The 72,089-nt window shown below is 26.6% G+C and overlaps 3 protein-coding genes across 3 annotated transcripts; 2 read left to right on the top strand and 1 right to left on the bottom strand.

The window, feature by feature from the left end:
* Nucleotides 1-2,694: 2,694 nt before the first annotated feature.
* Nucleotides 2,695-12,978, top strand: LOC145831909 (fibrous sheath-interacting protein 1-like). The gene is made up of 9 exons (XM_082939263.1): nucleotides 2,695-2,865; nucleotides 5,177-5,347; nucleotides 9,357-9,513; nucleotides 10,126-10,214; nucleotides 10,414-10,539; nucleotides 11,263-11,370; nucleotides 11,681-11,824; nucleotides 11,961-12,092; nucleotides 12,513-12,978. Exons 1-9 carry the CDS (start codon nucleotides 2,728-2,730, stop codon nucleotides 12,813-12,815), a joined length of 1,368 nt encoding a protein of 455 aa, XP_082795389.1. The 5' UTR covers nucleotides 2,695-2,727; the 3' UTR covers nucleotides 12,816-12,978.
* A 9,368-nt stretch (nucleotides 12,979-22,346) lies between these two features.
* On the top strand, nucleotides 22,347-37,450 carry LOC145832241 (xanthine dehydrogenase/oxidase-like). The gene is made up of 30 exons (XM_082939562.1): nucleotides 22,347-22,397; nucleotides 23,322-23,379; nucleotides 24,852-24,948; nucleotides 25,203-25,311; nucleotides 25,620-25,788; nucleotides 26,468-26,539; nucleotides 26,763-26,860; nucleotides 26,977-27,217; nucleotides 27,322-27,473; nucleotides 27,564-27,773; nucleotides 27,841-28,028; nucleotides 28,194-28,371; nucleotides 28,653-28,739; nucleotides 28,799-28,913; nucleotides 29,091-29,266; nucleotides 29,732-29,854; nucleotides 29,987-30,090; nucleotides 31,019-31,136; nucleotides 31,670-31,797; nucleotides 32,446-32,533; nucleotides 32,730-32,857; nucleotides 33,119-33,269; nucleotides 33,677-33,831; nucleotides 34,121-34,289; nucleotides 34,431-34,559; nucleotides 34,770-34,891; nucleotides 36,166-36,355; nucleotides 36,686-36,877; nucleotides 37,128-37,295; nucleotides 37,397-37,450. Exons 1-30 carry the CDS (start codon nucleotides 22,347-22,349, stop codon nucleotides 37,448-37,450), a joined length of 4,020 nt encoding a protein of 1,339 aa, XP_082795688.1.
* A 5,190-nt stretch (nucleotides 37,451-42,640) lies between these two features.
* LOC145832240 (xanthine dehydrogenase/oxidase-like) lies at nucleotides 42,641-65,546 on the bottom strand. The gene is made up of 30 exons (XM_082939561.1): nucleotides 65,459-65,546; nucleotides 59,911-59,968; nucleotides 55,308-55,404; nucleotides 54,951-55,059; nucleotides 54,475-54,643; nucleotides 53,724-53,795; nucleotides 53,401-53,498; nucleotides 53,047-53,287; nucleotides 52,790-52,941; nucleotides 52,504-52,713; nucleotides 52,249-52,436; nucleotides 51,906-52,083; nucleotides 51,537-51,623; nucleotides 51,362-51,476; nucleotides 51,009-51,184; nucleotides 50,756-50,878; nucleotides 50,520-50,623; nucleotides 50,287-50,404; nucleotides 49,999-50,126; nucleotides 49,430-49,517; nucleotides 48,760-48,887; nucleotides 48,382-48,532; nucleotides 46,176-46,330; nucleotides 45,933-46,101; nucleotides 45,625-45,753; nucleotides 45,274-45,395; nucleotides 44,769-44,958; nucleotides 43,245-43,436; nucleotides 42,803-42,970; nucleotides 42,641-42,703 (listed from the first exon to the last, which is right to left on the bottom strand). The coding sequence occupies exons 1-30, from the start codon at nucleotides 65,507-65,509 to the stop codon at nucleotides 42,650-42,652; spliced, it is 4,020 nt and encodes a 1,339-aa protein (XP_082795687.1). The 5' UTR covers nucleotides 65,510-65,546; the 3' UTR covers nucleotides 42,641-42,649.
* Nucleotides 65,547-72,089: the final 6,543 nt, after the last annotated feature.

Below are 72,089 nucleotides of genomic sequence, written 5' to 3'. Positions count from 1 at the left end.
TCTTTTTATATCAAATAATGCACCAATTTTTATTAAAAGCATGTTTTAACAAAACAAATCCTAAAAAAAAATCGTAGTTCGAGCTTAAGTTTGTTAAACTATGTAATTTTTTTGTTTTATATTTTCATCTCAAATTAAAAAAAAAATTAACAGCTAACAAGAAGGTGATAGAAAATTGATATTTCCTTTTATCTGATTAAATAATGATCTTTGTAATATCTGATCTAATAAAATTACTCAAACATTAATGTTAGTAAAAATTTGCATGTACACAAGTACTTTGAAACCTTATTCAAAAATATATGAATGAAGTTTTTGTATTTATTAAAAAATAAACATTAATAAAAAACTTAGTCCATTAAATCTAACGATATTTCTCTGTGTATAAACAGCACAGTTTCGCTGAGTTAGTTGAAAATGTAAAAATCTAGAAATTTTTTTCTGTTGATTTTAATTATTTGGTGTTTAAAAAACTGTGATAACTAGATTGTGTGTAGATAGAAGAAAGTTTTGTTTAATTAGTAATATTTGTGTAAGTACTTAAAATTAAATAGTTAATTTTTTTATGCTTGTCATAAGTATTTAATAATAAAAACTTTTTTTGTAACTTTGTATAAGACACGACCTACAATATTCATCTAAGTCTTTAAAATAGTTTGAAATAACATATATATATACAACAACTTATTTGTTCTGTAAATGGTCTCATGATTATACATGTGACACTTTTAACGCTCTACCTAACAGTTCACTCCACATTTTTATTTTTGAAATATTTGTTTTATTTTAACAAAATAATTATGAAAGAAACTAACATCTAAAAAAGAAATTTACTAATATTAACAAAACTTGTTGTTAAAAAGTCAAACTACTTTAATTTAATTTGCGTATTCAAAAGCTAAATAATCTGATTGATATAATTAACGAACCTTTAAGTCTTAGATCGGATTTTTTGTTGGAGAATTAAAAAAATAATTCTCTTGAAGCATTTAGTTTAAATATTTAGGGGGAATAGGTTGGTAGGAAATTTGTTAAAGTTTTGCAGCTTAGTAATTGAGTTTAGACCTCTGACCAAATATGGTTTTTATAATATATTTAATATAGTTTAAACCTCTATGGTTTTTCGCAGCTAAAAAAATGTACGAGCAAACGGTTGCTTCATCGTAAAACGCGATAAACCAGTTGTAAATTGACGACTGCAAGTTTTTCGGTTGCAACTGACTGACGAGTTTTTTAAGAACGAAACCAAGGTCTCAATCTACCAAAGTCTTGTTTTCTGGTGATCGAATTGGTATGATCAAACCTTTTTTTTTTAACTTGAGCTTGTCTCACGGCAAACATAAGTCAAGTGTTAGGCTTTGTAGACTTTCTTTTTGATGTTTTATTTCACAAATACATGATAACAAAACATTTGAGCAATGTTTGTCCACAAATTGTTAGAACCACTTGTTTTGACTTGATTTAACTGATGAATTAAAAATAGTTTTTAATATTATTGTGAACTTCTCAGAGAGAATATATAAGTATTAAAAGGAATTGGTAAATAAAATAATAAATTATTAAAGATAAAAAAAGAAGGAGCTAAAGTGGTTTGCAAAGTCTTTATTACAATTAAAAAAAATAAAAAAGCAACAGTGTTTTAATACAATATAAAATAAATACAGTTTACCCATTAGTTGTTCTCATAACCACAACTTACTAAAGCAATAATTTTAAATATAGCTGTATGTGCTCGATTACAAATAGTTTGTACGTACAATCTTTAACTTCTTAAAGTAAATCTACAAATGCCATATAGCTTAAAAAACTCAAAAATTGAGTTATTATAAAGTAATAAAACTCAAAAGCTCTTTGCAGTTATAAATTAAACTTGTTGTCTGTCGATATTTTACTAAAAGCTGTAAAATAATTTTAGCTACGTTAAAACAAAGTTTAAAGTTAGAATTTTTCTGGAACAATATTTTTAATTAGTATATAACAAGCTCTGCACAAGTAAAAAATAGTTTCTGCTATGACTTAAATGAAAATATTAAAATTTTTCATATCTAAAATTATACTCAATGGCATTTTAGCCTTTTGTATTTGAAAAGTTTATTAAAGATGTTGCGATACCCTTAAAAACTTTTTGGTACCAAAAATTTAAGAACAAATTTTAAATTCACTTTCATATTTTTTTTAAACAGTCTTTTTCAAACGATGCTTCAATTTTTTATGTGTAAGATTTTAATGACTCGATGACTAAAAGGTCTTTTTATAAACCAGTTCCTCAGCTGGCTCAGACCGCATTTTATAACACTTATAATTCGTTTTCAATAAACTTTAAAGTGTTAGGTTAGTATTGTCGACTGGTCTTAATCTGTAACCTACAAATCCCTGGCTCTTCTGATTAGTTAATGTTTTACTTGTTTATTTTTTTTTTGTTAATAAAACGTTTATTCGATTTAATTTTTATGTAATTGGCTAAGGTGGGTAAGGGATAAGGATATAGAATATGCTGTAACATTACTTCATCTCATTTGCATATTGTTATCAAGGAAAAAACTAAACTTAAAATTTTACAACTGCATCCGACCCGATTTTAACTAGTAATGTGCAAAACTGTTTTTAAGACTTAGTTTTTTTTACCTGTTAGATTTTTTAAACGCCATAACTGTGTATACAACATTTTTATGAACAAGAAGTAACTACAGAAGCTAAAACATAACTTATGATCAAAGCTTGAGTCAAATGGAAATAAAAGAAGGTATATTTAAAAACTCTATATCAGTCTCTGAAGCAAAAAGTTTAAGCTCTACAAGAAGTACACCTAATAGTTCTAGACCAAATTCCGTTAAATCATCTCTAGAAACCTTAACCCCAGAGCTGGTTTGTTATTTGAATTTAATATACTTGTTTTAGTGAATAATTAATTTGTTTTAGTGTCTGTGTTATTAGTCTGTGTTTAGCTAAATTTAATTTAAAAAAAAAATTGTTTGTCAATGTGTATGCATCTGTGTATGTTTTCTGTTTTATAATTTGTTTTTATTTAATTTTAACTTATTTACTTTTTTTGCAGATTTTAATTTAAAGTTTTTGTTTTTATATATTTTTTGCATCACGAGTTTTAGGTTATATTTTATTTCATTTAAATAAGATTCCAAAGGTTTAATTTAAAAAAATATTTTTAACTTGATTTTGTTAGTGTTGTTCCTGTAAAACAGTTGTATGAAAATAATCTTAAAATATAAATGTATTTATTATAATAATTGTTTGATGTGCTTTGTCAACAACTGATTATATGTTCTATATGGTGGCAGTGATTGGATTGTTGTAATTGGGATTTGTGTTTTTTTTGCAGTGCCACTTGCTTGAGGATTTGAGCTTCATAGTCATAGCTATAATTGTAAATGTTTATTCTTTAAATATTTTATCCGTGAGTGTTCTCTAATTGGAGTGTCACCAAGGATTTTTGTTATTTTGTATAAAAGATATATTTAATTTCATTTATGGATGTTTAAAATTAGATATGTGCAAGGTAATTTTACATATGATGTAACGCTTTTGCCTAGAAAAAAATACTGTTGCAAAGGGTAAAGTTTAAGACTGTTTTTTTACCATAAAAATTAGTTTGGTAATTTCCTAGGATGATTTCGCACCAATATCAAAGCAAAAATATTTTACACTTTCTAATTTTACATTCTGATAAGACAAGTATAGAGTTGAAACGCTTTAAATCTAAACAATACCTTAATCATTGAGACCTTAAGGTGAATAAAATGAATTTTTGATTAAAAAAAGCTACCAATCGAGGGTAAGGGTTAGGGGTATCAGTGATAGTAAAGATAAAAATAACTAATAGATATTATTTAAACAAATAAAACTGAAAGGTAAATTAATTAAAAATCAAAACAAACTACTGATCGAGAATAAGGGTTAGGGGTAGCAGTGATAGTAAAATAATAAACTAATAAAAAATATTATAAAAAAGAAAATTAAATAATAAATTAATAAAAAAAAAAGCTACCAATCAGGAGCAAGGGTTAAGGGTAACAGTGATAATAAAACAAAAAAAAACAACTGATAAAAACTATTAAATAAAAGTTTATTGTTCAAACTTGAATAATCGTGTTCCCTATTATTCAATTTTATACTTGTCTTATCAGAATGTAAAATTAGAAAGTGTAAAATATTTTTGCTTTGATATTGGTGCGAAATCATCCTAGGAAATTACCAGTAGTTTGTTGTATCTTCACTTCAAAACAAAAAAACAATGTTATGCTCATTGATTTAAGATATTTTAACAAGAAAATAATTAAAACCTAATTAACATTTATTGTTTAGCTAAGCTTAAAAATACTTTAAAGTCATATGGGTTCAATTTTTTTTTTACTTAATTTAATACAGACTTTTATTTGAAAGCTTAGAAATGTACTATACAAAAATTAGCTCAATTAACTTTTGAGATACAGCTACAGCAAGTTTTGTAAAAGCATCCATCACAACCATTAAAAAAAGGCTGATTCTTCTGAGTTAAGAAAAAGTCACCAAAAATATATCTACTCTTTGATTTTTAAAGCAATTTACTTTAAGTTTTCAGGAAATGTTCTTTATAATATTACAAACAAGTTATAAGCAACAGATTTTTGAAAATTCAAAATAAAAAATTATGATAAAAAATTTTATCCTGTAAGTTAATCAAAATGTATTAAAGATTAGGCTGAGAAAGTTTTAAAAATGAAGGAGGAGATAAATTTTTTAGCAAAATAGTTTTTTTTAGTTTACACCTCCTATAAAGAGTTCTCTAACTTTGATTGCTTATATCTACAACATTACTTTTAAATTTTAAAGTGGCAAAAAAATTAATGACTTAGAGGTCTTGGTGGACTACAATGAAAACTGTAAAGTTCAAAAAATTCAAAATAAAAACCTGCTATTTCGCTCAAAAATAGATAAAAAGTTTTGTTTAGTAGAGATTATCAGTACTTATAGATAGTTATTCTTACAAAAGTTTTTATTTAGACAATATAAAATAAACAGTTTTGTTTGTTGTGATTTTCAAAGGCATTTTATATTTAAAACTCAATTAATCTTAAATATATTATAAACTAAGTTGTCTTTTTGTATAAAAACTTCACTAACAGAGTTGTATTACAAGTTCTTCAAGCTATGCATTTTTATTATTCTTAGTATAATACAGGTTAATAAATCAAGAGTTTCAAACTTATGCAAAAAAGTTCTTTCTTCTGACAATAAAAAAGATGAAGAAATTAAAGCTAAAAAAGAAAATGATGAAAAAATGAAAAAAGCAATTTTGAAAATGAAAAAACTAGACAAAATACTGTTAGAAAAATTGAAAAAAGAAAGAGAGGTTTGTTTTTTAAGTTCATAGTATTTAGAAAGCACTGTATAAAAATTAATTGAAAAAAAGTATTCAAAGTTAATATAAGTATTTAACATTAAAGGTATTTTGAAGTGTTTGTTTTTAAGTAAAATTATTTATTTTACAAAGTAAAGTTTTTAAAATTACAAACGTTATTAACATATATATGTGTGTGTTTTGTAAAGAGTATAGATTTTTTGAGAAATTTTGTAATGTAGTGTTGTAAGTAAGCCATTTTAATATTTTTTAATTTTATTTAGTTATTAAACTTTGTGTGTTTTAGTGCTTTAACCTTTTTTGTGTTTGTTAAAAGGGGACTAATACATTTACTTTAGACTTTATTCTTATTTTCTACATTTAAACCTGTTTTTACTGTTTTTTTTTGAAATACAGACTAAATTTTGAATTATAAGCAATCAAAATTAAAGAGTTCAGTAAGTTCCTAATAAAAGTCATAAATTTTAGAGGCAAAAAAAGACTTAAAATTTATCTCCTAGCTTCTGATAAATTGTTTAAAATGTTTTCAGTTTAGTTTTTAATTAACCCAAGAAAAATTATTTTTTGTATTTTTTAAGTCTAAATTAAACTAGAAAGTTTATTAAATGAGTTTTAGTAGTTAAAATTTTATATTTTTTTATCAGCATCATCCAATTCTTTCTAGTTTAATGAAAACATTTTTAATGTTAACTAAAAGTTAATAATTTAGAAACTAAAGATTTAAAATAAGTTCTTTTAAAAATGAAAGAGTCGATAAATTTTTAGTTAATTTTTATAAATTCCAGTAGAAACTAGCCATTAAAACTTTTATTTAACACATTTGAAACAAAACCTTTTCGCAAACATGATTATATTTAGAAAACTAATTGAGTTTTTTGTTGTGTAAACAGTATATATATTTTAAGATTTAAAGTAAGATCCAATATTTTAGTATAAAAATTAAGTATGTTCTTTACATATTTGTATAAGAATACTTTATGAGTATTTTTATAATATTTTCATACAATTTTGGGTAAAAATATAAACTTATAATTTCTTTATGCTTTTATTTGTAATAGTTTATTTAAAAATGAACTGAAATTCATTAAAAAAAGTTTTAAAGCATATTTTACTTTGTTTTTGTGTATAATTTTTGAATTATAACAATCTGTGTTTAAATCATGGTGATAAATTTACTATCTACTTTAGATAACCTATTTTGTTTAAGTCATATACTATTTTTTATTGTTTGTGTATTATGGTGTATGTTTTAGTCAAGGTTTATAGGGTTCTAGTATGTAATAATTAAAAAATATTTTTTAAATTTGATTTATTTCTTAAAAGTTGTTGAAATCCTAATTAGTAATCCTAACAAAATCTGGCTTCTTATAGATCAGTTGTTTATGTTTTTTGTAGGTTATGTCAATTAACTTCATGTTAGAAATGTAGTTAAAAAGTTAAGTAATTGTTTGCCAGTTTTTTAAATTTTCTATGAAATTGGGGTTTGTAAACTTCAGCCTGTTGGCATTTAAAAACACTTGAGTTCATTATAGTTTTTTTTTACTCTTTAACTTAATAAATTTTAAGTGTAATTTTTCGAACTAATCCAGTTGGTTTTTATGGATTAAAAAAATAAATGTGTAACTTTTGAGGTATAACATATCAAAGTTGAAAAGCTCCTTAGAATTTATCCTTAGAATAACTAAAAAAATCTTTTCTCTAACATAATGAGCAGGGTTGCCACTCGGTCAGGAAATCAGGAAAAGTAAAAAAAAAATTTAAAAAATTACAAAAGTCAGGAAAAAAGATTCTCTTCAACAAGTGTAGGGGCAGCAGATGAGAGCGATTTAAATAAAATGAAGCAAATGATTGTAACTGCCAAGAAAATGAAGCGGAATGCAGTTCAGATGAAGGAAACCATATCTTCATTAGACGAAGAGGTTGTAGTGCTAACAAAAAAACGGAGAAAAAAAGATTTAGTACACACATTTGAAAAAAACGGTATTTGATTAAGTTCTTTATTGTTTTAATGTTTTAACTGTAAAAGTTCGTTATTGTTTTAAGGTTTGAGTTGTGAAAGTTCCTTATTGATTTAAGGTCTTAATTGTAAAAGTTCCTTATATTTCGTTTTTTTTATTTAGATACATTTATTCTAGGAAATTCTAAAAAAAATTGTTCTTTATTGTTTAAAGGTTTCAACTGTAAAAATTGTTATTTATTAAAGATTTTAGTTGTGAAAGTTTGATATTAATTCAAGGTTTTAATTGTAATATTTCCTTATATTTCATTTGTTTATCTAGATACATTTATGCTAGAAAATGCTAAAAAATTGTGTCTTTTTTCAGACAAGCTGTGTTTATAAGGTGGTAATAAAAGTATTTTGCTGATAGAGCTGTATATTACAAACATCAATCATACTTAGATGGTTTAAGGCCATAGGGGGGGGGGGGGGTAAACCAGGTTTTTTACAAGTTAATCTTATTTTATAGAGTTTTTTCTGAGCTTTAAGATGCTTTTTATCGTTTTAAAAAATTCAAATTATTTTTTGAGATATGACCAGTCAAAGTCGGGCCGCATAATAGGTTCCCTATGGGAAGGGAAAACTAAAACAGCAAAAAATGATTATTTCATTTAAAATCTATCTCCTCCTACATTTTTCAAGCAATATTCTTCAAACTTTCGCAGTCTAATCTTTATACAATAACAAAAAAACGTTACTTTAGAATAAAAAAAAGTTTTGTAAAAATATATTTTTTTTGAAAAAAAACACTTTTTTTTTATTTTTGTGATAAAATTTTTATTTTTTTATATTATTAAAATTCTAAAGTAACGTTTTTTCCTTTTATTATAAGGAATATTTCCTGAAAATTTGAAAAAGATTGCTTGAAAAATGAAGGAGGAGATAGATTTTTAGTGAATTTTAAAATTTCCAAGAAAATTGACCCCGAAAAATTTGCGGTCCATACGTTTATATTGGAAAATTTTTACAAAAAATTAAATATCTCAAAAGTTAAATGATATTTTTGATTTCTATAAAAACTGGCTTGTAGTTTGTAATTAAAGCTTTCATATAAAAGCCAAAGTTAATTTTAGTAAAAAAAAAATGTTGGACCCCCCTATGGCCTTAAGTGATGTACTGGAAGTTTGATGATAGAATTCAGCAAAAAACTGTTGTTTTTAACCTTTATTAAAATTAGATTGAAAGCTTTATATAGTTTCAAGTGTTAGACTATGTATTTTAGAATAAGTTTAATTTAAGAGTTTGATTTAGAAAAGTCAGGAAAATTTTGGTAAAAAGTCAGGAAAAGTCAGGAAATTTTTCTCAGCTTAATCAGTGGCAACCATGAATGAGGCTGTATTCAAGATATTTTAGTCAAATTTTTCTTCAGTATTTTATTATTTTTAAACAGTCATTTTTAATCATAAAAAAATTCTAAAATAATAAAGTTAATGCATTGACATATAAATAAAAGTTGTGTTAATATAATTAAAAAAGTTCTTTTTTAAATTATGGTATCTTTTTGGTATACTCAATTCCCCCATGCACACAAATCCTACCTGCACACAATTCTACCTGTGCACAATTCCTACCCAATCTTCTTTCTTTTTTTATATGTATATATTTTATTGTTATCTTTTAATTATTTTATTATTTTTTACTATAACTGTTAAACCTTACTCTTGGTCAGTAAGCGGTTCTCAGATTTGATCAGGTAAGAATTTTGGCAAAGCGGCTCCTATCTATTTAAAAAAACACAAGCTCTTAAGAAATTTTAACTTTACAGGAAATTAAAAATGAAAGTGTTACTACCCCCATATGTTTGTACTATAAGATTTTGAAAAATGATGTATCTCAAGATATCATTAAAGTTTTTTAATTTGTTAAAAAGTAGCTTTAAGTTAATAGTATTTAGTTTATGCAATTAGTATTTTTCTATAAACAAATTTGTTTGCTTTTTTTCAAAAAACTTTTTATGTTTTCAACAAATTTACTTGTTTTAAAATAAGTTTCATTTTAAAGATTAAACTCCAACGTCTACAAACTGAAAGACAATTGCATTTACAAATAGCAACTAACTTCGAACAAGAAGACGGTAAAACAAGTACTCCGAGCCAAGACGTGGCCAACAACCAGGCAAAATATCTTGCTCTCTTGCCTTCACTTCCAAAATTAGAAGGTTATTTTAAAAGCTTCACAGTTTAAAATGTAAATTTAATACTAGCAAAAAATAACCACTAAGTTCCTTTAGTTGTAAAACTTTTTTTTTGATTTTATTATCTACATTTGTTGAAGACTGATCAGTTTTGCACGAAGAGACTTTTGCATGAAGGGTCATTTTTGCATACAGGGTCAATTTTACACAAGAGTAAAATAATAAAAAAAAAAAAAAAAAATTACCTACCAAGGGTTAGGAGTGATAGTGATAGTAAAAAAAGAAAATATAAGTGTAAGAAAAAAAAAGTTACCAGCCATGGGTAACAGTAATAGTTTAAAAAATTTTAAGAAAAAAAAAGTTATTAACCAAGGGTAAGGGTTAGGGGTAACAGTGATAGTATAAGAATAAAAAAAGTTCCAAACAAGTGTCTTTGTGTAAAAGTGTACCCTCGTGCATTTTTGACACTTACCCACAATTGCTATCTTTATTATTTTAAGAATAACAATTTAAAATTATGAAAAATGTATTTACTTTTAAAATAAATTTACCAGCGTATGTAAAACAGTTTAGTTTGCTGTCTTGTTAATCTACAATCTATATTTTTGTAATATTTTAATTATTGTTTTTAAACAGTGCTAATTGAACAATGTGAATCAAATTCCGATTTCAACGAACCTTTTTTTCAAACACAACTACAAGAAGATGATTTTAGTAATGAAAAAGTTAGTTTTTATTTTGTAACTTGTCTTGAAAAATTTAAGCTGGTTTTTCTTAAATTTTTAATGAAAATTGTGCCTAATTATGTAACATAATAAATTCTGATTGTTGATTGAATTAAATGGCTCAAATTTGCTACAGTTTTTTGCATTATAGTTGCATATTATTTTTAATATAAAAAACACCAATTGCTTGTTTTGACAGAATATTATCAAAAAGACTAAAAAAGAAAAGCAAAGTGTATTTAAAGATAGCAACAAAAAAAACAAAGAAAATGAAAGTGTTTCAGATAAGGATGCTACAACAGATTTCATTAAAAGAAACATAGAGGTTATTAGAACAGTTTAAAATACTAATTGGTGAAAATAGTGTTGAAAAACTTTTGTTTATGAGTACTAGTTGAATTTTTTTTACATATAATACTAAATTTAGATTTTTATTGTTAATTCTTTAAATACCTAATTTTAAAAACAAAGCAATTTGTTTAATATTTAAAGAAACCCTTCTTTTGGTTTTCTGTTGTCATTTTCAGTAGTTTATGATTTAAATATTATAAAGAAGTAAATAGGAATAAAATTATAACTTAATTTTATACTTTCATTTTACTACTTACTTACAATATGAAGTTATAATGAAAAAGAAAAAATCATTGTAATTAAAGTTTAATAAATATACTAAATCTAAGGGTTTATTAAAAGAAAATTAAATAAACATATTCAAAGTAAGTTTAAAACAGACTTTATTCATAATTTAAAAAAGTATACATAAGCTTATTTGTATTACTAAGAATCTTTTAATTGACATAAAATAAAAATAAATACATTTTAAAGCTAACAACAACAATTTCTTAACATTTTAGTTTTGTTTTTGGAGTTTCTAAATAGTGCTGAAAATTTTAAATTTAGTTCTTTCTTTACTTTATTTTAATGTTCTCTAGTAGTGTGTTTATAATTCACAGTTTTTAGAACTATGTTATAACAAAGGCTAAGTATGTGGGTTACTTTATTTTGTACCATAATAAATTTGTTATAATAAATTCAATCAATATTGAAGTTAGCCAAAGATGCTGGTAACATGGTGCAAATGACGAAAGAAGAAAAAGAAAGGTTGGCTTTTCTGTTGCAAGATATTGAGGAAAATGATGGAAAAGATTGTCTACAAGTATGCCTAGAATTTTTATCAGTCTTTTTTTTTTGATAAAAAAGTTTTAGTTAATGTAATAAACAATTTCTTTAAAAATTTTATCTTAAAAATTAATGAAAATAAAAAAACTTTGCTGTGTGTAACTTTTACATCACATAATTAAAAAACTATTTTAAGTGTTTATTAAAGTTTTAACAAATATTTTGAAAAAAAAATCAGTCGTTCAGATTCCTCAAAAACTAATCAAAGTTGTTTGGTTTTCAATGTATTAAATTCAAACTCAAATAACAAATTAAACTTTTTGTATTTTTTACAAATTTTTACTCAGGTCACGACAACCGAACATTCAGGATACGAGCCGGACTTTAAAGACAGAGAGAGGTTGGAAGAGATTAACAAAATGATAAAATTTGAAGACTTTTCTTTTGTCGACGAGGATTCTTCTGTTGTTAGCTCCTTGCCTCCGACCGTTGTTAGTTACATACAAGTTGCATGATTATAATTAAAAAGTCTCACTATTTCCAAGTTTTTTGATTTATTTATAAAGTTACATTTTTATTTAAATGGATGTAAGTAATTTTATCCAAAAAAAAATTGCTTTTTAACAGAGCGACAAGGGAGTTGATTTGAAGTCGCAATCCACTTTGAAAACGGATCTAATTGAAGTTTTTAACCATGAGAAGTACCAGGAGAATATCGAAAAAAAGCTGCAAAACCTGGACAATGAGTGGAAACAAAAGGTCAGCTAAATAATGTGCGAAGAAGTTAAATTTAAATTTAACATTGAAGTTTTTTGTAAAAGAATTGTAAAGAGTTTTTTTAAGGAATGTTTGTGAAAAAACAACAAAGAATAGGTTATTGGTTAACACAAAACACATGAATTCAAAATTAAATATACATACAGAATTTGTGAAGTTAAGGACAAAAACAATTTTAAAAGGTCTATATGTATATTTAAAAACAAGAAAATATCTTTAAAACATGCTTGCCTCTGATAATAAAACCTAATAAGTATGCACTTGATATGCACGTTTTAAACTTTTGAATAAAATTTATTTCAATAAGCAGCTCACTAGTTTTTGCACAAAATTTATTTATCATACACAAATAGAGACGACAAAAAAATCGCGAACTGAATATAAATATTTTTCTTTTATCAGTTTTCCGACGAGAAAGTGCCCAAGTTGAACGAGGAAACGTTGCAGCAGTTGCTCGCCGAGTGCAGGACTACGTCACGTGACTTTTCCGCCGTCCAATCACAATCCAGCATTTGCGATCAGAGCGGCTCGGAAGACGACTTGCGGATCGACAATGTTTTGTCACGTGATCAGCTCGACAGTTTGTTGAACGACGCGAGAAACTGCCTCGGTTTACCGACGACATCTACCGGTGGTGAAATCGAGGATGAGAATGAACTGAGTTTTGAATCGTCGGATGAAACTGGCCCTGCGCAAAACGTTTAGCTTATTGTGAACTTAGAAAAACACTTTATCAAATGTTTATTAATCAAAATTAAATTTTGCTTAGATAGTTAAGAATATAGTAAACTAATAATTTCTCATTTGTTAAATTTTATTACACCACTGTGACTTTGACAATTTTGTTTTGTATATCTTACCCATTTAAATTCATACTAGTTTTTTTTAATAAATCATTTTTGTTGTTGTTAAAATAAAAAACTTAGTTTTAATACTATAATGAAAACCTAAACTTTGTATAAAATTTCAAAACGCTTAAGTGAAACACTTTTTTTAGACTATATTTTTGACAAATTATAGCATAATAAGTTTTTTAGAATTGGTTTATATGTATAAGTGTATGTACTCTAAAAAAATCTATTTAACTTCCAATACTTTAAGATTTTATTTTCAAAACATCGTTTCACACAAAAAAAAAGAGAATATCAGCTTATCTTATTTAAACAGATTTTTTGAATAACCTTTTTCTTAAATTTATTTAATAATTCATATGATAAAAATAAATAAATAAGTCTTAATATATTTTAATAAAGTCTACGGAGTTCTTGTTTTAACTACATGATTATTCAACTTCGTGCAATTCAAATTCTTGAAAACATTTTAAGGGCCACACCTCAAAAAGTAATACATATTTAAAAAAAAAAACGGTTGTAGGTCTTATTGATAAAACTAATATTCTATTTGACTACGGACTAATTAACAAATTAAGATTTCTTAAAGTTTACTGTAACAGTTAAACATTGTATTGTATGCAATGATCTGTGAAAATAAAATCTTACTAGTCTTCTCATAGCTACATAAGTCAAAAACTTTCTATTGTTTAATTTAAAGCAAATTGCGAAATCTCTTAAACTAAAACTATAAAATTGTTGTTTGCTAACACTGTATTGAAAAAAACATCAACAGACTAATTATGTTATCAATGCCACCAAAGTGAACTAACAATTAGCCGTTGTCAATACTAATAAACCGGTACCAAACTAAAAAGCTTTTAGTTCTATAATATATGTATATAAAAAAAACACAATTGTGGTATTAAAGGTGAAAAATAGCTCTGGAAACTTACTAAGAAAGTAAACTAAAATTTCAATACTTGGTTGTTAAATTTTTCTGTATTCAGAAAAAAACAAGAAATAAAGCTTTACAGTTATATTAAGTCAGAAAATGATTGAGATATAAAATCTTTCTAGTACCGTAAAAAAGGCACTTTTATTGATTTAATTTCGGTAGAAGTATATTGTGCAGTGGCCTTTTGTCTAAAGTAGATTTGATTTTTTAATTAATGATATACTTTTTATATATCATTCAAATTCTACAGTAAAATACTTTAAGTTACGTTTATTTACGTAATTTCTGAGAATATATTACTAAGCTAAAAAAATAAGAGTTTATAAACTCTTTCATTTTTAACATCAACATCATATATTGTGAAAAAGTGTAGAAAAATAGTTTAAATAAAAATGTAAAATTAGAAGTTTTAATGCTACTTTAGTATTTATCTAATATTTATCTAAGTTTGAGAATTAACAAAACTTTTTAATTAATAATAAGCTCTTTTATGGACAGCGTAATTTTTGAAAAGAAGCTTTAACTTTTAATTATAATGATTTTGACATCTTTTACTTTAAAGGTTATAGGTATGGTTGGGTGATACTTTCGCACTAGGGGACACTTTTTTACGAGGACACTTTTGCACGAGGGGAAACTTTTGCACTGCGAAACAAGGCTGTACAAATACTTAATTTTTGTTAATTAGTTATGTTTAATAAAACTTAGATAGTTTAAAGTTATAACCTTATAAAGTTAGTGGAAAACCGTATTAAGTTTTTAAGTTCATAATTAAGTGCCAATAAAATGTTATTTTACAAATTTGGCTAATTCTCTACATAATAACTTTTTTATTAAACAGCATTTAAATTAATTATTTAAAGTTTTATGATGGTTATTCAATGTTTTGCTTTTTTGACATAATTTAACATTATGAAAACTGTTGTTCAGTCATTGCTTAGTTTTCAACACTTTTGAAAAGTTAAAAAAAATTATTTTCAAGTTGCTTAAGCGTTAAATACAAAAAGGTGTTATATATTTTTGAATACTTTTTTTATTCAAAAAACATTATTGTTTGTAAAGAAAACTCAAGCATCCATATTTCATATTTATACTTTGCTTAAAATTAGCGTTTTAACCTAGTAACTTTTTAAGAACGTTTTACATGTTTAAACTAAAAAGTACAAATTTTAACAATTACATTAAAGAAAATTAACATTATTAATGTATGATTAAAATACTAAGATAAATTTAATATTCACTTTAACAAAAAATTAATGATCTTTTATTAAAGTAGCAGTAAAACTTAAATCAATCTAATCTGAAAACTAGAGTAATCTAAAAATAAACCAATACTAATTAGCTGTATGTAAAAATTGTGACAAAACAAAATACTTGTGATTTTCAAAACTTTAAAATGGTTTAACTGTTAAAGTATTGTAGCTATATCTAAGCTTATCTAAAGTTGATAGAGTTAAGTTTTTTATAAACACTACATTGTTTACTCTTCAGCAGTTAGTGTTATTACAAACTGACAACAACATTGAATTTCATAGTCTGACATTAATAAGAAAATACTATTGTTTTTGTTAAAGTTATTTAAAGCTTTTATAAATCAAGTTTAATTCAGTTTAATGTACTTCGTTTACAGATAATAAAAAAAATTGAAATAATAATGTTTGTAAACTTTTTATATCTACTTTAAAATTTTTTCGTTTTAGCTGTGTTCTACAGTGAAAATTTTCAAGTTTTATTGTAGTAAAATAAAAGAAAGTAAAACTTATACATTAAGTTACAAACCTAAGATATCTTTATAGCGTTTTGGATTTTATTTAATAAACAGAATCAACTAATACATTGAATCTCCTCTTAACTTTTAGTCTCTTAACACCTAAACAGTTTACTTTTTTAGCTTTTATACTCACGTTTCTTAAAAACTTTATATTAACATTCGATTCTAGTCTACAAAAAATAAATCAAGTATTCAAGAAACAGAACACTATAGCTGTTAAACAAATGCTGGTTTTATAAACTTGACGAATGAATTTAAAAGTTACAAAAGTATGCTAACCTTATTATTTACATCATTAAAAATTTTCCCAATATGTTTTAACTTAAAAATTAACATTTAATCCACTTACAGAAATATATCTTTGATTTACTATATTAAATCAAATTACTCTGTAAAAATTAGCCATGAAACAAAACTTATTCTAAACGGCAAAACGGCTTGATATGGAAAACAACGGAATGCAAACGGACCCTGGAAGTATTTTTAGCTTGCAAAGAACTTAATAATACGAAACTTTTTTATTAAAACTAATGTGAGATTCGCACACAAATTTATTTTCAGTAGAAAGTGCTTTGTATTGTTATTTGAAATTACGCGGCCCGCTGACAAAATTAGTTTCCCTAACATAAGGTTAAGTTGTTAGGTAAGTGGTAACAGTTTGGTATTTTACTTTTTTAAATCGTCTCGTCGAAATATTTAGCTTTTGTCATTTTTGTTAGTACTAATTACTTTACCATCGAAATGCTTGTGATAATAAATAAACAAGGGTAAATTAAGTATTTTTTTTTGCTAAAATCTTTTTTATTTTTAAGTATAAAAATTATTTAAACTTATTTTTGTTGATACTTAGTATCAACTAAATAATATCAATGATAGTTTTTGATTTTAAGTATCATATATTACTTGTTTTATTTTACTTGATATTTTTATATAGATAAAGGTTTAAATAAGTAACTTTTTTTATTTTTGAGGAAATTGATAATAATACTTAGCTAAGTAGCTTTTCAAAACATTCGATAAAATCTAATAATAAAAATGTTTAAAACTAAACCAGAGATATCTATAAGGTACTTAATTTAAGAGGTGCAAAACTGCTACTATTTTTTAACAGAATAAGGAGCAAAAGTAAAAAAAAAGTTCTTATAAACAAAACATTATCAAAAATTAATTAAAACACTTAAAACTTAGTTTTTTAAATTATGCAAAGTTAACTTATATAGTAACTATTTTAAAAAGTACAGGTATTAGCTATTATATAATGTCAAAAGAGTAAACTTTGTTTCAAAATTGTAATGTGCAGTTTTGCTTGGGTACTAGGTGAGTAACTTATCAATGGTCCTACTTTGATTAATCTAAGCAACTTATAAGTTTTTGTTTACTTTATGTGAATATTTATTGCAATGTTTCCACAAATGCTAAAAAGGATGCTTAAAACAAAGAACCATTTTTATTTATATTTTGAATAATGTAAACTTTTGAATAGTAATTTGTTTTAAGTAATGTTTATGTTCACTAAAAGTTAAATCAAACTTAAAAGCTTAAACCACGAGGTACTTATTTTATACATGTTTATTTTAAAACACAAATCTTTAACAATATCAGGTCTAATAAAATTACAAAATCAGGAAATAATAATGTAGTGAAATTTTAAGAACAGGCTGTTAGAGTTTTTTTTTATACATATTCGATTAAAGCTTAATAACTTCCGTAAACTATAAGCTTTATTATAACATATAATCTATCAACTAATCCTTAATTAAACATTTGTACAACTTTATGATAATATAAAGCTAATTAGAACTGCACAAAAACAAAAAAGCACAACACATTTGAGTAAAATTTTGATTGCTTAATGATTAGTAGTTAATAAAGCTTATATTAAACACATTTTAAAATAAATTTATAACTACAAGTCAAACTTAAGTGTAAAAAATTGAAAAAAATAAAATCGTTTAAGTATATAAATATGTTCGTTTTTGTTGTTTGTTTATTTTTTGTGTAAAAGTTAGATAAAGTCTTAGTACCCTTACGAAAGTTAAAAAAATACTTTTTAATTTTTTTAGTTATAAGTTTGATTTAACACTACATAAATTTCGAGCTAATCTTTTAAAGGAATTAGATAAGAAGTAATTGTTTGAACAAAATAAATGGAATTATGTAAAAGTATTAAGTAAAACAAAATGAAAACCAAAGTATGTACATTTAGTTTAAATACTTTGGTTTTCATACATTGTGGTCATACTACATGTACATGGTATGTACATACTTTGGTTTTCATTTTGTTTTACTTAATACGTTTACATAACTTTCATTTATTTTTTCAAAAGCATTTTTTAGATTTGTTTATAACAACTGATGATCTCCTATATCCCAATGTAGAAGTGAAACATTGTTTTGTTGATAATAAACTGTAAAATAGAAAATAGATAAAAATCTCCTTAAAGCTAATTAAGTCGAGAACTTTGAATTGTTTGGTTTAAAACTAATTACAATTTTTAACAAGAAGTAAAGTTACACAATGTTAGATTATATATTAGCATTATAACTATAATTTAAACTTAAAATTAAAAAACAATTCCATGAAACTAAATAAGAAGTAACAATTAACAATGAAACTCATTAAAATATAAAATAAGTAGAAAATGTAATAAACATACAAACTACAATAAAAAACAGATTGAATAAATGCAACGTTTTAAGTAAACAATAAAAAATGTAATCTTTTTTTTTGAGTAGTTCAGGTTTTTTTATGGATACAAATGGTTTAAAACTTAATTTTAATTTTGTCAAATACATCATTATACAATCTGTAATTTAATAGCTTTATATCAATTAACTTTCTAATATTTTTTTTAGTGTTTACTTTTTTCGTATGTTCAGAAACTATACAAAAAGTGTGCTACAAAAAAATCTTGCTATTTACAATTTTTGAATATTTTTGTGTTAAGTATCATGACTTACTTTTAACTTTTTCTTATGGATTACTATCGTAAAGTTTCTTGTGTATTGTTTTAGATCATTCCAGAAACACTTTGTTCGACAAAACTTTATATCATTTTTTGAAAATTTATATCACCTTTTTTGTTTTTGTAATTGTATTTTTGAGATCAACTTATCAAAAACTAGTTAAATATAGTTATAAAGTTGAGTTTATAAACAACGACTAGATGTTTTATAACAGCAATCTATAACTGACTTTGATGAAGACTATTTACTTCTAATAATTTTACATTAAAAAACTTATAGAAGTAAGAAATAAGGCAAATAAAATAAAGTTAATTAGGTACTGGTACGATTTAAAATACAACTAGTTTGAAGTATATAAAAAAAGCTATTACAAAAATCATAGATTAAAATTCACTAGTTACTAAAATTAACTTTTGAAATGTTTTTATTATGTTTTGCTAAAATAATCAACATGTAACGTTTATTGAAAACGATACTATACTTGAATAAATTTAATGGGTTATAAAAACAAATTTTTCTTTTTATATAATTTCAGCTTCAATATATTTAACACCTTATAAAAAACTTTATTTAGAAAATTCCTAAGTACGTGTTTTGATAATTTTTTTATTCACTTTATGTAGTTAAAAGGATAAAACATTAAATCAAAGTTTTGGAAATAAAACAAACAACTTAAAAAAGCATGCATTTCTTATTTTTACCTATCAAACTTTAACCAATATTTATTTTAGCCATCATCAACAAAGTTGAGATGTTCGCGCCAACAACAATAAATAATGAACTTCACCACGCGACCATCAACAACAGCATGCGAGAAACCGGTCATGAAAGGGTTGTCTCGGATGCTGTTGTTGGTGTTGGTCTTGTGATGAAGTTCATTATTCAGCATCAAATTTTATTAATGTTTTTTACTAAATGGTACTAAATTTCAACAAAAAAAAGTATATGGTTAGTTTTAAAGGTTTAACAACTCTGTGTAAATTTTTGTGTTTGTTTTTGGTCATGTTATCTATGTTTCAACGATGTTTGTTAACAAACATCGTTAAGTTTAGAAATTTTGTGAAAGAATATTGCTAGCTTGATTATAAAAATTTTATGTTGTTCTTGTAAACAATTAAAAGTTTAAGTAGGCTTTTTAGCTTATAACGATTAAAAACTGTTTTTTATTCATTTTTGAAGTTACTCTAGAAGTTGCTACTACGTTTATTTTTAAACATACTCTTTTTTAAAAGTGAAATATTTTTTAGAAAAAAAAATTACCTGACTTAAAATAAAGTTGTTGTTGTAAAATTGATTTAGGTTTGAATTTTAGTGGTCTGATTTACAAACAACAGTTTTTTTATACTAATATGAACATTTTATTGATATATTTTTTATGTAGTTTGTAATAGTTCTAAGCAAAATTATAAAAAAACAAACCTGTTAACTATTCATTGTTTGTTAAATGTTCAGACTTTGTTAAAGTTTTATTCAAGTTCTTGTTTTCAGACAGTTCTCATGTAAAAGTACTTTGTACAAGTAAAATGTACATGTAAAAGCATGTAAAAGTACTTTTGCTACTTTTAAATAGATTTAACATTTACTAAACCTGTTTCTAAGCAAAATCATAATTATTTTACTTTAATCATTAAGTAGTTATTTTTTTTGTTCAAACTTTAAAAACTTTAGTTATAAATTTTTTCAAAGCTCTTTGTAACCTTACAAAAAAAAAACTTTATGTAAACTAAGAGAATATCTATTAAGAAATCTAGCTAACAAATATGTATACATACAAGTAATACTTAAACGAATTAATATTAAAACTATTTTTATAGTTTTTGGTAATAAAAAGATTATAGAAACTTGTTACTTTTTAAAACAACTAAAAACCAAGCTACGACTTTCATTTATGAGTTTAAGTTTGGTGTATCAAAAAATACAAAAACGTAAACTTTTATGAATAAGTATTTCAAACATAACTAAGTTAGCATGTGTTTGTGACGTTAATATTAACATGTTTGTTTTTGGTTATTTTCAGCTGACAACATGATTTCCGCTCGTAAAACTTTTTTTTTACATACATGTGTGTTTTTGCTTGTTAAATTTTAAACGAATTGTGCTTTAAAGGTGGTTGTTGCTGTTTTAATGAGCTTGTTGTATCTTTTAGGAACTAAAAACTTTGCTGTGTTTCTTAGTTTTTTAATTTACTTTATAGGTAAAGTTAACATATAGACTTTAAAGTAAGCTGTTTTTTTTAACAAGTTGTACTTTTAAACATAGGGTTGTGTTTTATCGAAATAATGAGCTATTTTAATTGATAAGTTGTTTTACACCAAAACTTAGATTGCCTATTTTAAAATCACAATGTTTGTTAAACACCTGTGTAAAGCCGTTTGATAACTAAGATCAAAAAATTTGTTAGTGAGATATCGTAGATACTGTATTATCTTTTATCACTAATATCAAAAACTTCGTATGACTGTATTGTAAATTTTACATAAAGATATATTGTTATTTTGAATAAATAAAGTAATTAAAAAGTTTTTTATGCTCCAACGATCTTGTTTTACTTTGTTAAGAAAAAAATTTATGAACAGAGTTTGAATACATCAGTAAAAGTTATTGGAATGTGTTATCAACAGGCTTAAGGAGAACATGAAAAAATCATTAGTTTATTTTATGGTTGTATGTAAAAATATTTTTTGCCAGGATAGTTAGGACTTGTAAAAAACTAAACAACTTAATTGAACTCTTACTAAAAAACCATGCAATAAATTTAAACCAGGTCAGTATATTGCTAAAACAAAAGCTTATTTTAATGTTATGTCATTATAAATTAAACTACAGTTTTATTAGCCGAATTACACTAATTGATAAGAAAAAAACGAAGGGAGTTGACAACTTAAAAGTTTAAAAATACGTATCTAAAATTTAAAATAGTTAGTTTATATAGATATGTAAGCTGATAATGTAAAATTATTTTCACTATACGTTTTTTTTCTTTATTAAGGTTAAAAACAACTGTTAACCGAGAGGTTAGTTGATTTGAACATACTTAGTTCATGGCATTTGTACTATTTGTTGTTTTTTTTTTTATTTATTTTTTTTTTACGTTTCTGTTGTTTAAAGTAAAACTTCAAAGTAAAACAGTTTAAGGTTTTAGATGATCAAACTTTTAGCAAAGACTATACTGCACAAGTAGAAAAGGTAGCAATTAAAACACGGTTGCCTACTTGTGTCCCTTGACTAAATTATTTTATGCTAAATAACACAAACTTTTTAATAATTTTGATAAACAGAAATTAGATAATTAATTTGTTATAGCTATGGTAATTAATGGTGAGAACTTCATGTATTTGAACTAAGAAGATCTATTAATTTGAAAAAAGCAAGTCTATATAACTTTTTATGAATAAAAATAGCAATTTTAATGACACAAAGGGATTTTAATAGTCTATCTGTAAGAGTACTATAACTATTCATTGAAGTTTGTTTATCACGGTTTAAGTGCTGTTGTAATTTTTTCTTAAAAATATAACTAATCTATTTTCAAAGAATTTCTTTCAGTTTGTTCGTTATTAATTTTTGAAAATATCAATGCATTAATTACAGAAAAAGTATTTTTTTAGGTAACGTTTACTGTATGTTCAAGTATTATTGTGATTTAGAATAAAGTTTACTTGCAGAAAAAAAAATTACAAATATTAACTAAAGTAATTACGGTTGATAAAATGAAATCGGAAAAGTTGAGCACTTTAGTGTTTTACGTGAATGGAAAAGAGGTAAGAAAGTAGTTATTAAATTAGTTACAGAGTGCACTTAAAATAGGTCATTCAAGTAATTGTTTTTTTTTGTATTTCAGCTGATTAAAAAAAAATCAAAAAATATACAAAACAAAAAACGATTTTTTTGTTATAATGAATATATCTTTTACTTTTTTTGGTATTAAATACAATTTAGTAACTAAAATGTGTTGATTTTTTATGCAACTTTTCAAACTTCAATAAAAAATGACTAAAAGGCAATAGTTATATATTTACCTTTTTATATAGTAGTAAATTTTACTAGTATATTAGTAAAGTTTACTAGTATACTAATTAATTTTTAAGCAACAAAATAAAAGTTTTTCAGAGTTAAAAAAATTAAAATGCTCAACACGATTAATGAAATTTTAACATATGTTTTAGTGTTAAAGTGTAAGAATAATTGTGTTTTGTTATAAATAGCTTTGTTAGTGGAGTTTTACCTTTAAATAGCTGATACGATCTTGAAATGTAAAAAAAATTAAACAAAGAAACTTAACAAAAAAAAATTTAAGACCTTGAACTAATAAAAATTGATTTTAAGTTTTTACTACTTGTTTTGTTGTCTCCTAAAACTCTTAAAACAAAACTATTAACAAACCATTTTTACTAATAGTTTATTTACATTGTTTTTCAACATTTAAGAAAAAGAAAGTTAAACTTTTACAATAATTGTAAAGTACTTTTTGCTTAAAATTTTTATAATATAAAACAAAAACAATATTGTTCACGCTATTTCTTCATACTATCATAGTACGTTTACATAACTAATATTTCTTATAATTGTAGTTATCCTGTTTTAAAAGTTTTTATTAAACCTGTTGGCCTTATCAAAAATAATTTATACGAGTTTTAAAGCTTTTCTAAACATTTTCAGCAAATTTCAAATAATTTAAAATACAGGTTGTGGAAAAAAATGCAGACCCGGAAACAACTCTTATTTCTTATATACGACTAAAATGTGAGTGTTTTAAATTAAATTAAATATTTCTTAAACTGTTACTGCTAATTAGAAACTTACTTTAAATACTAGCTAAATTTAGAAATACATTTTTTAACATAAACTTTTTTACTACCTTATCTTCAAATAAAAACTAAGTTAACGATCCTATAAACAGTAATGGTTTCGCAGAAACCTACAACTGTTTAATTTTTACAGATGAGGTTCCAAACTTTGCTAAAACTTGTTTGTTTTATAAGATTTCAGACGTACATGACCAAAGTAAATATTATTTGAATACAAATAAATAAAACTTTATTACAGTACGCCTTTTTTTTGTAATTTTTTAACCAATCAAACGTAGATAACTATAATTTTGGCCTTGAAGCTTTTGAAGCTATGTATGAACTCAATTTTAATGGTTGTTTTGGTAAAAAAACACATTCTCTTTATAACTAAGTATGCTATATTTAGAAATATTTAAACATACATTGCTAAACAAGTGTTTGTGCCTAGTACTTTAGAGTTGCAAAACTGATTGCAAGTCAAACAAATGACCACAAGCTAAACATAATAGAACCTAAAGACAAATTTGTTTTAGCGACAATACCAATATTTGAAGTTCAGTAAGTTTACAATTTTTTCCCATCAAATAATCTTAAAGTTTAAAATTGTTTTATTAAACAATTTTTGTTTCTATTTTCTCAATATTGTAAGTTTGAAAAAAAATAAAGTAAAACTTAGCGAACATTATCATATAAAAGAATTTTTTTTTCTGTTTTAAAACCAACCAGAATTGATAAACGTTACCAATTTTAAGGTATGTTTATTTTATTGACTTTGCTTTGTAGTACAGAAAACGACAAACGATTGTGTTTATGTGGCTAGTAAACTTATGCTTAGCTTTTAATAAGTAAACTGATATCAAAAAGTTTCGATTAAATTAAAAATTGGCTAGATTTTATTTTAAAAAAGAATCATACAACCCAAAAAAAAAGCTGTTGTATTCGAATAAATACAATATATTTTTTGACAGCATTAAAGGTATTTTTGTATATAGTATATCCTCGCTAACCCGGCTATGCTGGGTAGTTTTTTATCTAATTATGACCGGATAAGCCTTAGATTGGATAAAAACAAAATATCGTTTATTCTAAAATAATATACCTCTTTTATATTATGCAACGCATGTAAATAAAACGTTTTCTGTCAATGTGTTTTTATGTTTTTATTTTTCAACGAACCAGACAGTATAAAAAATAAATTTTATTAAATTTAAAATCAGTTTAACAAGACAAATCAAACCGTAAAAATAATTTACTTCGGTTCTAATTTTAAAGTAAAAACATAGGTTTTAGCAGACTTATTTAAATCTACATATCGACTGAAATCGACTATATTACCGAGGGCTTGGTAAGCGAGGATAACAATTAGGAAGTCCAACAACCCAAAAATAAACATCAGGGTAATTTACCTAAATTGAAACTTTTTAGTGCGGTTGACGGGTACGAAACTGGCGTGTGGAGAAGGTGGCTGTGGAGCGTGCACTGTCATGATATCGAGGTGGATCCCCCAAACTGAAACAGTGAAGTTTGTTTCTAAGTTGTTGTTACTATGAATAAAAATTATAAACTGTGAATAAATATAAAACATGGATAAGTTTAATAGTTAATATTTTAGAATTTTAAAAGCCTATAAAGGGAATTGTAAACCTTTTATTTTAATTTTGATTTAGTTTAAAGTACGTTGAACTCAACCTAAAATGAATTTCTAAAGTTTTAAAACAAGCCTTTTGCAAAAGTAGTCTAAAATTTATCTATTAATTTTTACGAACACTTGAACAGACATTACGCAGTCAACTCGTGTTTGTTGCCATTGGTAGTAGCTCACGGATGCCACATAACCACAGTTGAAGGCGTTGGATCAACCAAAACAAAACTTCATCCCGTGCAAGTCAGAAACTCATTGTATAACATAATTTTATAGTAAAACTTTTATCTTTAAAGATAACAATTAAAGATCTAACTTATTGATAATGAGATTAAGTATAACTTTACATATATTATGAGATTTCAAATATTTAAAGTTATTAAACATTTTTTTTATAATGCTAAAAATCATCAATAAAAACTGTTGTTATTGTTTAGTATTAGTAGAAAAAAAACTAATAAACCTAAAAAGTATTACAACTCTCTGTAAACTCACTGTAAAGATACCTGCGTTAACTTAGTATTTAAACAATAAACTGTTGCTTTTATCAGGAGCGCCTGGCGAAATGTCACGGGTCACAGTGCGGTTACTGCACGCCGGGCATGGTCATGTCAATGTACGCCCTTCTAAGGTCCACTCCCGCCCCCCACATCAAAGACGTCGAAGCCGCTTTGCAGGGAAACTTGTGCAGGTGCACCGGGTACCGACCCATCATCGAAGGTTTCAATCATTTATAAAGAATTAAAAGGTTTAGTAAGCTAATTAGAAATATTTACTCTAGGTTTATGTGCGAAAATTGCTAAAAATTGTGTTTTAAAACTTATACAAAATCCAAAAAATATGCACAATTTTTTTTATTTTGTTCCAATTCCTAGAAAACTCGATAAGAACAAACAAAAAGGTTTCTTATATGTTGACTTTTAAACTTGAAGGGTAACTATTTGCACATGTTATAATTCAAGATAAAGGTTTTAGTGGTAATGTGTTAAGGACTAGGTGAAGAGTATGTGAATAAATATTGTGGTTTAAATGCTAGAGTAATGACTTAACTTAAGCTTAAATTGCAATTTCAGTGAAAATTAAGATTAGGGATAAATGTAATCCTTAATAAAGTCAAGTAAATATGAGGACATAAAACTCCATTTAAGTTCTGCCATAAAAAGTATATATTGATTTCAAATTTTAGCTAAAACTATGAATTCTGAGCTACACAACGCTTTATTTTATATCTGTTATTTAAAAAGACTTATATATTTAACAAAGTAAATTGTTGAAGCCATTACGATTTTTGTTTTTTTACTTATTTCATTAGAATTGATAGAATTTGCAGAAAAAGGAGTAGTTGAAGTTTCTAAAATTACTAATAAACTTACAGCATTTGGTAGTTTTGCTCGTAAAGATTCAAGCAAAAGCACCAACAAATTTTCTTGTGGAATGGGAGATAAGTGTTGCAAGATTGCTAAAGTTGAAGGTAACTGTTTTATAGTATTTGCTAAAACTGTGCTTTATAAAGCTTAGAATTAGTTATTTGGTTGTTAACTTATTACATTAAAAATAACTAAAGCATGAAAAAATTTAGTTGTTTTGTTTTAACTGTTTTTAAGACTTTTTTTAAAGTTTGAAAAGTTATTATTAAAACTCATAAGATTACTAACAAAGTAAGTTATGCGGTTTTAAAACTATTTATGCTATAGAAAAGACGGAATCAGAGAATAATTTTAGAAATGAACAAAAACAATCTTTTGAACAAGATGAAAACAAACAAGACATTATATTTCCACCAAAACTGAAGGTTTAAACGAAACTGTTTTAATACTTGATTAACAAATTCTAAACAAAAAATAAAATCATACATTTCAATAAAAAAGGTGATAGCTGTAAATTGATAAATAAAAATCATCATTACAGCGTGACAGTAAATTGGGTGTATTCAACGTCCCCCTCATGTTTCGAGGGGAACGAAGCACCTGGTACCGACCGGTTTCCATCGACCAGTTGCTTTCTCTAAAGCGGGAAATTCCCGATTTGAAGATAGTGAGCGGAAACACTGAAATTGGTGTGGAGGCGAACATTTTGGGTAAATGTCATCAAAATTTGTGTTACGTGGCCGACATTCAGATGCTAAATAACCTGCACGTTGATGAATCAGGTTAAAAATTATTCATAACATAATTTAGTTTTTGATATTTTTTATTAAGTGCTTGAAAAATTTATACTTGAAATGTTCACTTTCACGCAGTAAATATTAAATAGGTGTGACCATCGGAGCGTCGACGCCTCTCACTGACGTAATCAGTTTTTTGAATGACGTCATAAAAAACAACTCGTCACATGCCACTCAACCAATGAAAGAAGTTCGAGACATGCTTCACTGGTTTGCAGGCTCACAAGTGCGCAACGTAGCGGTTAGTATTTTTTCTTTGTTATTTTTAAACTAAATAATTTATTAGTTTATTTTTTGCTATTTTACTTGATACTATTTATCTATAATACAGAGCATTGGAGGAAATTTGGTTACTGCAAGCCCGATTTCCGACTTAAACCCAATTTGGCTCGCTTGCGGATGCAGCATTGAAGTTCTTGACTGCAGCAGCAGCCAGGTCACTAGTCTAAACATTGATTCAGATTTTTTCAGTGGATACCGGAGAACAAAGCTAACTAAAGATCAACTGGTTCTTAACATAAAGCTCGAGTTCGCCAAAAAAGTTAGTTGTAATGTTTGAAACTGTAGAGAATCAAGTTATAAGAACAACTTTTAAATATATTTTTTAGGCGCAGTACGTACGGGCCTACAAAGTAAGCAAGCGCAAGGAAGATGACATCACAATCGTAAACGCAGCGATGCTCGTTGAATTTGATGACGTCACAAGTAGCAAAGTGAAACGTTTGAGCGTTGCTTACGGTGGAATGTCTTCGGTTACTTTGAAACCAAAGAGTTTAATTGACAGCATAGTAGGAAGGTAAATTAGTTTGAACAATCAGTTTTTATACTTCTTTTGTTTTATAGAATTATAAAACTTATAGTATTGTTCAGCTTTTATAGAATTTCATTTGAAACTGTTTGAGGTTTTCATTCTTGACTAGAACTATTTGCTATTTTACTTAAACAAACTTGCATTTTTTAGAAACTGGGATGACCCGGCTTTAGTTGACGATGCAACAAAATGGCTTCAGAATGATTTGCAACTTCCGGTAGATGTGCCAGGAGGGATGGCTGCTTACAGAGAAACTCTTGCAGCAAGTCTCTTTGTCAAGTTCCATCTTGAAATCATGGACTGCTTGGCAAAACAAGGAGTACTCAAAGTTAGAACTTTGTACCTCATTAGCACTATTCTTACTTTCATAATTTAAACAGTGGATTAATCGACTTTCATAACATATATAACTTTTACAATCAAACCATACATAATAAACAGTAAAACTCTAATATTTAAGTAATTTGTTTAAACTACAAGTAGAAAGTTTATAATTCGTTTAACTTTATCTGTAAAAACAACTAAGCATTTGTGCAGGGAATAAAAACGTGCTAATTATAATAAATACATTTTAACCAGATATAAAATAACATCAATATTTAAAAACAGAGCAGTGATAACAAAATAAGTGAAAGTTGTTACTCGAGTTTAGAAAATAAATGGGAAGAAATGCAAAGTTCTCGCACGTGGCAAGAGGTTAACCTTTTCAACATAATTTACTTATTACAGTTTCAAAAACTTAATATATATAAAAGGTGGATGAAGACCAGCCTGCTATTGATGAAGTGGGCAGATCCAGACAGCACGAATCAGCAAACTTACAAGCGACTGGAGAAGCAGTTTACATGGACGATATGCCCAAACTTGAGAGTTTATCATTTATATTTTTTAGTTAAATTATATAAATTAAAGCTTTTACTATGCTCTAGGGGTAATGATAATTGTTTAATGTTTTGCTGATGAAATAAACTAAACATAAAAACAAAATTTTTCTAAAAGCAGTTTTAAAACTTTTATAAAATATTGAAATAAAGTAAATTAAAACAGACGAGCTGTACATTTGCCTTGTGACCAGCACGAGAGCTCATGCAAAAATTCTATCAGTCGACGTATCGGAAGCGTCGAAGCAACCGGGTTTTGTTGATTACGTAGACAAAGATGACGTAACAGGCAGCAACTTGTACAATATGATGGGCGATGACGAAGTTTTTGCAAACGGAAAGGTCTTAATTTCATCTGTTTTGTTCTATTTTTTCAAATCTTTTCTAATATTATTTCTATATTTCAAGGTTTGCACAGTTTTGTTAACAAATTCAGAAAAAAATCATTTTATTCGAATGTGCAAGAATAAGAAAATTTAGAAAATTAATAAGTTTTAAAAAGTACTTTTTCTTATTCTTTCATCAAAAATGTTTGCAATATCCATGTGCTTAATGAAATTTAAAATAAATATTATTATTTTTTTACAAATTTTTAGAGTTAATTATGTCTTTGAAAATGTTATGTTTAAAGTCTTTGCATGTTTTTGTCCATTTGTATTTTGAATATACTCTGTAAACAAATCCTTACTACAACTAGTTTTGAAGTTGATAGCTTTATAATACCAAGATTCTTTAGACTTAAAACTGTTTTAACTTGTAAATCATGTAGATTTATCTTATAAAATTTATATTGCAATGTATAATTAGGTAACAAGGATTGGGCAACCGATAGGAGCAATAATAGCTGATAATAAAGTTCACGCGCAGAGAGCAGCAAAAATGGTGAAAATTGAATATGAAAACATAAATCCCATTATAGTCACTATTGAGGTAGAATTTAATCACTTTAAATTGAATAACGTTATTGAAAATATTCATATAGATTGATATCATTATTTTGTACACTTTAGTTTTGATGTGTACACGTTTTAATTTTCGTTTAAACTTGTTAATTTTTCTTAGGATGCTATTGAACAAGACTCTTTCTTTGAAAAATACGTTATAAAGCATGGAAATCCGGAAGAAGAATATGAAAAATGTGATGTAAAAATAGAATCAAACGTTAGGTTAGATTTCTATATTATGATGAATTTAAAACTTGGTAAAAATATACACTTTTTAAATTGTTGTTTTATTTTTATTTATATTATACATTTTTTGTTTATAGATTCTTCTGCGAAAATAAATGTTTTAGGTAGTGATCTACCCGATCCTAGTCTTCGGATCCGGATCCGGCCAGATCTTAGTTTGAAAAAATTATCCGGATTTCGATCCGGCCAGATCTTAACTCGAAAAAATTATCCGGATTTCGATCCGGCCGGATATTAACTTAAATTTTAAAAATATCGAGATTAAGTAACGGCAGGATAATAATTTAAAAAAATATCCTGATCCGGCCGGATTCTATTACAAAAAAAAATCAAACTGATCCTACTGAATCTTAATTTTATGGACCCGGTAAGTCACTTAATATACTTAAATTTTTTTAACTATTTTCCGCAAAAAAAAGGTAAAAGAAATATTTTAGGGTTTATAAACTAATACTAGATATTATGGAGTTAATGATAATGAGCAAAAAAAAAGTCTTTGGCATTTTTTCGAGTAGTTTTGAAAGTTGCACTAGATAATACAGGAAGCTTTCTGAACGCCAAACTAGGTATTACGGGAGAGTCTTTGAAAGTTACACTAGATATTTTCAGAGAAAATAAAAGTTATACTAGATAAAGTAAAAGGAGTTCATGATAAAATGCAAAGACAAGGTAGTTGGTGTTATTTAGGGTAGTTTAAAACTTACATTAGACATTAAAAGAAAACTTGAGTGATTTGTAGGGTTCGGCTGGATCCAAACTTTAAAATAAAACCAGGATCCTGATTTCAAAATGAGATTCGGATTCGATCGGATAATAATTCTAAATCAAGCCCGGATTCGTATCCGGCTGGAAACTATATTCTGGATCCGGTAGATTACTAATTTAAGTAATTTTTACTTTTTAGAATAGCGGCCCAAGAACAGTTTTACTTTGAAACTCAAGCTTGCCTGGTAATACCGAAAGAAAATAATGAGATTGAACTTTATTCCTCGGCACAAGACTTAACCGAACTTCAAAGAACGGTTTAGTTAGCTTGAATTTAGTTACATAAAAAACTTAACACTAAATATTAACCAATACCTTTTAAATGTAAAACAAGATTATAATTAAACTAATAAACATTTTCAAGTAATTAAAAAGGTTTTTAAAAAGGTTTAAAATATAACCTAGAGCTGAAGTCGGCAACTTTTCATATTTTCACGGGACAGTTTTCTTTAAAAAAACTTGCTCGCTGGCCAAACTGAATAAGTAAAGTCTTTTGTGGGCCGCAGTAATTTCAAAATATTTGTAAGTAACTAGCATAAAACTTTATTTAAACCAAAAGTTTTATAAAAAAAGCAATATTAAAGTATTAGTAATGGAAAATACTTAAAGTAAGATCCTTTATTGTAAGTTTTTAACACGATTTTTTTAAATTACTGTTGTTAAAAACTTGTGTTTTGAGCTGAAAAGTACCTCGCGGCCCGCAGGTTTTGATTTTGAGGGCCGCAGTTTGCCGACCAATTGCCTAGTTATAAGTGTATCCTATTTGAAAACGATTTTTATATTTAAATAGACAGCAAAAGTTCTTGGAGTTGCTGAACACAAAGTTTGCACGAGAGTCAAGAGGCTTGGAGGAGGATTTGGCGGGAAGCAAACTAACTTTTTGTACATGAGCAATCCTGCGTGTGTTGCCGCCAAAAAGTATTAGCTTTGTTACATAATTTAAAACTTTAATAAAAAAAAAAAAAACAGTTTAGACTTCATATACTTATTTCAAATCTATTTTACAGCCAACTACACTTACTAGTTTTATTTTGGTAAAAAAAAATACTTGTTAAATCAGCTTCCATAATAATACGACTGTTTTAAGTTACTTGCCTTGTAATTGATTTCTAAGCCACCATACAAAACAGTTTTCTTTTCCTACTTTCTACTCAGTTCAAAGCAATAAATGTGTTTTTAAAACAATTTTATTAAAAGTTTTTAAACAACACTTTCCTCTGGGTTGCGAGAAATCTTGAAATAAAGAGTAAACTTTTGTTTTAATCTGAATAAAACTTTTGCTTGTTTTAAAAATAACTTTTCATAGAAAAGTAATTGTGTGACAATTTTCTCTAAGAATTCCGGAAATTATGTTTTGTTACACTTATAATGTTTAAGTGTGTATGTAAACACCTAGTAATATAAAACATTTAAATTAGTTTTGTAACATTTTGGCTTCTTTATAACTCACTTCTGTTGTTCAACATATGAACTATTATACAAAAACTGTTTGAAACTAACCTGTTGTTTTGTTAACGGTACCATTGTAGTTTTTAGTGCTTAAGTTTGAAACTAAGTCATGTTAAGGTTGAATCGGCCAATAAGAGGACAATTTGATCGCCACGAAGACATGGTAATAACAGGAACAAGGCATCCTTATTTGGCTAAATACAAGGTTAAATACAAAATCAATTATAGAGTTAAAAGTTTTAAAATTTTTCAGATCGTTAAAGATTTTTTTTTTTACATAGAATTTCAACTTTCAAGAAATTTGTAAAAGTAATTTCAGTGTGTCTTTAAAGATAATAAATTTGTATATTTTTCAAGAAACCCATGCTGATATAGAATTAATTACACTTTCTGTTTTACAGGTAGGTGCGAAGAAAACAGGTGAAATTGTGTCTCTAGTAATTGATATTTACAGCAATAGTGGCAACACTTACGATCTGTCTCATTGTGTTCTATCAAGAGCTATGTTTAATTTGGACAGTGCCTACAGGTTAAAAAATAATATAACACCTAATATAATATAAACTCTTGTAATTGATATTGCACACCATAATATAGATAAAGGATTATAAGTATTCTTTATTTAAGAATTCTAAAATAATAAGAACAAATTTAAAGCTAATTTTTGACTGAATAACTTCGTAAGAATCTTAAAATAATTGTAAGAAAATAATCAAGTAATAACTATAATTCAAAAACTACAATATTTTTAAACAGTTTTTATTAATTAAATTTACATTTTTTTATGCAGAATACCGCACGTTCTAGCCACGGGACATTTGTGTAAAACCAACATTTCGTCTTGTACTGCATTCAGAGGTTTTGGAGCTCCGCAGGCCATGATGATCACTGAAGATTTTATGGACAAACTAGCTATGAACTTAAATATGGACCAGAAACAAGTTTGCATGCTGTTTTCATTTGTATTAAAATTTAATTCTTTACATGTAACTTAGTTTATGAATTTCATTTTATTTTATATACTCATACTAAGAATAGAGCTCTTACTTTTTATCAGTTATACTTAATAAAACATATGTCCTGTAAACTTAACAACAATATAAATTTGTCACTTAAACTTAATTTCAATTTTTGTGTTAAGTTGCTAATCAATAAAAATGTAACTTAATCACTTATTTCATTACAGAAACTATAGGCCAATATTGTGTCGGTAATAAGTTTTTGAAAGCATTTGTTAATTTAAAACAGAATTAAACATTTAACATGTTAGTTTGAGCTTAAATTAAGTTCAATTGACGTTGAAAAAAATATTTAAAATTAATATTAAAAAAAAATTAACTGACTTTAGATACGCGAAGTAAACTTGTATAATTCAAACGAAGTCACTTACTACAACTTCAAACAAACAATATGTACTGCCAAGCCATGTTATGAAGAAATTCTCGAAAAAAGCGAATACGACGCAAGAAGAAAACAAGTTGATGAATTTAATTCAAATAACAAGTAATTACTTTGTAACAGTTTTTATTCTTTATGATTAACCCTTTTATTTAAACAACTTTGTATACATTTAGAGTTCTCAATTTGAGTTCAAGGTGATAACACAAGTTTGGTGTTTTAAAAATTTCTGCTATAAAACAATATTTTACTCTATTACAAATTTTATGCTATACGGAAATTTATTCAACACTAAGTTTATTCAATTTTTGTCCACTTTTTTGTAAAAGTATCAAATTTTAAAAAATATTAGAGAATTTGAAATCGTTTTTACCAAAACTCATTTAAAAACAAGATACAAGAAAAGGGGGCTGGCGTTGAACGTGATGAAGTACGGAGTTGGTTACGAGGCCCCATTTTTGAACCAGGGCGGTTGTTTGGTGAATATATATTTGGACGGAAGCGTCCTTGTATCACACGGTGGTATTGAAATGGGTCAGGGACTGAACACAAAAGTTGTCCAAGTTGGTTTAAAATATCTTCTAACGTTTATTTAGTGTTTTCAACAAATGCCTTAACCGAAAATGACTTTGGTGACGTCATTATTAACAAAAAGTTTTCAATTTTTTTTAGCTTTGTTGACAACAAATTTTTTCTTGTTAAAGGTTGCAAGCAAAGTTCTCGGTATATCGCCTGATTTGGTGTACATAAGCGAAACAAACACTTCTGTAGTGCCAAACACAACTGCTACAGCAGCAAGCACTGGTTCGGATATTAACTGCGCAGCAGCTAAGGTGATCGATTATAAGTATACACAGTAATAAACAGTAATAATTTAAATCAGGCCAAAAGAACTTTAAGTAAAACTGTATATAAAATTATAATGATTCTATTTTTGAAACAATTTGTGAGTCTGACAAGGAGTAAATAGAACCTGAGTTTATTTTAAACAAACGTTAATGAAATTGGTTACAAAAAGCTTATGTTTTTTTAATGACAATCAGAACGCATGTGAAAAATTGAATAAAAGACTTGCAAGATACAAAGCAAAAGGATACGATTGGGAGAAAATGATAAAGGAAGCTTACCAAGACAGAGTTGGCCTCTCTGCTACTGGATTTTTCGAGTAACTTAAACTAGATAAATATCTTAAAAATATCTATTTGTAACTCTAACTGATTATTTTTAATATAAAAGCTTAAATATACTACAATTATATCTATATGTTGATCTTCACGGGATAATAAAAATAATAGTAAAGTTTTTGACTGCAATTTATTGCACATTATTTTTATTTTTTTTGACGTTATATGGCATAGAAAGTATAACTCTCGAATATAGTTAAAGAAAACACCTGCAAAAGTCTACATAGTCTAAGCTTGGACTTTGTATGCCGTGAAAAAAGCTCAAAATAACATAAATGTTTGAAAACATCAATTCGATCGCCAGACCACTAGACCTCGGTAGATAAAGACTCGGGTTTCGTTCTATTTCAAAGCTCCTCACTCAGCCGCGACCGGAAAACTTGCAGTCGTCAATCTACGAATGGTTTAAAATTTACCGGACCATAAGGACCATAAAGCAACCGTTTACTGGTTCTGACAAATGACTTTAAGACTGTCTTCTGCCGTGCAACATTTAATACAATGTCCACTAAAACGGAAAACGGGTCTCAGTCTACCAAAGGCTTGTTGTCTGATGATCAAATTGGTATGATTAAACCTTAATGTTAACTTGAAGATGCTCTGGCAGAATTAAAAATAAGCACTTTTCTTTATAAATGTAATGGATAAACTTGCCTTATACCAAAAACATTTAGTTATATCATAAAAAGGTAGACTTGTACTTTTGTTTACTTTTTACGTCACAAAACAACATCTTTCCGAAACCTTTTCAAGCTTTACACAGTATTTCACTGAAAATAAGTTCTATGCGGGCGTAATGATTTAGCAAACTTTTTTTTCATACAAAGTATAATGGTTTTTGCGTACTTTCTTACAAAATATGTTAATTTCCGCTAAAAAACTTTAGAAATATATTCAGAAACTTAGATAACATTAGTTTTTTTGTTATTTTGAAATTTTTTCACTATTTTAAAGCTTCTGCGTTCGGCTAAAATTTTTTCTATACACTCTCTTGCAATCACATTGATAAATACTTTATTTCATCAAATCTAACAGAAATATATATTATCGATTATTAAATGCACAAGTGTTTAGTTTTTTTTTTTAAATTTAAACCAAAAAAAAATTATGTCTTAAAAAGCAATCAATTTTTTATTTTTACGTAAAAGTTTTTTTTTTTGACTATTTATTTGTTTTAAAACATTTGCTTTCAAGAAAAACCAATTACACCAAATAAGAAATGTATGTTTTTAACTTATTTAAACAATTCGTCCAGAAATGGTCACGACTGGACTCACGACCACAAAACAGGAAAAGTGGTCGGGACTCCGTGGAATTACTGTTCTTACGGCGCTTCCGTCAGCGAAGTTGAAGTCGACTGCCTCACCGGCGAACACGTCATATTGAGAAGTGACGTCATCATTGACGCAGGAAGAAGCCTGAACCCCGCAGTCGACATTGGACAAGTTTGAAATTATGTTTTAAATTTAAAAATGTTAAACACTACCATATATAATACTCTTTATGATTAAAAAAACGATTCAAAACTTATAATATTTTTAATTTATTTTATTGAATCTTATAAAAGTTACAGTCGAGTCTTATTGAAATAATGTTAAGCTATACATTGAAACTTGCATATTTTCAATTATTGGTCTACAACTTAGCTACTACACATATGAGTAAAATATTTATTACAAAGAAAAATAAAACTGTCCTTGTAGTTTAAAGTTCAGTTCAAAATATAACTGTTATTTTTTAAAGAAATATTTAAATGTACTTTTAATAAAATACAGATAGAAGGGGCTTTCATACAAGGGTACGGGTTGTACTGCATTGAGGAACCGTTGCACTCCCCAACAACCGGAAACCTGATCACCAGGGGTCCAGGAAACTACAAGATTCCCGCTTTCGGGGATTGCCCCAGAGTGTTCAACGTCCACCTTCTCAAAAACTCCCGCAACCCACACGCCATATTCAAATCAAAGGTCATTATTTAAAGTTTAAGTAGTCGTTTTTATAATAATGTCTTTTTTATAAACAATGATTTTTTCAGTATAAAAGCCTAGAAATTTATAGAAGTCTAAAAAAATTTTGCATTTTAAACTTTGACTCTACTGTATTTAATCACACTTAATTTTTTTATCACACTTATTGATTTTTTCTCAGTATTAAAATTTAGCAATTTACAATCTATAACATCTATTCAATAAAAAGTTTGACTTTATATATTTCCAGGCGATAGGAGAACCGCCGCTTCTGCTGGCAAACTCGGTGTTCTTCGCCATCAAAGACGCCATCAGAAGTCATCGAGCGCAAAACGGTTTGTCACGTGACTTTATTTTGAATGCACCTCTCACGGTCGAACGCACACGAATGGCCTTCCAAGATAAACTGACCTTCCAGGTTAGACGCTCTTTTTACTTGAAAACACTTGTTCAGAATTTTTTAAAAACATATTGCAGTTATACAAAAACCTTCAACTAATTATAAAAATGTTTCAACAGCATGTGAAAAAAGCTGAAGATGAAGGAAAAAGGCCTTGGAGTGTGAACGCATAAAAAACTGATAAACAACAAACTTTTTATTTTCCATTTCATTCCAATATGCAATCGATTTTTAATAGTTTCCATTACCATCATGTTTCATGTTTTAATCATGTTTTATAAACAAGTTTTACTGTTCAAGTGCTGAACAAACATGAAAATATTTTTCATACGCTACAACGATACTTTTTGTACAAATTAAGTTTAAGAAATTTTCTGTAAAAATTTTTAAGCTTTGCCTTTTAAATTTTGTGTTTTAAAATTCCCAGATTCATAAAACTAACATCAAAAAATATAACTGTTTAAGTTATAAAATTCGGTTGATGAAACTGAGTTTTTTGAAAGTACAGTCAGCATAACTTCAGAAAAGAAGTGTCGCATGGTTTAAATTTATTTGAAAAAATTAAAAATTGTCTTTGATAAAGTTGTTTGATGAAAATAGTAACAAACTTTAAAAACAAATGTCTGAAAAAAAGTTTTTTTTAATGAAATTAAACTTGGGTTTTGTTACTTAAATCCAAGGATTAGTTCTCTGCTTTTTAAAATTCTGTTGTTAAAATACAACGTTTATATTGAAACCCTGGCTTACTTTATTTATTTGTAATTTAAAGTTTTTAAAGCATTTAACTAATTTAGGCTACTTTAATTCACTACCGACTTTAGATACTGTAAAAGCAATTAAAAAAAATTTACAATATAGATATAAAAAAGGTACGGAGTTTAAGATGTATGCATCACTGTGAGGTACGTACAAAACCTCCAAAATGATTAGGATTGATAAACTTTTATAAAAAAAATATAATAATATTTTATTAAACGAACAAAAGTAAACAAACAAACTATTTTTTTTCTTATTAAAATAAAAAGAGCAAACACAATGCAATTTAATTTGACGCTTTAGATATTTAAACATAAATGTACTTTTTGCTTTGCTTTTTGTATATATACTCAGTGTTTAAATGGAAGTAGTAAATAATTTTAAATTTTAAGCCATGTTACACTTAACGACTTTTTGTAAAACGTACTGCCTAACTTATACAATTTTTTATGACTACAAAGTTTATATAAATAAGTAATCTTTAAATGAAAAAATATCTTGAGATCTGAAGTAAGTTGATACTGTTAAAATAAGTTTTAAACAAAACTTACCAAATACTACTACAACGTAAGTTGCTTTATTTTTTACCTGTTTATTTTTGGTGTTTTATTTGTCAGTAAGGACTTTTTTTACCTTAATACCTTCGTTAAACTATATAATTTTAAACAATAACAACGTAATTTAAATCTTACAGCATTTAGTTAGATTATTTTTTCTCGTTTTATACAATGTAGTTCTTGTTTTCACCAATGAAATGAATTGTTAAAACACTACTGGAAAAACTCTTTTGAAAATTATACAAAGAGAAATTAAAAAGATAATTAAAATAACGGTGAAGCAAAAAGTACTCATTTCAGAAACAAAAAACGGTGTAATAATTATACAATAGATCTAAAAAGAGCTAAAAGTTCTAACAAGACATGTGCATCCTACGAAATATTTTATATGAATTTTTAAAAAGTTCCTGAACTTAAATGAAAAAGTACTTTTAAAACTTAGCTTAAATATATATTTATTTCGTTTTATTGATCGGTCAAGGTTTTTAGTTAATTTTTAAGCAATTTATTCTAGTCTTTAGCTGTAACGAAAAATTATCTGTAAAGTTTATGATTAATGAAGTTGAATAAAGTAAATGAAAGTAAATCATAAAGTGAACTAAGTTTTAAGTGCATTTAAAAATTTTTAAGTTGGTTTTTTGGTTTTATCAGTAAAAAAATTTAATGTAAACAAATGGTTCGGTTAGAAGTTTAAGTAGTCAGTGAAATATGTAAATATTTACCACAAACCTACCAGCCTTGTTTGTTTACTTTGTAAAGTAGTATGCTTGATTATATGGTTTTTTTTTTAAATAAAGTGTTTACTCGTTTTCTTAATAGCTTAATTACGATCGCCTTTATTTTTTTACTTAAAATTCGTATAAATTTACTTGGCCTATCTAAAAATCAATGTTCAAGCTATTTTACTTTAATTTTTCTTTATATCTGCGGTTTAAACCTATTTTGATATTTCTTCTAGGATTCTGAAATATAATACGGGAGAGTATAATTTAACTATCATATATAATTTTAAACAAATGCAAGCCAACTTTTGTGAATTTATAATTAATGATTGCATTACCTTATTAAGAATAAAATTTATAAACAAAACCATTACGAAAAAAATAGAAGTAGATTTCGTTGAAACAGATAGATTATAATATCGTACTCTCTAAAATTTTAAACTAATATAATAAAACATGCATGAATGATGAAAATAAAAATCTCATTAAGGATTTAACCCATTAATACAAAAACTAAACAAACAATATGTATTTATCAGTAATAAAAAGTTTAATTATTTTTTGTTTAAAAAATTGTTTTGTTTTTTAATAAGAATTTCTTCACAAATACAATTTTTTTATATACTAGAACTATTATAAAACTTCAAAACTAATAACCATAGACTCTTATATTTTAGTAATTTGTTCAGTTTGTAAATGAGTCATTTTTTTATCCTCAAAAATTTTCTTTGATGCTTTATATTAATATTCTCATGGGATTTCAAAGTATTAAATGCATTTAATTTTCAAGTGTGTTTATTTTCAATTCATAAGTTGTTGCTTCTCTATTGCTAAAATCGTTATCAACATTGGTATTAAAGTAAATTATTTTGAAAATTTTACAAACATTTTATCATTTTGTTCTGCTTTCTTATACAAGGTATTAAAACGGATTTTCAGAGTTCTGTTTCATTTAACTTTTCTGTTGGGTTATACCTTTTACCAACCTCGAAACTTTTTAGCATATCATTTAAGAATGTTGTTAGATAGTTGTTGTTTACAAACTTCCCTCTTAACTTTAAGTGTTTTTGAGTGTAGAATGATATTACTCTGTGGGACTTTTAAGCTCTGTTAAGAAACCATAAATAAAATACTGTTTTTCATTTTGCTAATGAAATCAAACTATAATTTAGAAATACATTTGCATCCTTTCTTTTTGTACACTGTTATTTCTAATTTATCGCATAGTTTAAATTTGACGTGGAAAAAAATGAATTTCGTTTTCTCCTATTTCATTTTTAAAGTTAGATAATCTATTGAGTTTGAACACTACGCTATAAATAACTAGGTTATACCGGGTTCTGCAGAAAATAAGCACTTCGTAGAACTAAGGTAATTTTAGAAAATATTAAAAGTCATCAGCTTTTAAAAGTTAAATTTTATTCACAATTTGTTGTTACGGTTTTTTTTTATGGAAACTTAGAAGATATGTTTTTTAAAAGTAATTATTTTTTCATGACTTCTTTGTTAAAAGTTAACTAAAACTCTACAGAGTTGTTGATAGTTTTTATCTACTCCTAATATTATAAAAAACTGATATATTTCTTACGGAAAAATGGTAAGTCTTGTTAATTGACTATTGTTGATTAATACTTTATTTGTGAAAAACTTTAATAAAATGCTATTAGTTTCTATCTCATTTATTCATTATTAAGAACTTTTAAAAAACTGTTAGTTTTTTATTGAGAACATTTTTAAGTAAACAAGGTGAAGTTTTTAGATACATTATCTTCAACTGTTGACAAGAGTTATCAAACATTAATTCTAAATCGAAAAAACAGTTTTTTTAATGACCTAAACTAAAACTAACTTTTAAGATGATTTATATACGCTTAAAAAAGTCAATTTACATTTGAAAAAGAAAAAAATATATTTAGTTAGCAGAAGTATACTATACACTTAAAAGAACAGTTTTGTTCTTATTATAGAAAAAAGGTTTATTTCAGTTTAGAACTTTAGTAGTTGCAGCACAAAATTGGTAACAGGTTTCTTTGAAAAATATTGTAATAAAAATTTTGGTCAAAGCTTGTTTTACTAACTTACTAAAATAAATATCTATGTAATTAAGAGAAAATGCACGAATTTGTATACTAATACTTTTTAGTTTTCTAAATAAAACATAAGTTTATAAAATTAAGATATACTAAGAAAAATAATAAACACTTTTTTTTGTTCTTCATACCAAAATAAAGATATATATCCATTTCATTTATAAACTTTACATTTTACTTAACTTTAGTTCAAGAAATTAGAATTCACAACTACTTACCTAAAAATTACCTGAAAGGCTGCGTTAAAATTTATTTTTCCAAAAAAATGGTTTGCTAACAAAAATAAAAATTGTCTGGCTTAGCAGAGTATGCTAGTTCTATGCTGAAAAAATTAAAATCCTTGTTACAAATCTAGCAACAATTAAAAATCTTCCATTTAAAACTTTTTATCTTCTAAAAGTGTTTAATAAGATATTACTTAAAACTACAAACTATGAAAAAACTAATCAAGTATGTTTATTTAATAAAATTTAAAAAATGTATTTTATTTTTCATGTAGTTCTATAGTTTAAGAATATGCTAGTTTATTTTAAGCAAAGTCATTTAAATAACCTCACGCCTACTACTTATTAATAACTTAAAGTACTTTATGTTTCATGTTCAAATATCATTCAATTCTTGGAATTTAAGTAAAAATAAAAATTCATTACTAACTACTGAACGTGAAGAATCCAGTTAAATTTTGCTTTTCGACAAAGTTAGACATTAACATTTATAAAAAAAACTTCAAAGTTACTTGTTTATTTACACGGAAAACAACCGTAAAAGTAAGAACCACAACAAAAGTTTAATCATGACGATGAAGTTGTAAATTTAGTAAGTAATGACTATGCAAAAATTTAACATTTACAGTTGTTAAAGTTCTAAAATCACACAAAACACAGCTTCTCAAAATTAAAACAAATTCAATTATAAACTGTATCGATTCTCACACTGCTTTTGCTTTTTTGTATACACAAGAATTCCTCAGACTCGATAACGCAGCAAACATCGTTACAACCGGAACAAAGTGAAAAAAAAGTAATAAAGTAACCTTAAATAACTTTGATAAAATATAGCTAGTTTGAAAAATAATTAGACTAATTTTTATTTATACAAAAAGTATAATATTATAAAATATTTTGATGTTTGTTCAGAACTTGGATCAAAAAAAAACACTGCATAAAACATGATGGTGATGTAAACCATTAAAAAATCGATTGCATATTGGAAAGATATAAAAAAAAAACTTGTAATTTGTCACTTCCTTATGCGTTCACACTCCAAGGCCTTTTTCCTTCATCTTCAGTTTTTTTCACATGCTGTTGAAACATATTTATAATTAGTTGAAGGTTTTTATATAACTGCAATATGTTTAAAAAAATTCTGAACAAGTGTTTCAAGTAAAAAGAGCGTCTAACCTGGAAGGTCAGTTTATCTTGGAAGGCCATTCGTGTGCGTTCGACCGTGAGAGGCGCGTTCAAAATAAAGTCACGTGACAAACCGTTTTGCGCTCGATGACTTCTGATGGCGTCTTTGATGGCGAAGAACACCGAGTTTGCCAGCAGAAGCGGCGGTTCTCCGATCGCCTGCGTTTAAATACAGTAGAGTAAAAGTTTAAAATGCAAAATTGTTTTAGACTTGTGTAAGTTTCTAGGGTTTTTTACTTAAAAATAAAAACATGCTTGTATTTTTTAAATTGCTTTTAATTGAGTATTTATACTCAAAAAAGCATTATATATCTAAAACTTTATCATTTAGTTTATAATCAAAAGCAGCTTTAGTTAAAGGAAAAAAAAAATAGTATAAAAATGTAGAGACATACAAAAAACGATTATTTAAACTTCAATCGTGAAAAGTCACCTTTGATTTGAATACGGCGTGTGGGTTGCGGGAGTTTTTGAGAAGGTGCACGTTGAACACTCTGGGGCAATCCCCGAAAGCGGGAATCTTGTAGTTTCCTGGACCCCTGGTGATCAGGTTTCCGGTTGTTGGGGAGTGCAACGGTTCCTCAATGCAGTACAAACCGTACCCTTGTATAAAGGCCCCTTCTATCTGTTTATTATTAACATAATATAATGAAACCTTTTAGTTTCTTTGAAAAAACTATTAGATGATGAATTAGTATTTTGGAAATGTTTTATTTTTAGCAATTTTTAAGAAATACAAACCTATGTGTTACTATATAAAATTTTTGATAAACTTTTACTGTGAACCATTTAAGTATAATTTTTGTTTTATAGTTTTAGGTTGTAGGTATCTTGAACTAGTTTTTTTTGATATTTTCAAGTAATATTTTCAATTTTAACATTTCAAAATGTATTTACATTAAGCATACTGGACTGTAATTTTTATGATTTGTTAATAGTAAAATAACAAATCTTCTGTAAATAGTACGGTCATCTAGAAAAAAAAAGAAGAAAAAGTACATTTTACAATATAATTAAATAATATATATTTTTAAAATGTAAGCTTTTGAAAGTTAACTTTTGTAAAACATAATGAAAATAAGTAATTTAAGTAATATGCAACATGTGTATATTAGAAGAAATATAAATAAGTTTTTTTAAAAACGTAGAAATTTTACTTTATTACAAAAACTTTTTTATATGTTATTTTTTTCTTCGTTTACAAATACATTTTTAAAATTTAATTTTAATCCATGAGTTTTGTTAAGTTTGAAATTTATTTGTTTATAAAATAGTAATTATTTGAAAAACTCTCAACGTATTTAGACTCAACTAATTTCATTCAACAATATTTTTTTAAAGTGAACGATAATATAACTATTACGAGAGATTAACTAGAGTACATGTTTTTAGTAACTAAAACAGGGGTCGGCAAACTGCGGCCCACGGGCCAATCGCGGCCCTCAAAGCTAAAATCTGCGGCCACGTGGTACTTTTTAGCCAGAAACATATACTTTTAAAACCATAAAAATAAAAACAAATGTAAAAATAACTTAAAACTAAGCTCTTGGTACTACAAATACTCTGTAGTCTGTACTAGTGTTTTCTTATTGCTTTTTGTTATCATACTTTGGTTTAAATGAGTATTATAATACTTATTATTACAATTATTTTACAATATTTGCGGCTTTCGAAGACTTTTTTCTAAAAAATGCGGCCCGCGAGCATTTTTTTTCTAGGAAAAAAGGCTGCCGACCCCTGAACTAGATTAAAGCTTTAGAATACATGCTGTCGTAGAACACAAAAGAGTTATAAGTTCTGAAAAACTAGTTTTAAATAGAGAAAGTAGCACTTTACGATTTAATACTATACAAACTTTTAAAAGAATATAAAATATTTTTCGAGCTATTAAGTATTATTTTTAAAAGTATTTGGAGCTATTTAGCATGTAAGTTGATCAGCACACAAAATTTCAAACTTGTCCGATGTCGACTGCAGGGTTCAGACTTCTTCCTGCGTCAATGATGACGTCACTTCTCAATATGACGTGTTCGCCGGTGAGGCAGTCGACTTCAACTTCGCTGACGGAAGCGCCGTAAGAACAGTAATTCCACGGAGTCCCGACCACTTTTCCTGTTTTGTGGTCGTGAGTCCAGTCGTGACCACATCTTGAAAAGTTAAAATAAATTAAGAATTTTAAAGCCTTTTGATAAATACATTTGTTTTGTTTTCAAGTTAAAGGAGACAAGCTTTTCCAGCTGTTAATTTAGTTTTATTTTTGCATTCAAAAAAGTTCAAGTGTTTAAAACAATAAATAAACTGACTTAATTAATTTCAGATAAAGTATTAATTTATTGAATGAAAACAATCGCATAGTTAAGTTCTAAAACATTTTTTAGTTAAAAAATCAAAAGAATTAAAAGTGATTTGTCAAATTAAATTATTAGTTAATTATTTTTAAAGACATTTTTTTGAACAATTACTCGTAAAATCCAGTAGCAGAGAGGCCAACTCTGTCTTCGTAAGCTTCTTTTATCATTTTCTTCCAGTCGTACCCTTTTGCTTTGTATCTTGCAAGCCTTTTATTCAGTTTTTTACACGCGTTCTGATCATTATTAACAAAAACGTAAGGTTTTTACAAAAACATTGGTAGCACTTCTTTTTACGTAATTAACAGTGTACGGCTATTTACTCTTTGTTAGTTTCGATAAATGTACTTAACAAGGCAGCATTATTGTTTCTATACAACATAAACTAAATTTGTTTGAAATCTTTATTGTTTCGTGTTTTATAAACGTATTTATATATAGATATACATTTATCTAATCAACAACCTTTACAGCCGCACCGTTTATATCCGACCCGGAACTGGCCGAAGTAGCAGTTGTGTTTGGCACTATTGAAGTGTTTGTTTCGCTTATGTACACTAAATCAGCAGGTATGCCGAGAACCTTGCTTGCAACCTTCACAAATACAAAAATTTATTATCAAAAGCGTAAAAAATGTAAAAAAAAGTACTATGTTTTATTTTGAAATGAAATAAAACCCTAAAAAATGTTACTTCTTTTAAGCGTCATCCTCAAATTCAAACTTTTACTACTGTAATTAAGCTTTTTTTTTAGAAGCAACACATGCAACCAACTTGGACCATTTTCGTGTGCAGCCCCTGACCCATTTCAATACCACCGTGTGATAGAAGGACACTTCCGTCCAAGTATACATTCACCAAACAACCACCTTGGAGCAGCATTGGGGCCTCGTAACCGATTCCATATTTCATGACGTTCAATGCCAGCCCCCTTTTCTTATACCTTGTTATTGAGTGACATATTTTTGAGTCAATCAACTAAATTCAAACTAAAAAAAACTGTTACAAAGTAATTACTTGTTATTTGAATTAAATTCATCAACTTGTTTTCTTCTTGCGTCGTATTCGCTTTTTTCGAGAATTTTCTCATAACATGGCTTGGCAGTACATATTGTTTGTTTGAAGTTGTAGTAAGTGACTTCGTTTGAGTTATACAAGTTTACTTCGCGTATCTAAAGTTAGTTCATTTTATATAAAGCTATTTAAGAAACATTTTTAAGTTTAACCATTTTATTTTTTTATATACTTAAATTGAGCTCACACAATCATGCCAAAGATTCAAGTTTAGATTGAAAACATTTCTGCAAAATGTTTTAGTAAAGTTATTACTTTATCAACATTGGTCAATTGCTCATACTTCTTCAAACAAAAAAGTATGCCATTGAAATATATTCTATTTAATAAAATCCTTGATAATAAATTGTATTTACGTTTGTCAAAATAAACTGAAGTTGTTTATGAACAAATAAATTTTTTATGTAACTTTTATAGCTTTATGTGTTTATTGTTTAATTTCAAACATTTGTTTTTGGTTTACAAAGTTTAAAACTCGTTTAAATAGTTAAATATTAAGTTTATCGTTGTTAAACTTATATGGCAAATGTTTTTTGAAGAACAGTTAATCTATAACAGGGGTCGGCAGCCTTTTATAAATCGCAGGCCAGGTTTTACATAATAGCTTTCTCGCGGGCCGCATTGAATAAATAAAGTATTCCACAGACCGCAGTTGTTTAAAATTAATTTTGGTAACTAACAGTTAAGTATATTTATAAACCAAAATGATTTTAAAAAAGCAATGAGAGTAAACTTTGTTGTAAAGAGAAACCTTTAAAGTAAGAGTACTTATTAAATGCGAAATTGTGTGTTTTTACTACAAAATGTTTGTATTTTATTATTTTAAATTATTTATTTTAAGATGTAAAGTACCTGTGAGCTGAAATTCGCCAACCCCTATACTGGCCTTTTTACTTTGTTCAAAGAAAAGTCATAAGCTGTAAAGAAAACTATAAAAAAAATACGCAAGTGGTCAGTATAAATTTTTACAACACCAAAAAGATATTCAAAATGTATTTGTATTCATAAATCAAATGAACTTTAAAATAAAGAAAGTAGTAATATTGTTAACCAGAAAAGTGAAGATAGCTAAAAAAGACTTTTGATAAAAAAAAGTTTATTTGAATAATTTTCATTGAAACTTTTTTGATATATAAGAAATAAGAATATAGTATTTTTAAAACTTAATTTAAAAATACATTCTCAGATATTTTGTTTTTAAGTCTATGTATGAGCTTAAAATAATGACACTATAGCATTTTGCCTACACGTATGTGTTTACACTTTTCGATGGCTAGAGTTTTTTAGCAACAAAAACAAAAAAAATATTAAAAAGCGGTAATGAATGGAAATCAACAAAAAACAACACGAGTAACTTTGCTAAAATGAATATCTTTTAAGTCAGAAGCGTAGACTACACATTGTAGTATGTGCTAAGTTATTTAAATAAAATTTTCACACAAACACATAAAAGCTAAATTATATAGTACACCTATTTTGGCTAAGAAAGAGCTTTACATTTATTAGTTGCTAAAACACCATATTGTTTTTTGACTGTTTAATTTTTACGAAACTAATTTAATAAACCGCCTTAAATATAATGAAAATCTTTAAAATCCACTGTGCTCTCGTACTTTAATACTAAAAATGCAAGAGAACTTTAACTAAAGAATACTTGTATTTTAAAAATATAATTTCTACTTTATATTAAGGGTCGGCAAGTATTTGGTTGTCGCTGGCCTAGTTTCAAAAATATTAATATTTTTCCGGCTGAGGTTGTAGTTTTAGTTACAATGTGACCTTTTTAATCTTCACAAAAGACTCCAGAGTACATAATGTAAACCTTGAACCTCCCGTTGATTTTACCCATGACATATTTTTAATCCTTATTCTAAAAACCTGAATATCTAGTGTACTTTTTTATAAATTTCTTTAGCCTGCTAAATTTTTATGCTCGTTGGCTGCAATTTTATCTTTTTTCGGGCCTCATTCCAGTTATGATAGATACCTGTCGCTGTCCGCACATTTTCCCTTTGAGGGCCGCAAATTGCCAACCTCTGATCTGCTACAGATTTTTATACTACATACGTATGTCACCAAATGACTATGTTATAAACTAGGTTACATGCAAAAAATCAATTTTTATAATAAATAACAACAGCATACAAACTTGTTTCTGGTCCATATTTAAATTGATAGCTAGTTTGTCCATAAAATCTTCAGTGATCATCATGGCTTGCGGAGCTCCAAAACCTCTGAATGCAGTACAGGATGAAATGTTGGTTTTACACAGATGTCCCGTGGCTAGTACGTGCGGTATTCTGCAAAAAAGTAAAACTCTTAAATAGAAATTGCTATAGAAATCATATAATATTGTGTGATTATTTTATTAAAACTATTAAAAACAAACTATAACCATTCAAACAAAAATTAACTGATTTTTTTTTTCTAGTGTTCTTTTTTGAACTTTAAATTGCTTCTTTTATAGGATGTGTAACATAAAACACAAAAATAACTACTTATAAAGCAGTATTTTACTTTATTTAACCTGTAGGCGCTATCCAAATTAAACATAGCTCTTGATAGAACACAATGAGACAGATCGTAAGTGTTGCCACAATTGCTATAAATATCAATTACAAGAGACACAATCTCACCTGTTTTCTTTGCTCCTACCTATAAATAAAAAGAAAACAATAAATATACAAAGTTGGATGCACGACATTTTAATTTCTAATATTTTAGACTAATTGTGAGTTATCTGTTATTAAATATACTTTTATATAAGTGTTACCATCATAATATTATTAATTAGATCCACTATTTTTTTCATAATTTGTGGTTTTTGAGATATAGATAAAATTAGTTTTAAAACTTACTAAAATATAACAACTATTAATAACTAAAAAAATTGTTTTTTTATAAAAATAATTTTTAAATTCTGTTTTGCCATTATCACTTTTTTGTTTACACCTAATGACCTTTTTCTTTTAGTATAAAATGTTTTTAGAGTTTAGTCTCTTAGTTTTTTATAATAAGTTAAATTCTCATAACTTGAATCGTCTTAATCTGAATTGTCATGAAACCTATACAGTTAGTGGTTTTTTTATTTAGCCAGTTTCAGTTCTGTAAAAAATAAAAATATTTTTTACAAAACTAGATAGGGGTTGAAAATTAAAATTATCTTTTACAAAGTTTGGTGTAATACATGTATGTACCTTGTACTTAGCAAAGTAAGGATGCCTTGTTCCTGTTATTAGCATGTCTTCGTGGCGATCAAACTGTCCTCTTATTGGCCGATTTAACCTAAACAAAATTTATTTTTAAGCTTAAGAACTAAAAACTACAGTAATAAATTTATACTTACCGTACTTATGTTAGACGGTAAGTAAGACTTAAAAGCTAAGAGGCTTAAGAAGAAATGTGTACTCTTTTCTAAAAATCGTTACTGTAAAGTGTTTAAGAACAATAATAGAAAGCTATTGGAAAAGCTTAATTTTTTATACACTATAGATATTATATACTACAATTTAACTAAGAATTTTTATATATAAACTAGAAAATAAAAATTATATAATACTTTATAAATAATCGACAGACTAGTCATCTGAATAAGTTGAAAATTTTTTTTTAATTTATTTATTTAAAAAAATAAATTATAAAAAAGAACAGCTTATTTACCAAAAAAGTCTAAAAAATTTGTGACTTTGTTTTAAAGCATATTTTGTAAATTTCAACTACACAAATAAAAAAGTTAATTAATTTCATCCAAAAATAGAGTTAAGACTTTTTGGCGGCAACTGAAGCGGGGTTGCTGAGAAACAAAAAGTTGCTTTCTTTCCCGCCAAAAGCTCCACCTATGCGCTTCACTCTCGTACAAACTTTGTGCTCAGGAACTCCGAGAACCTTTGCTGTCTATAACATTAGTTAATCATTTGTAAAAAGAAAACTTTTTTCATATCAAGTTGTACTTTAAGTTATATTCAGACAGTATTTTTCTGCTTTTCAGTACGATGTACAGTTTACATTATTTTAGCTAAACCGTTTTATTTAAAATAAATCTATAATAAACAACCGTTCGTTGAAGTCCAGTCAAATGTTGGGCTGAACAGTAAAGTTCAATTTCATCATTTTCTTTAGGTATTACCAAGCAGGCTTGAGTTTCAAAGTAAAAGTGTTCTTGGGCCGCTGTTCTGTAAGTTTTTATGATTTGTTTTATTTTTCAGTAATGTTTACAAATGTAAAAATAATACAGTATAATAATAGAATTAAAATAAAAATAAAGTAAAGATTAAAAAAAGAACTAACCTTACGTTTGATTCTATTTTTACATCACATTTCTCATATTCTTCTTCCGGATTTCCATACTTTACAACGTATTTCTCAAAGAAAGAGTCTTGTTCAATGGCATCCTAGGAAAAATAAAATGTTTGAAGTAAAAGTAAGCAGTGTACACATCAAAACTGAAGTACACAAGCCAATGATATACATATCTATATAGATTTTTGATAACGTTAAATCAATTTAAAGTGATTAAATTCTACCTCAATAGTGACTATGATAGGATTTATGTTTTCATATTTAATTTTCACCATTTTTGCTGCTCTCTGCGCGTGAACTTTATTATCAGCTATAATTGCTCCTATCGCTTGCCCAACCCTTGTTACCTAATTGTACATTACAGTATGAATTTAAAAAGATTATTAAGTATTATTAACAAAACCGTATTAACCTTATTTTATGCTTAAATCTATTTAAAAAGAAAATTACTTATAAAGTATCAGATGAATTTAAGACCTTTCCGTCAGCAAAAACTTCATCATCACCCATTAGGTTGTACAAGTTGCTTCCTGTTACGTCATCTTTGTCTACGTAGTCAACAAAACCTGGTTGCTTCGACGCTTCCGATACGTCGACTGATAAAATTTTTGCATGAGCTCTCGTGCTGGTCACAAGGCAAATGTACAGCTCGTCTGTTTTAATTTTATTAGTTTCAATATTTTATAAAAGTTTTAAAAGTGCTTTCAAGAGAGTTTTGTTTTTATGTTTAGTCTATTTCATCAGCGATCCATTAAACAATTATCATTACCTCTAAAGCATAGTAAAAGCTTTGTTTCATACAATTTAACTAAAAAATATAAATGATAAACTTTCAAGTTTGGGTAAATCATCCATGTAAACTGCTTCTCCAGTCGCTTGTAAGTTTGCTGATTCGTGCTGTCTGGACCTACCCACTTCATCAATAGCAGGCTGGTCTTCATCCACCTTTTGTATGTATTAAAGTTTTTGAAACTGTAATAAGTAAATTATGTTGAAAAGGTTAACCTCTTGCCAGGTGCGAGAACTTTGCATTTCTTCCCATTTATTTTCTAAACTCGAGTAACAACTTTCACTTATTTTGTTTTCACTGCTCTGTTTTAAATATTGATGTTATTTTATATCTGGTTAGAATATATTTATTTTAATTAGCAAATTTTTGTTCCCTGCACAAATGCTTAGTTGTTTTTACAGATAAAGTTAAACAAATAAGTATAAACTTAATATTTGTACCTTAAACAAATTACTTAAGTATAGGAGTTTTACTATTTATTTTGTATGGTTTGATTGTAAAAGTTATGTATGTTATGAAAGTCAATTAAGCTACTGTTTAAATTATGAAAGTAAGAGTAGTGCAATGATGTACAAAGCTCTAACTTTGAGTACTCCTCGTTTTGTCAAGCAGTCCATGATTTCAAGATAGAACTTGACAAAGAGACTTGCTGCAAGAGTTTCTCTGTAAGCAGCCATTCCTCCTGGCACATCTACCGGAAGTTGCAAATCATTCTGAAGCCATTTTGTTGCATCGTCAACTAAAGCCGGGTCATCCCAGTTTCTAAAAAAATCAAGTTTGTTTAAGTAAAATAGCAAACAGTTTTAGTCAAAAATCAAAACCTCAACCAGTTTTAAATGAAATTCTATAAAAGCTGAACAGTATTATAAGTTTTATAATTTTATAAAACAACATAAATTTAAAATTTTCATGTTTAAACTAATTTACCTTCCTACTATGCTGTCAATTAAACTCTTTGGTTTCAAAGTAACCGAAGACATTCCACCATAAGCAACGCTTAAACGTTTCACTTTGCTACTCGTGACGTCATCAAACTCAACGAGCATCGCTGCGTTTACGATTGTGATGTCATCTTCCTTGCGCTTGCTTACTTTGTAGGCCCGTACGTACTGCGCCTAACAAATATATGTAAAAGTAGTTTTTATAAAGTGATTCTCTACAACTTCAAATATTACAACTAACTTTTTTGGAGAACTCAAGCTTTATGTTAAGGACTAGTTGATCTTTAGTTAGCTTTGTTCTGCGGTATCCACTGAAAAAATCTGAATCGATATTTATGCTAGTGACCTGGCTGCTGCTGCAGTCAAGAACTTCAATGCTGCATCCACAAGCGAGCCAAATTGGGTTTAAGTCGGAAATCGGGCTTGCAGTAACTAAATTTCCTCCAATGCTCTATGCAAAAAAAAAAGTTACGTAAGCTAACAAAAATTAACTAAGAAATAACTTGTTTAATAAAAAAATTACTAACGGCTACGTTGCGCACTTGTGATCCGGCAAACCAGTGAAGCATATCTCGAACTTCTTTCATTGGTTGAGTGGCATGCGACGAGTTGTTTTTTATGACGTCATTCAAAAAACTGATTACGTCAGTGAGAGGCGTCGACGCTCCGATAGTCACACCTATTTTAAATTTACTGCGTGAAAGTGAATATTTCAAGTATAAATTTTTAAAACACTTAATAAAAAATATCAAAAAGTAAATTATGTAATGAATATTTTTTAAACCTGATTCATCAACGTGCAGGTTATTTAGCATTTGAATGTCGGCCACGTAACACAAATTTTGATGACATTTACCCAAAATGTTCGCCTCAACACCAATTTCAGTGTTTCCGCTCACTATCTTCAAATCGGGAATTTCCCTCTTTAGAGAAAGCAACTGGTCGATGGAAACTGGTCGGTACCAGGTGCTTCGTTCCCCTCGAAACATGAGGGGGACGTTGAATACACTTAATTTACTGTCACGCTGTAATGATGATTTTTATTTATCAATTTACAGCTATTACCTCTTTTATTGAAATGTATGATTTTTTTTTTATGAAATTTGGTAATCAAGTATTAAAACAATTTCATTTAAACCTTCAATTTTGGTGGAAATATAATGTCTTGTTTGTTTTCATTTTCTTCAGAAGACTGTTTTTGTTCATTTTTCATATTATTCTCTGATTCCGTCTTTTCTATAGCATGACTAGTTTTAAAACAGCATAACTTACTTTGTTAGTAATTTCATTACTTTTAATAAAAACTTTTAAACTATAAAAAAAAAGTCTTGAAAAACAATTAAAACAAAACAACTAAATTTTTTCATGCTTCAGCTACTTTTAATGTAATAAATTAACAACTAAATAACTAATATTAGGCTTTATATAGCACAGTTTTAGCAAATACAATAAAACATTTACCTTTAACTTTAGCAATCTTGCAACACTTATCTCCCATTCCACAAGAAAATTTGTTGGTGCTTTTGTTTGAATCTTTACGAGCAAAACTACCAAATGCTGAAAGTTTAATAAAGCATATTTAGCTATACTTTTGTTATAAACTCTATCAGTTTCAAAATGAAATAATTCATAAAACAAAATTTAGAATGGCTTTGACAACTTACTTTGTTTACTTACTTAAAGCTTTAAATGCTAGTTATATATTTTATTTTAGTTTTGTAATTAATCAAACTTTCAAATTATCATGTATTTTTCTCTTAACTGGTTTAAAAGAAATCGCAGTGTCTGTATTCTTTCCGTTTTACTTTTTTGCTAATCTTTTAGATCCCTAAATTTCAAATACGATCCCTTACTTTATCTACCTAAGTTTTAATACACCTTGACCAGTCCAAAAGTTACACCCTGTGCAAAGAGTTATTCCGTATAATTAGATTTAAAGTTAACATCTAAAGCTATTTGGTTTACGATTAATAAGTTTAGTTTAAAGGACGAACGATCACAATAAGGTGATTTTCTTTTATATTTCTATAAGACTTATAAAACTTTAGTGTATATAGGTTGTTAAAAAACTATTAGAGTATGCTTGTTTGTAATTAGCATTTTTTACGTTTTATTAGATTTGACAACTTTTAACAAGTTTCGCGCATAAACCTATATTACTTATTTCTTATTAGTTTTCTAAACCTTTTAACTCTTAATAAATGATTGAAACCTTCGATGATGGGTCGGTACCCGGTGCACCTGCACAAGTTTCCCTGCAAAGCGGCTTCGACGTCTTTGATGTTGGGGGCGGGAGTGGACCTTAGAAGGGCGTACATTGACATGACCATGCCCGGCGTGCAGTAACCACACTGCGACCCGTGACATTTTGCCAGGTGTTCCTGATAAAAGCAACAGACTATTGTTTAATACTAAGTTAACGCAGGTATCTTTACAGTGAGTTTACAGAGAGTTGTTATACTTTTTAGGTTATTTAGTTTTTTTCTACTAATACTAAACAATAACAACAATTTTTATTAATGTTTTATTAGCATTATAGAAAATACATTTTGATAACTTAAAATATTTGAAGTCTCATAATAAATGTAAAGTTATATTGTTCTTTTTATCAATAAGTTAGATCTTTAATTGTTATCTTTAAAGATAAAAATTTTACTATAAATTTATGTTATACAATGAGTTTCTGACTTGCACGGGATGAAGTTTTGTTTTGGTTGATCCGACGCCTTCAACTGTGGTTATGTGGCATCCGTGAGCCACTACCAGTGGCAACAAACACGAGTTTACTGCGTAATGTCTGTTCAAGTGTTCGTAGAAAATTATAGATAAATTTTAGATTACTTTTGCCAAAAGGTTGTTTTAAAACTTTAGAAATTTATTTTAGGTTGAGTTCAACGTACTTGAAAATAAATCAAAATTAAAATAAAAGGTTTACAATTCCCTTTATTTGCTTTTAAAATTGTAAAGTATTAAGTATTAAACCCATCCATGTTTTATTCACAGTTTATAATTTTTATTCAAAGTAACAACAACTTAGAAACAAACTTTACTGTTTCAGTTTTGGGGATCCACCTCGATATCATGACAGTGCACGCTCCACAGCCACCTTCTCCACACGCCAGTTTCGTACCCGTCAAACGCACTAAAAAGTTTCAATTTAGGTATACTACCCTGATGTTTGTTTTTAAGTTCTTGGACTTCTTAATTTTTTTAGAGTCTTAATTTGAATACACAAGCTATTTTTTCTGGTTTTAAATTGTTTTTGTTTTAGTAGTAAACATTCTACCTTAGTCCGGACAATTTGTAATTTAATAGAAAGTATTGGTATAATAGATTTATTGATTGAATTTTATTTAGATACTTAAAAGCGTTAATACAAAATTGATTGTCGTTTATTGTATTAGAAAATTAAGTCAGTGTTATAAACTTGTTATAAAAACATATACACCAAAACTTGTTATAAAAATGATTGAAGTTCATAAAAAAGTTTAGTTATTAAACAAGAAAATATTTTTTGTTTAGTTTAGCTAAAATTTATATCCCTTTTTTTTAAACTCACAGTATAGTATAAAACAGAAGCTAAAAGTTTTTAATTAAAGCAGTCATAAATGTTAAGCTAATTTAACTTGAAGGACAAAACTATTAAATTAACTACCCTTCAAATATTGATAATGTTTTTGCTATTAAAAAACGAGTACAGTTAGTTTATCGTTGTTTGTTTGAATCGTTAAATAACAATATCAAACACTATAGTTATGTAGGATTAGGCACAAATATTTACTTAAGTCATTTGTTTTGAAAAACTACAAAATTGACATAGTTTAACCTTAGGAGAAAATAGTTTGTTTTCATCAAACGTTTCACATTAATCTGGCTAGATTTGTAGTTTAGCGTATAATTTTTCCAGCCAATTTATTCATTTAAAGTTATACAGTAACTTACGATTCACGTAAACACGACTTTTTGCCATTTATTTAGATTAATTGATAAAAATATTGTAAAGAAAAAACTAAATGTCTTCGGAGTCTGAGATCAAAGCCCTGATCGAAAGTTCTAAAATAGAAAAACTGATAAAAGAAAAGTTAGTTGCCTATGGAAGTAGAAAAGACGATGAATTAAATATATTTCAAGCTGATGTTTGTAGATTGAAAAGCGAGTATAAAGAGAAAAGTAAGAGTACTGAGAAGAGTATAGTTGAAATTCAGAAAAATTACAATAATATTATGTGTAGTATGTAGTTATTACCTTGGAAAAAAAATCAGTGAGTTACAAAGAAATTTTTTGGAACTTAAAAAAGAGTTTTCTTCTGAATTTAAAAGATTTGAATCAAAAGTTTATACATATACTGATGCAATAGAAACAAGCAGACCAAGTGAATTTTTTACCAATATCAATACTAAATTAAGTGTAGTTGCCGGAAAAATTGTAGCAGAAAACGAACAAAAGTTAAAAGAAAATAAAGCATTAAATGTAATTGTATTTAAAATCCCTGAGTGGAGAAATTCAGCCACTAGTTCCCTTAAAAACTCTAACAATGATTTTCAAACTATCTAACAAGTTCTAGGAGAAAGGAAAATTTAAAAAAGATGATTTAAAATCACTATATGGTGTTGTTAAGACTACAAAGAACAAAATCAGACCGATCATAATCAATCTTAATGATGTAGCCTTTAAAAACAGACTTTAAAACTGAGACACCTAAAAGTTATGAGTAATGGAAGAGAAATAAATGTCTAAATCAACCCTGACTGAACCATTTAAGAGCTAGAACCATTCAAAATCTTGAGAAAAGAAGTTAAACTAAAGCAAGCCATAGTAGACTAGAATAAATCAAACCTGAAATAAACAACTAGGAACAATAAAATTGTGGAACCAACTAGACAGCCGTTTCGTTTCAACTCCAAGGAGCTTTTGGATTAGTAACAAAAACTGCGAATCAGCAGTTCTAAATACTTCTAAAAATTTGAAATTTTCTGATAAACTTAGTATTAATCATAACTTCTTTTTTATAGATATAATAGTTGCAACAGTAAACTTTTACAGAATTGTATGAACTAATATAAGATCTGTTTCGAATAAAATTGACTTTTTTGTGAATAATTTGTACATGAATAATATTGATTTTTTTTTTCTTACAGAATCATGGTTGATTCCTAAAGTCAACGGTGCCATAGTCTGTCATTCGAGCTATAATATAATCCATAACAATAGGACAAGTAGGGGTGGAGGTGTTGCTACCCTTTACAGAAACTGCATTATAGTAACTAAAATTACAAAGATTTATTTTCTGTTAACAATATAAATTTTGAATACATATGTATAGACGTCATTTAAAAAAAATAAAACTAAGATATTTCTGCATCTACCCCACGGTCTACAAAATTTGCACTGACTGTTAAAACAGTAATAAAATTAACTAAAATGTTTTTATTCCAAATGACTACTCTTTTTATGTTCTTGGGGATTTTAATCTGCAAAACATAGATTGGACAGTATCTGGCGCAGACTAAAAAGAATCCCATGAGTGTTTTCTAATTTTTTCACGGATATAATTTTAACTCAGGTAATCGAAAGTCATAAAAAGAAAAAACATATTTGATCTCTTAATTTGAAACAATTTTGGTCTATATAGTGTTATATCTCATTTAATTAATTTTTAATTCTAGCAAATACGTATGACCATAACTTGATTTCATTAAAAGTTAAAAATAAGATTCTAAAAAGTTATTAATGCTAAAAAAGATTCATATGATTAAAAAAAGGCAGATTTTAAAAACAACAATAATTACCTGTCAAAAAATAATTACCTGTCAATTTTTACCATAATAAATATCAGCTAAGAGGAAATAGAAGAAAAATAAAATGTATACACAATTTTAACACTAGTCAGTAACAAGGTTCATTTTTTCACAGTGCAAAGACTATGTGGAACAAGTGACCTTGAAGATGTGGTATCGTGTGAGAGGAACATTTTTTGATTAGAATTAGAAATATTTAATTTAAATTCTATAAATATCAGTTAAATTCTATAACTTTCCATTGAAAACAATGGACAAAAAGAAAAATTTTTCAACTATATTTTTCTCACCTAAATTAACAACTGATTCTTTCATTTTTTATTTGTATTATTAATTATTTTTATTTCCCTACGCCTCCCTCTACAGACTATTAATTTACTTTTATTAATTTTGTACAAATATGTTATGTCGTATAAACAATACTTCTGGAAAGACATTTGTTTGTTTATACTTTCTTATGGATGTGCTTTTACTATTTCTTTTTTGTATGTACTAAGTTATCGTCTTTTATGTTAAACAAACAAGTTTAAACTTATTAATGAGATCTTTATAGTTTTAACTTTGTTTAATTTTTGGTTTATGTTTATTTTTATTCTTGTGTCCTGTTTAAGTGGTTCGGGTTTTGATGCCTGAGTCTAACATTGCAAAACAAACAACATAACAATAAAATATGACATTTTGTCTGTATCATTTAAACAAAACTATTTTTAAAAAATAGTAAAGCAGCCATAAGATTTGAGCTAGTTTGAGGTTGAGATATTTAATTGATCACACTAAAAATACTAATACTATTTGCTTTAATTTACGATTATTTTTAGTGTTATTTTTGGCTCATTAAAAATCTATTTTATAATATATTTTATTTATGTAGCTAGTAGTATAATTTTTCCTACAAACATTTGTTTCAGTAATTTTTTTTGTACTATCAGTACAACCCAACTTAAGTTTTAAGTAATAAGAACACTTCACGCTAGATATATTACAGATTTAAAAAACCGAAAATAGTCTTCAATACTTTTTACAAACCTATATTTTAAAAAATTCCATCAACTTAATTCTGAAAAATTAATTTAGATACAAACTATTACCAAAAATTTAAATTATTTCGAGAACTTCTAACCTAAAAATATTTGATGTGTCAGTATGATATTTATATAAGTTTAATTTACTTATTATCTATTTTACTTAAGTTCTGAAAAAAACTTCTTAAGTTATCTCAAAATAAAAGTTACGAGCTTAAGTATATATTTCAAGTTCAAAACTTTTCTGCACCGCATACCAAACAAAACTGATCGCATCAAGTGTTTTTAATATATTTTCAAGTTTAACATATTCTAAGGAGCAACCAATTTATTTTTATCATATAATTATTAGAGCTTAGTTCGCAAGATCTAAAAACTTTCAATGAAAAAATTAGAAAAAATATTCTAGCTAAAATTAGTATTACTGTTGCCAAGTTGTTATTAATTAAATTTTTTTAGTAATTTAGTTTTTAGTCATGAACGTTTGATAAAATATAAAATTCGCTTAGAGGGGCGGTTTTTAATTAAGTTACTTTATGTTTATTGTTTTTAGTATATGTTAACTTTTTGTACGTTCTTGAAACCTTATAAAATAAACAAATATAAAAAAAGCAGAAGCTAATCTGTTTAAATTTACCAATTATTAATCAATTTTACAAAGTAATTAAAACATTATGAATTCTTAAGTTAATTAGTAGTTGTTTTTTTTAAATATGTATATGCAATAACTTTTTAATAGTCATTTAAAATAAGCTTTAAGTACCTGTACAGTTTAATAAATGAATAATATAATACAAAAAATTAAAACAATTACTTCAACGTACTTACATTTAAGTCGGATATAAGAAATAAGAGTTGTTTCCGGGTCTGCGTTTTTTTCCACAACCTATATTTTATACTATTTTAAATTGCTATAAGTAAGTAATGAAAAAAAATCAAAATTCAGTTTTTTAATAACGATGATATTACTAATTTATCAAATAAAAAAGCTATTTTATTTTTATTCTTGTGTTTCCTGTTTAAGTGGTTCGGGTTTTGATGCCTGAGTCCAACATTGCAAAAGAAAACAATATAATAATAAAATATGTCATTTAGTCCATATCATTTAAACAAAACTATTTTTTTAAATAGTAAAGCAGCCATAAGATTTGAGATAGTTTGAGGATAAGATATTTAATTGACCACACTAAAAATACTGATACTATTTGCTTTAAAATACGATTATTTTTAGTGTTACTTTTGCTCATTAAAAATATATTTTATAATATATTTTATTTGGGAAACGTTCAAAATCCACCCGCAATCAAAATCCACCCGCGATCAAAATCCACCCGATCAAAATCCACCCGATCAAAATCCACCCGATCAAAATCCACCCGAGTCAAAATCCACCCGATCAAAATCCACCCGGGTCAAAATCCACCCGATCAAAATCTACCCGGTTCAAAATCCACCCGATCAAAATCCATCCGGGTCAAAATCCACCCGATCAAAATCCACCCGAGTCAAAATCCACCCGAGTCAAAATCCACCCGTTCAAAATCAACCCGAGTCAAAATCCACCCGATGAAAATCAACCCGGTTCAAAATCCACCCGATTAAAATCAACCCGATCAAAATCAACCCGAATCAAAATCCACCCGAGTCAAAATCAACCCGATCAAAATCAACCCGGTTCAATATCCACCCGATCGAAATCCATCCGAGTCAAAATCCACCCGATCAAAATCCACCCGATCAAAATCAACCCAGTTCAAAATCAACCCAGATCAAAATCAACCCAATCAAAATCAACCCGGTTCAAAATCCACCCAATCAAAATCAACCCAGTTCAGTAGTGTTGGTGTTACTTTTAAAAAAAGAAGTTAAAAAAAATAAAAAAAGAATTACGCTCAGTTTTAATCCATTTAAATTTCCTTCTAATTTAATTTCTCAAAGTCAATCATAATTAAATAAAAATATTTACTAAGGATAACTCATAGTAAATTAAAATATCAAAACTATAGAAGTTTATAAATTAGAAGAATCTTTAACAACATTTATTAAACTAAAGAAAATTACAAAAACCAAATACCATATAATGTAAATTTATGAAAATGTTAATAAAATATTACAAAAAGAAAATTAAAATATTAATCTAAAATTTTTGAGCTTTTTTTATTTGTTGTAAAAAGTTTTGTGTTTTGTGCTTTACTTAAATTTCAAAATAGTATTACATACAATATTATTTAAAAAATTTTAACTACCAGTATTTATAGAAAATAAAATATAGATAAAGAATTATATAAAATTGCTACGTGATAATAAAATAAAAATCCTTTGTTAAATTTGGAAAAACTATCACCTATTAATTATATTTTAAACATTATTGTTTTCGACGTGGAAAAGACGTTAAAAGATATTTTTGGTGTGCGACTCGATAACTTTAAGGTATGTTCGTGCAAGAGGACTTAGGACCAAATATTTTGAGCGCTTTTATTTGTCGTTTAGTAAACAATTTATTGACGTTTCTTTTATTAGTAATTTTTAAAAACAGAACATAAATTTTAATATAAAAATACGAAAACTAATTTACTAAAAATATAAATGAGGAATATGTAAGAAATCAATAACTGTTTTAAAACAATTTTATTGTTTTCTATCTAATTTTTGTTACAAATATTTTTTAGTTATTTTTTTTAATTTATACAATAATTTTAGCTGCTATTATCTTTTTTCAAAGTGTTTAAGTTATTTGAATTTTTTTTTTATTAAATGTTTTTTTTTATAAACCATCTATTTTTGAAAAAACTAAAAATTGTTTCGTCTAAGGTAACTAAAGTTATAAGTTATTTTTAATTAGATAACAACTTAATTTGCTAGTTTTTAACTAATAGTACAAATTAAAAAGATAAACATTTTTCTATGAATTCTAAAGTCCTTTACATAAAACAAATATCGACTCTACAATTCATTGAGTTTGCTCAAATAGCTTGTAAATTGCAACTAAAAAAGTTAGTAGTTAGACTTGAGCTAGGGAAATTATATACTTTAGAATTGTAGTAGTAAACAAATAAGTTGAGTTTTTTAGAAAAGAGACTATATTTATAACAAATATTACGAAAAAAAAACTTATAACATTTTTAATTTATTATTAAAATGTTCTATTTTTACATATGTTCATTATAAACAGTATGTATTTCAGACAAGAGAGTTTAAATTCAAGTATAAGTTATTTTTATGAATTTTTGTACCAGATTGTATCAACTTAAACAATCGTATTATTAATTTTATTAATAGGTTAAGGCCAGTTTTGAAACTGATTAATTGAGTGGTTTTATAAAATTTAATCTCTTTTGGTTAACGTTTAAATTTAAAATTTAAAATTTTCTAATCTAAAACTTATAATTTACATGCGATAAATGTTCTTGAATTAATTTCCGACAATTTAAGTTAAAAGCTATAACTGCATGTTTTTAATTAATTAGTTGTAAGCGTTTTATGTTTTTTTATAAATATAAAGTTGCATAGAAATTGTAATTAAAGATAAATTATTATTTACTGTTCAATATTATATTGTTAATTGATATTTTTTAATTCATTTAAATGGAAATGTTATTATTTACCACTATTTTTTTTAAATATAATCTTCATATAAAAAAAGTCCATTTGTTAAAACTTAAGAAATTTTAAGTAATTTAATTAAAAATGAAACAATATTAAAATTAAACAAAATTTTATATTCGTTATAACGAATTTAAACGGTAAAGACAACTATTGTTATAACAAATTGTTTAGTAGACAAATTAAACTAAACATAAAACGTTAAGATCTTGAAAAACGTTAAAATATATGTAAAACGTTAAGATCTTGAAGATTTCAGTAATAGATAAATACGACATGACACAAAACAGTGTGTATTTGTATGTTCTAAAAATTTTACAAAACTTTATTTTTGTACTATAGTTTCTAAAAATGGTATAAAAAGACATTTAATAACTTTTTTAAACAGTGTAAGTTTTTCTTTTAAAACCTTTAAATACCTTAATAATTTATCTAAAGTTTTTCGGGTTGCAACTTTTTGAAACAAAAAAAGTACAACAGTTACTTCAACCCAGTCACCGTGTTTTTAAAAGTTAAAAACATGTAAAATTGCCAATTAAAAAAACTTTGCAATATTATATAAGTAATTTATCCAAGTATGTAAACTTTCGTTGTTTAAAAGGAAAAGTAAAGTCTAAACTATAAAGAAAAACTTCTAGATTTACTATCTGTCTTTTTTCACATCTAAGGCTTAAGCATAATAAATGGTTTTTGAATGATATTCAGGAACTTAAAAACAAACTATTATAATTTCTTTTTCTTTTTTTAAAAATTTCAATTTAAATTTTGTTTTGCTTAGCGGACCAAATTTACATGCTCGAGGGCCACATATTTACATTTCGAGGGCCGCAGTTTGATGACCCCTAAATTAAATGGATTAATTTGTAGTATAAATGGTAGCTTTCACTTGTAATACTCAGTTTTTATAAAAATTATATCGTGTGACGTATTTGTTTAAAAATTACTTAAAAGTTCTAAATTATTAAATTTTATACCTAGAAACAGTAAATTATAATTAATTGTCGTGTAATTGTGATTGAGATAATACTAGATTATTTTTTCTGGCACATCCTTTAGTTTTCTAAAAGTTTTAACATAGTCATATTTGTATTGTAAAACTTTAATTATTTATCCTGACGTTGTTTAACTTTTATTAGCTCTTATAGTTATACTTATATCAAAAACAACAGTTCCTTTAAAAGCTGCTTGCCGGCTGTAGCTATTCAAAATTATATTCAGTAATCGAAAAAACAAAAATATTTTTGTCGAAAATTCCTTATAATAAGCAAAAATACCAAATAACAACTCAAAAAATTTCACAAAATAAGTTCAATCTGTAGTACAGTTTTTATATTCTTAGGTCAATTTATAAGGGACAAAAATATAAGATTTTATAAGTGTTTTTTAAATAAAACTTGTTTAAGATTGGAACTTTAGAGTGGTGAGATTTGTTTAAATGATACTTGATTTAAAAAGAAATAAATAAACAAGGTGCTTGTTTCGATTCGGTTGGATTTTGACTTTGGTTGATTTTGTGTCGGTAGGATTTTGACTCGGGTTGATTTTAACTCGGATGAATTTTGATCGGGTGGATTTTGACTCGGGTGGATTTTGATCGGGTGGATTTTGACTCGGGTTGATTTTGATCAGGTGGATTTTAAACCGGGTGGATTTTGATCGGGTGGATTTTGAACCGGGTGGATTTTGAACCGGGTTGATTTTGATCGGGTAGATTTTGACTCGGGTGGATTTTGATCGGGTGGATTTTGACTCGGGTGGATTTTGATCGGGTGGATTTTGAACCGGGTGGATTTTGATCGGGTGGATTTTGAACGCGGGTGGATTTTGATAGTATACCATTTTATTTATGTACTAGTAGAAATTTTCTTACTAACATTTGTTTCATTAATTTTTTGTTATTGTACAACCCAACATTAGTTTTAATCTATAAACAAGTGTGTGAAAGTTTGAATAAGTACACTTCCTAAAATGACATGAGAACTAAAATTATTAAGTATCAGCGTAAAACTAAAATGGAAAAACCTAAATGTATCTTTTACACTTAACACCATTGATTTTTTTAGATAATATTGAGATTTTTGTCAAAGTAAAGGTTTAAGGTTTAGGAGAAAACATACTCAGTACTTTGTCAAAATTTGATACAACAAAAGTATAAATAGATTGTAACAGTAAAAATTATTTGACTATATTTTTTAAGTTTTATTAGAATACAAAACAAGTAGTATAAAACCAAAAACTATTTTGACTAGTTCAAGTTCTTAGAAATACAAACAATTTTATGATAACTTTTAAAAACAAAAAAACAATTAAAAAAACTTTATTAACCTAAAGTTAGACAACACTTTTAAAAACAAATTTATACTATTAAAACTACTTATAAAAACGCTCAGAATATTTTTTTTACATTTCAGCTTTATTGTAGATAGTACCTAGGTTCATGTTAAAACTTTATAAAATTTTAATACAACTTGTTTTTGTTTTATTTGCTCGAAATTTAAACAAATGCCTCACCGTAGCCTTACTAGTCTACTTTTACATAAAACTAAAAGGTTCATGTAAAATTAGTACATTTATTACTGCTTTACTATATTAGTTTGCCAAAATAAAACATTTTTTTTTAAAGAAAGTTGATTGTTATTTAGGTGCATTTGTTTTTCAACTTTTAATGTCTTTTTAAAATTTTAGCTAAATTCAAAATTAAAAGTAGTTATCGAAATATTTTGTTAAGTTCATCTTTTTTAAGTTCAAGTTAATCTAAAAATTACTTTCTAACCTCTTTTCCATTCACGTAAAACACTAAAGTGCTCAGCTTTTCCAATTTCATTTTATCAACCGTAAATACTTTTGTATATATTTTTAAATAGTTTTCTGCAAGTAAACTTTGTTCTAAATTAGCCCACGGGCTAAATGCGGCCCTCAAAGCCAAAACCTGCGGCCCGAGGTGTTCTTTTTAACTAAAAGCATACTTTTAAAAAGATAAAAATAAAAGGTTTGCAATAAAAACTTACAACTAGGCTTTTAGTTTAATCAAAACTATTTAAATGTGCTATTTTATTGCTAATTTTGTTATATTTTTGGCTTAGAATAGTATTTTTCTACTGATTACTATAATTATTTTTGAACACCTACAGCCCTGGAGTAATTTTTTTTCTGAGAAAACTGACCCGTGAGTTACAAAAGGCTACCGACCCCTTTTTTAAATGATAAGTTGTACCGCAATTACTAAGAGTTTAGAGGAAGTTATTTAAAAATATCTATTTTTTACTTATTTAGTTTTTTTATTATAATTAAGCTAACTCTTGAAAATTAGAGTTTTGAATTGAAACACCAAGAAAAATAGTTTTTTTTTATTATTGCAAAGTATTGAGTAGTCTTAGAAAATGAATAATAAATTGCACTTTAATCGACAGACTTTGGAATATGTCTTATTTTAATTTTAAAGTCTATATTGATTAAATATAAAACAGCTTAAATATATGATTTTGCATACAAATGTTTTATCAATACATTTACAGTTTAAATTTTTTTTTCAATTTTTTAGAAGTTTTCAGTTTTGATTAAGTATCGCAAAAAAAAAAAGAAATTAAGGCTTAACTTAAATCTACAAACTATATTTGAAACTGATAAAAGCTAGCAAAGAAACTAAAACTACTTAAACAAAAAAAAAAAAGAAAAACAAAAAACTGCTTAAAAAGGTACTTAGATAAACAATCTATCAAAAAAATTTTATAGACAATATTATTAAGTCAAGTTTAATAATTAGTTCAAGTGATACAATTTTGAGTTATTTATAAATTCAAATAATCTAAAAGGTTTTCCGATAAAAACTTCAAAAAACTTGCAAATTTACATAATACTAATCACTTAATTCACGTTTTATAAATTACAATTCAAGCTAAAATGTAAGCTGTAGTTTGTATTTAAGAAAAAAAAAACGTTAAAACGGATAAATAATTATAAAATATTTAAGTTGAAACTGAAAATTATCTAAGAAATGCAGATTTTTAAAACTTTGAAATTGTTTTAAATGGTTATAACTATTAGTTTTATAAATTATAAGAGACATATACAGATATAGATTATAGACAATCATTTTACAACAGTTTATATTCCATTCATTACCTTTTTTGATCAAAAAACTATCTTTTCAGTTCCTAAATGTTATACGATTAGAATCTTTAACTCTTTTAAGTCTTGAACTATAATATATTTTATTGTTTTACTTCAAACAACATAACTGTAAAGAACTAACTAAAAGTTAATATAAAAAACAACCGTTACTATTTTCATCACTAAAAAAAAATTACGATATAAAAACTTTAGTTATTTTGACTTGTTTGTTTTGAAACTCATATAAAAAACTTAAGTTTCGACAGTTTTAAAAAATACACGTTTGGCTACATATTAGTGGTTAAAAAACGTGATCTTACTTGTTTTATCACTTTTACCAAAACATTTGAAACACTACTTAATATTCTTATGGTGTTTCCTAATAAATGAAATAAAATTGAGGAATTAAATAATTTTTTTTTAAAACATTTAATTTAATTAAAGTAAGGACTTCTCTTTATATAAAAAATGATAATATATTTTGACAGAGTTTTTGTTTATTAACTTACTTTAATGGTTCTACAAAATATTTGCGACTTTTTACTTATTAACTTTTTATTTTTATCCACAAAGACACTTCGATATAAAACAAAAAGACTTTTTTTTATTAAACAGGCAATTTAATCTCGGGCTTAAAATAACTTTATAAGTGAAATAGTTTGATACTTTAGGAAATACTGACATAATACTTTGTTTTTAAGCATCACTTAAAAATCTATTAATAAAATGTACATTTTAAAGTATAAAAGAAGATACTGTATAATTTTTTTTTTATAATTTTAAAATATACGAATATTAGCCTGTGAATAAAGCTAACAGTTTTGAAAGGACATAACAATTTTCAGTCCTTTAAAGTAATAAAATGATCATTAAATTAGTCGAAACCACCGTTAGCTTTTAAACTTAAACTAGCTAATACACATTTATATATAGAATAGTTTTACGATGTGTATTTAACATTTTACAACATGGTAGAACAACCATGCGTACACATATTTTTGTAAATAAAACGTAACAAGTAAACATTGATATAGTTATACCTTAAAGCTAATTCTGTTCTTTTTTTTATAAGTTAACCATTTCAACTTTTTTCTAGAGTATCAAACTTTAACAAATAATTTGTAATAAGTCGTAGTTTAGTTGTTATTGAATTAAAAAAAAACTTGAACTAGTTTATATTAAAAAGTATATAAAAAAATAAAATAAATAAAATGTAACGCTGACGAAATTAACTAATTAGTTATATATATTTTTTTCGAAATTTAGAAAACAAGAAAATAAAATTTTTTGTACAGTATGACTCAATAAACGTCATTTAACCTAAAAACTACGTCATATTGCTTATAAATTTTTGTTTATTAAGACTATTTGATGCATAAGTAGATATATAACACATGAAAAACCAGTTTTTGTTTTATTTTAAGTTTCATTTTCTTTGGCTATTTTATTTAATATACATCACCTTAAACTAAATATAGCAATAAAAAGTAATGTTTATATTGTTAGCTAGATTTAAAGAATTTTAATTTGTTAGTTTACCTAAAGATCTCTCTTATGACAAAAAGTTTAACCGTCTAATAAGTTAAGTGGTGATATTTTGAAAGTTAAAGCGTTAATAAAACGTTTTATGAACTAAATAACAAACTAAAGTCATTACAGATTTACTTAAAATAAGTTTAATAAATTTTTGCACTTTTATAAACTTAACTAGTCTAGAAAAATATTTTCTAGCGATCGAGATGTGTTTAAAAACAAGATTTTTTTCAAAATTTATTTGAAATTGATACTTAACTTTTTACAAGTGTTCACACAACTTGATTTACGTTCTCTTAAGATTACTAATGATTCTTATAAGCTATAACAAAGTTTAAAGCAGCAAAAATCATAAATCGTTTGTAAAACGAGCCATTTGAATTCGTACCTAAAACAACTTCACAAAAACAATTGCTTATTATGTCAGAAAGCTTAATTTTAACAATTTACTTTAAAGTAAATTAATTATTAAACAAAATTTTGCTAAAAAAGAACATTTATAGACATAAATATTAGCAGCCTCTGAAGTAAGCTTAAAAGTTTAAAAAATAGTATCAGCATTTTGTCGTTTTAAGGCTATAAGAACTTATTTAAACATAAAATATTAAGCAAAGAAAAAATAGCGAACAAGTTTTCGACCATAAATTCTACACTTTACGATGTTTATTCAGCCTTATAAAACTTAATAACATCATCTAAAAAAACACAAAAAATTATATAGAACTATTTTAACTTTAAATTAATCATACACTGTTTTTTTTTTTTTTTCATATAATTTTTATAAAAGTAATTGTTTATAAGATATGATAACTGTGAAAACAATAATTATATGTGATTTAAGCGGGAACGGGTCACTTTTGCACGAGCGTCACTTTTGCACGATGACACTTTTGCACCTGGGGACACTTTTGCACGAGCGTCACTTTTGCACGATGGGTCACTTTTGCACGGCGACTCTTTTGCTCGAGCGTCACTTAAGCACGAGGGGACACTTTTGCACGAGGGAACACTTTTGCACGGCGAATCTTTTGCACGGAGGGTCAATTTTGCACGATGTGTCACTTTTGCACGAGAAGACACTTTTGCACGGCGACATTTAAAAAAAAAAATTTTTAAGTTAAATAATATTCGCTTTCAAACGCAAGTTGTTTTGAATAAATAAAATGTGGTAGTTTTTTAATGAATTTTTAATGTAAAGGTTTTTATTTAAAGTTTTACGTAGAACAACATAATAACGTACCACAATTCATTAATCTATACTTATTAGCTTAATTTAAATAAAATAGTTGAATACAAATTTTTAATTTTAAATAAAAACAGTTTTGAATACATTAAATGAAAATAATCTGAATTTTGTTACTTTTTAAACAGAAAGATAAACTTAATTTAGTAAGGCTTTAAAACACGAATTTTGAGTATTTTTTTACTTATTTTCTCTTGATGTTATAATTAGCATTATATAGCTGTTACAAAAATATTTTAAATTTATTTTTATTTCAAACAATTGTTAAATTTGAAAAAATATCTAGTTAGTTTATGAAGTGTAAGGTAAATCAGAAGTTACATGATGTTTCTTTTTATTTTTAAAATAGCGTGAGAATAAAAAAGCAATAAAATAGCGCATTTTTCATGATTTAAACTTAGATTATTTCATTACAATAATGTTGCATGATCATGATAAGCCAATAAGATAATAACAATTGGAAGTTTGAACTTATGTTCATCAAAAGTATCAAGAGATGCTTACACCAGTATTCCATGGTCATGAAATAAGCCAATGAGAGCCTAACTTTAATGTCCTTGGAGCGTGAGGTTTTATTTTTGTTGTTAGTCAATGCGTTTAAATACTTGATGTTGATCGCTCTACATCAAAGCGTAAATAAATATAAGTGTGTGGTTAAAACTTTGCTTTTTATGTTAACCTATTACTTTTATATCAAATTGTGTTTTTATCTTTGTTATAATAAATAAACTATATGTGTTATTTTATTTTTTCTTTATGTGTCTTCAAGTTTAAGTGGTCTAGGTTTTGATGCCTAGGTTCATCATATGAACAATAAACTTGTAACCGTTTAGTAAAATATATAAAAACCATAGTAGTTGATTAATATATTAAAATACAAAATAAACTAGAACAACTTACTTACACTGAAAGTATTTTTTTCTAGTTTCTAAATAAATTAACTTTATTATCCCTAGTAGGAATCTTTTTTAAATAATTTTATTTTATCTTTTCGTTAGTTTGTTTCTAACATTAACTTTTACCGTTTAAGATCTTAGATCTTTCATTTTTTGCCTTTAATATACGTATATCATAAAATTTTAGTTTTCAGTTTCTTTTTATGTTACAGACTTGGTAGTAGCTAAAAAACTTTTAATCGACCTGCATGCAAAATTGATTTTCCGTGCGAAAAAGTCATCGTGCCAAAATGTCGCTGTGCAAAAATTTCATCGTAAAAATGTGACGTTGTGCAACAATGCTGCCTTAAAAAATTGTTATCGTGAAAAAATGTCGCCGTGCAAAAGTGTCTCCTCGTGCAAAAGTGACGCCGTGCAAAAGTGTCACCTCGTGCAAAAGTGACCCTCCGTGCAAAAGAGTCGCCGTGCAAAAGTGTCCCCTCGTGCAAAAGTGTCCCCTCGTGCCAAAGTGACGCTCGTGCAAAAGAGTCGCCGTGTAAAGTGTCCCCTCGTGCAAAAGTGACCCTTCGTGCAAAAGTGCCCCTCGTGCAAAAGTGACGCTCGTGCGAAAGTGATGCTCGTGCAAAAGTGACACCCATTTCCTTATACTTCTAAAAATAGAATTATAAGTAAATAAATTACTTGAGTTTTTATTTATATTTATATTAATTTAAGTTTTAACTATTTTAGAAAAAAAAAGTATATATAAATTAGCTGTTTTATTTTAATAACATTTTACTTTACTTTTAATAAACATACACTTATGTTTCATTTTTCTTAGATATAATTTAATATATTTTAAAACTTATAACAAAATTTTTGTCTACATGGAGTTTTTAAACTTCTACAGCTTATTATTTTAAAAGAGCAATTACCTCAATACTTTATTTAACCGTATTTCAAAACAGTGATACCTACTTAGTTATAAGAATCTCACCACCTATTATTTTGGAATAATTGAAGTAATACGATTTAAAAGTATCTATATATAATTAAAACTTCTTTATAATAACCTACAAATAATTATTTACAAAAAAAAAATCACCATCTTTAATCTAAACATAATAAATGAACTTTTTTAGTTTAAGTTGTCCAGATAAATAATACAACAATAATAAAAAAGTATAACTAAGTCTTCAAAACCTAATAATAAAGTTCGTTCTAAATTAGTAAAGCTTAAATATTCCAAAGGAAATACATTAACATTTTTAGCTAATAACCACCAAAGCAAACTTAAAAATAAGTTATAACAATAAACTCGCAAGAAAAAAGACAATTTGCACGTGACGAACCCGTGGCTAAACGTTACAATATGTTAAGCAAACAGTCGCTCAGGCGATAAAGTGTCTTATAAATTAATAAGTTAATAACAAGTTATGATTACAGTTTTGAACTTGTCAAAAGGAGCATTAAGTTACAGGCTCGTTGTCATATTTCATATAATGAGAATGCTCTCCGATGTTTTTTTTTTGGAAAAAAAAAATGTAGTAAATTTATGAAGTACGGAGAACAGAAAAACATAACAACTGTTTAATTGTTTACCTACAATAGGTTTTAAAAACTGTATATATATGGGTAGTATA

The sequence above is a fragment of the Thalia democratica genome, chromosome 3, assembly GCF_965202585.1.
Source record: "Thalia democratica chromosome 3, ktThaDemo2.hap1.1, whole genome shotgun sequence".
NCBI classification, from domain to species: Eukaryota; Metazoa; Chordata; class Thaliacea; order Salpida; family Salpidae; genus Thalia; species Thalia democratica.
This window is presented reverse-complemented; position numbering and strand designations above follow the sequence as displayed.

What these genes read in the sequence shown, in the direction of transcription:
- LOC145832240 (XM_082939561.1), bottom strand. Translation starts at nt 65,509, where the DNA reads ATGAAATTGGAAAAGCTGAGCACTTTAGTGTTTTACGTGAATGGAAAA. An exon ending in AAAATAGAATCAAACGTAAG is followed by an intron (nt 50,405 to 50,519) that starts GTTAGTTCTTTT and finishes AAAAACTTACAG; the next exon opens with AACAGCGGCCCAAGAACACT. An exon ending in TCTGCTACTGGATTTTACGA is followed by an intron (nt 44,959 to 45,273) that starts GTAATTGTTCAA and finishes TAACTTTTCAAG; the next exon opens with ATGTGGTCACGACTGGACTC.
- LOC145832241 (XM_082939562.1), top strand. Translation starts at nt 22,347, where the DNA reads ATGAAATCGGAAAAGTTGAGCACTTTAGTGTTTTACGTGAATGGAAAA. An exon ending in TTCTTATATACGACTAAAAT is followed by an intron (nt 23,380 to 24,851) that starts GTGAGTGTTTTA and finishes GAAACTTTTTAG; the next exon opens with TGCGGTTGACGGGTACGAAA. An exon ending in AAAATAGAATCAAACGTTAG is followed by an intron (nt 30,091 to 31,018) that starts GTTAGATTTCTA and finishes TTTACTTTTTAG; the next exon opens with AATAGCGGCCCAAGAACAGT.
- LOC145831909 (XM_082939263.1), top strand. Translation starts at nt 2,728, where the DNA reads ATGGAAATAAAAGAAGGTATATTTAAAAACTCTATATCAGTCTCTGAA. An exon ending in ATGATTTTAGTAATGAAAAA is followed by an intron (nt 10,215 to 10,413) that starts GTTAGTTTTTAT and finishes TTGTTTTGACAG; the next exon opens with AATATTATCAAAAAGACTAA. An exon ending in ATGGAAAAGATTGTCTACAA is followed by an intron (nt 11,371 to 11,680) that starts GTATGCCTAGAA and finishes ATTTTTACTCAG; the next exon opens with GTCACGACAACCGAACATTC.